Here is a 72,089-nt window from a genome sequence, read left to right as displayed (position 1 = left end):
CACTGTGACATGGCTTATTTATCAAATCTAATCAAAGCTTTATATAGGCTATGGCTTTGCGTCGCTCACCGAAAGATCTGCAAACTCGGCAAGCATGTTGTGTAGAGTCTGTATAGACATACACCTCGTTGTGTGCTTGTAGGCCTAAATCGTCTATTTTTCGCTGTTTGGTGACCAATCCCGACCCTCCGCGGGTTCTGGCTGCACGGGGTCTGTCTTGTTATCAATCTTCGGCCAAAAACTGAAGGACATGGAATATAGGCTACTGACAAGGCGCACCTTCGCACGACGCTAATAGGCTCTTATTAATCAGAGTTTCTGATTAATAAGAGGCTGTAGCGTCGTGCTCTATATCTCCTCTGATTCAGAGGAGATAGAGAAAGGTGTGTGCGTGTGGGGACTGAACTGGACCCTCCTGTCTATAGGCTACTTTCCTGTGCGTCTTTGACCTACTGTACCAACCACAGAAGCCTACCACACACACAGACACACTCCCTGGGTAGGTCTGTTATTGAGCTGGCCATATAACAGTAACGCATTGTACTTTTTCTTGGAGTAGGCTATTTGCTTTATTCAATCATACATGCATTTTGCACCAGTGCTTATTACTGCCTATTTTGCTTAGGCCTATTTAATATGCAATGAATTAATTAAACGGGTATAGGGATTAATGGCATCAATCAATGGACTGTTACTGTATATGGACAGCCTTAAGCGGAGGACACATTTCTTTATGGCTGCTTTTCAACCAGTGGTCCTTGAGGGGATCCCAGGTGGTCCCCAGCTAAAGAGTTGTGGACCACCTTATATCTGTAACTAACTGTCTGTCCGTCCATCACAGCGGCGCTTGCACCCCCCCCGGTATTTATCTATCCATCCAGAGCGCGCGCGACAGACAGAAAGGCAGGCAGCGCGACAGACGGCCAGCGCTTCTCTCTCTCTCTCTCTCTCTCTCTCTCTCTCTCTCTCTCTCTCTCTCTCTCTCTCTCTCTCTCTCTCTCTCTCTCTCTCTCACTCACAGAATGGAAACGACAGTTACCATACTACCAGACCAGTAACGACTCATCGAGAGAGGGAGAGGTTCATATATAGAGGATACAGCCAAAAGTGACCTGATCATTTAGTTGACAGCGCCATGCAGCCGTTAACTGCTGCTGCTTATTTATTTAGGAAAAGAAACAAATGACAGAAAGAGAGAGAGGGAGAGAGCGATCGATCCACTCCCAGCCAGTGTGCATAAAGTTCAAGTTCATTTAGGCCTACGTGTATATTCGTTTTTCCCGAGGGGCGATTTGGTTGCAGCAATAGGCCTACATAACTTAAGAGCGCAAATGTGTGCGTGTGCGTGTGTGTGCGTGCGTGTGTGTGTGCGTGTGTGTCCAGATTGGCTTGCGATCATAAATAGCCTACGAATAACGAAACCACCAGCAAAATATCCTATATCCTTCATCAGATAAATTAAGGGGACTGGGGTAAAGGGATATAAGAAATTGTCCATTTTAGAAGTATTTAAGCATTTTTGTTCGTTTAATGCACTTGTATATGGAGCGATTGGAGCCTATTAGGCTATCTTATAGGCCTATGGGCCGTCAGGCGCACAAATATGGATTGTTTATGTGATGATGATAATGATATAGGCCTAATGCAACAGCGCGACAATAGGTGCATTTACATGACCAATCTGATCTAAATAAAGACAGACAGACAGACAGACAGACAGACAGACAGACAGACAGACAGACAGACAGACAGACAGACAGACAGACAGACAGACAGCGTTGTGCACAACTGTGCGACTTGTCAGTAGCTATATATTCCATGTCCATCAGTTTTGGGCCGACGATATCATTTGATAACAAGACAGACCCCAGCCAAACTGCGAAAAATTGCCGATCTACAAGCTCACAAAGAGGTGTGTCTACAGACTACACAACATGCATGTTTGCGAGTTTGCAGATCTGGTGAGCTACCCAAAGGCATACTATAAAGCTTTGATTAGATTTGATTAAATAAGCCATGTCACAGTGACCCATTGTAATTTGGCAACTTTTTTGAGCCTATTTATTGTTAAATCAAGTAGGCGTATAGACTATATTTATTGCTCCTAATAATTAACAAATTAAGCCAGCAATATAGCCTACATTACAGCTACGTGATTTCATCTGTTCTGTAGGATATTATTCAATCATTAATGCGGGGAATGGCGCGTCGTTGCTGTCAGTGGCTCCAGTAGGGCGTAGGGGGCTGCCCGGGGCTCCGGTGGGCCTGGCAGGCTGGCCCAGGTGCCCACTGAACGGCGGGGTGACAGGCGGTGGTCCGATGCTGCCTGGGTGTTGGCGCCGCCTCGGTGGACGCACAAAGCCTTATTGCTCGGTCAATTCTCAAGGGATTTTTCTAATTTTAAGTACTGTATATCTGTGAAGTGTCTGTATTCATTCAGTGTATATAAATGTTTTAATTGTCCCTCCATCAAAACCATCAAGCTTGAAGTAGGCCTACAGAAATAATACTAGCCCGTTACAAGATTGCGTTGAGAGAGAGAGAGAGAGAGAGAGAGAGAGAGAGAGAGAGAGAGAGAGAGAGAAAGAGAGAAAGAGAAAGAGAGAGAAAGAGAGGGAGAGAGAGAAAGAAAGAAAGAAAGAAAGAAAGAAAGAAAGAAAGAAAGAGAGAGAGAGATGGGGGGGAGATGCACATAAACTCATTCCTTTTTTTTTTCTTCTTCCACCCCTATGAACTGCCGCTCTACGCACAGCTGAATCGTTCGCTTATAAGCAGCGGCCGCGCATTGCTTTTGCAAAAATAGAAGGGCTTTCCTAGGGTCGGAGTGGTGATGTCTATAGCAAAACGGGGACACCCTGCCTTTCCGACAGGTTTATTCGAAATGGCGTCGTTTCTAAATCGAGACGTTTAGGGTCGTAAAGGCGATGTGCATAGAAAAGAGGGAGCACCCCGCCATTTCGACCCATAGAAGTCAATGGTCGGAGTGGCAGGGCGTCGGTATGGCGGGGTGTAACCCACACATACACGCACACGCACACACACACACACACACACACACACACACACACACACACACACACACACACACACACACACACACACTCAAAGTTCATGTCTGTTATAATTCTTTGTGATATCTTTAAATGGATATAGTTATTTTCCCATCTGTTGCTTGATACCAACATGTACTCAGAGGCACATTTATTTTCCACACAGATTAAACTGAACAATTCATTCCACAGCCTAGCAGGCTATACAACTCTGAGGGTTCAACAGGAAGCATAACCACCTGAAGCTCATTGCAGGGCAGTCTGTAACTAACAGAGTGCTAGCATGAAGCCAGAGCAGTTAGCTTATTAGCCAATTAAAAAGATCTTGTTCTTATGGAACCCCTACTGTTCACTGAGCTCTATTTAGAGAAAACAACGACTGACCTGGAGTATTTTTGTTGTTCCTGTAGAAACTATCATCTTATTCAGTTGTTACCCTGTTACAAGTCCGGAAGACTTTTACAGTGAATGTATGAAAAGTATTGGCATCAAAATGTACTTAAAGTACCAAAAGTAGAAAGTTCTCATTAGCAAGAATGTCCTATTTCACAACTTTTCAAATGTATGACAATCTTTTGAAAACAGCAGATCTGGTGGTTACTGTTGTAATAATGATCAAAATATACAAAGTAACTAGTAACTAAAGTTTTATTTTTTTTAACTTAATTTTTATTTGCAGTTTGTCAAATGTACATAACTTCACCGGGTCAACATTTTTACATAATTTTGATTATCACATGTTAGTCCATATTAAACATTTGTGGTGTCATTCTGTTGGGTTACATACTGTATTCAGTCCATTTCTCCCATTTCTCAAAGAACAGTTCTTCTTGTATCCTTTGTATGTTTGTATGTAAATCTCTCCATCACACGTTTCCTCCACAATGCACAGCCACTGCTCACAAGTTGGAGGGTCACTTTTAAACCACAATCTTGTTATTGCTTTTTGCTGGCTGGCAGCAGCACCTTGACCAGATACATGTCATCTCCATGTGTGATCGGTAATAAAGGAGATATTGAAATACGAAATACCAAAGACAAGCGTGGTGCTATATCTAGGAAATTTGACGTAGTAACTTAAGTTTTCAATAAATGTAGTGGAGTAAAAGTATAATAATTGCCTCTGAGATATTGGAAATTGAAAATACTCAAGTAAAGTACAGTATAAGTAGTCTACCTCAAAATTGAACTTAAGTACAGTTCTTAAGTAAATGTACTTAGTTACTTTACATCACTGCATGTGAAATTTGGTATTTGATATTTTGTTTAGCTGATAAATAAACTTTAATGTGAACGAATGTGTTTCTGAATCCTGTCATTCCGTATATGCGCTATAGGTAGCCCTTCTTACCTGCCGTTTGCTAACCACAAGCAACGGCGAAGGATATAGAGAGTCCTTGTCAAGCATTACCTGCAAACATCCTTGGTTAACCACAAGCTGTCAAACAAACTTCCTGTGCTTACAACTGCCCAGCATGCTCTCACCTGGGGTTTTAGCCATACCACCCATGTCTTAGTGCAAGTGCCTTACATTAGAGATGTTCACTTCTTGTTGCTCTAACACAGGGGTTCTCAAACCATTTTAGGCAGAGACCCCCAAAATAAACATACATACCGGTATGAACAGGGGACCCCCACCCTGACAAGCACTTGGAATTGTAGGTATTACATTTAATGTGACTCGGTTCCACAGATAAATATTGTGAAGATAGCAGATCTACATGCTCACAACGCCTCGCAGTGCGAGGCGTTGTGAGCATGTAGATGTGCTCTTGCTTACTTATAATATTTGACAGTTTGGCCAGTTTGGTATTAAAACGGTCTTGAAAATCCTTAAGTTGTCACTTTATAAATGTGCAGATACCCTGTATACACTTGTGTTGTTTGTTTACCATTGAGTGAGACATTTTATTTACATTAAGCTAATCATCTGGGGACCCCACAAAATAATTTGGGGACCCCACGTTTGAGAACCACTGCTCTAATAGTTTATTACTTATGCTTTGATGTAATGTATGTTTCCCCCATTGCTCCTCAGTGTCTCATTGCTTTCCTTTGGCTTTGGTAATCACTTCATTCACCTGGTACACAAGATGCATCTGCTTGTACTGTACTAGAGGTTCGCGGGCCTTCGGCCCGCTCACATCTAGTTACATTTTTTTTTTTTTTTTAAATAAAAAAAAAATTAAAAAAAAAAATTAAAAAAAAAAAAAAAAAAAATGGGGGGGAACTATTGTGGCGGAACTATTGTGCCGCAGCGCACGTTTCCGGTCGGACATATTTGACCGCCGGACGCACTTCCGGTGTTGTCCGCAAATCTTTCTTGTGTGGATCAGCTGCCTCTGAGATTGAGTGGGCTGAGTGGGCTGGGCGTGGGCAGCGTGGGCTGGGTGGAGCGTAACCGTGACAACAGCTGCTTGCAGGCTGGTGCAGGCTTGTTGTATGGGCTGGTGTAGGGTTACAGATCCATTGGCTGGGCGGACGTTAAGATCCCCTGGACTGGGGGACGTTATAGCCAATTGGAGTGCTGCATTTGGTCTGTTGGTGACACTCAAATACCGCTGGCTGCAGTTCTAAAATGTAATATAAGATGGCCCTGGTGATATCACAATACACAGTACAGTAACTCTTATCCAAATAATTTCTTCTTAGATGAATGTTGTAACAATGTTTTATTAGCTTGTACACTGAATAGATATATATAGATCTGTTGTGACAACATACAACAAAATACTCTTGTCAGTGGCGCTTAAAGAAAAACTGGGACTCATGGCAATAAAATGGAATTTTAATGAAGCATTTGTGTTCAGTCAGATGCAAGTTTGTGTCTGGGGGGAGGTAGGAGGGACTCAGTGCTGTGGTATCAGATTTCCCCCTCTCACTTCATTTAGGTGTAAAGTTACCCACAAACCAAGTCTACAGTCTAAAAATAAATTGTACCCAAATCAGGCTTTTTCTGAGCTTTGAAACAAAGCAGCAGAGTCCCTTATCAAGTGCCAACAGTCACATACAGTATGTTATCTGTAGGCTACCCCAAAACTGTATTACAGTGAGTAAAACACGTCTTTGCACTGTCCTGCCTTTTCTTTTTTTCATGCTTTTGAATCCACAGTGTTTTCTTTGGACATTACATTTGGACTGTGTTCCAAAAGCAAGTATCCAGACAAGCTGTGCTACAGGCAAAGAAAGGGGGGAGCGAGAGAAAGAGGAAGAATGAGAGAGAGAGAGAGAGAGACAGAAGGAGGAGGAGGGGAAATGATGATGTGGACCTTGTGAAAAAGTGTAACAGTACATACTTGGAAGAGTTTAGATAGATTGGTGGAAAAAGAAAAAGAAGTGTGTGTGTGTGTGTGTGTGTGTGTGTGTGTGTGTGTGTGTGTGTGTGTGTGTGTGTGTGTGTGTGTGTGTGTGTGTGTGTGTGTGTGTGTGTGTGTGTGTGTGTGTGTGTGCGCGCATGCGTGGGCATGCGTGCGCATGCGTGCAAGTGTGACTGAAGAAAAAAAATGGAAAAAGATTTCATAATCTAATCCAGTTCTCTCCTTTCTTTTAGATCTTTCCAAGTTGTTACCATAATTATGTTTACTGACTATCTCACAGCTATAGGCCACCTTAAAATCATTGTTATGTTCTTTGATGAATTAGGAGACAGTTACATTTGACCGAACAAACCATACAGTAGCATCCCTATTCTGGAGCAAACATTCGACGAAAATAGCTGATGTACAAGCTCACAACACGTTGCGACACGTTGTAGATCAGGGGTGTCCAAAGTGTGGCCCGGGGGCCAAATGCGTCCAGATTGCACATTTTATACGGCCCGCAGCTTCATTCCTAAATATATTATACCGCCCGCCAGCACCATCAAACAAGAATATTTTATAGTACTGTATAATTTGTCAGGATTCCTTGATCACTGTTGTCTCATTCTGAAGGAGTCAAAGAAAGGTTGTTGTATTTTTTAACTTGCATGTCATGTGAGTTATTTGAGAACATGCGTAATAATAAGTGGGGTAATAATATTAATAATAATAATAATATCTCAAATTTATATAGCGCTTTTCTGAGTACCCAAAGACGCTTTAAAAAATAAACAACTTTATTAAAGAATAGAAAACACTAAGACTAATAAAAACAATTAAACATAAGGTAGATTAGCTGATTAGCAATATGAAAGAGGTGGGTTTTGAGACCGGTTTTGAAGGTTTGGATGGTGGGGGAGTCTCTGAGGGTTTTGGGGAGTGCATTCCAAAGGTTTGGGGCAGCAAAAGCAAAAGCTCTATCGCCCAGGTACGTTTATTGGTCGTGGGGACAACAAGGAGGTTTGCGTCACCAGACCTGAGGGAGCGGGATGGGGTATAGGGTTCCAGGAGATCACGGAGGTGGAGGAGCGAGGTGTTTTAGTGCTCCACACAGAAGGGCCCTTTCGCCAACAACACCTAGGGCATGGGCACTGATGACGCAGAGTAGAGAACACGGCCCCAGCATCCCACGGCAGGAATCGAACCTGGGACATTCTAGCTGTGAGGCAACAGCGCTACCGACTGTGCCACCATGCCCTTTGTGGTAGTATTGCTGAGCTGTGATTGGCGCAGCCATGTCAGCTGAGCTGTGTAGTTACTTGTGAATGGATTATTTCACAGGCTCAATGGCAGGGGACAGATGACAACAGGTTTTCCCAAAGTTTTCTTTATTTATGTTTAGCACCAGAAACCTACATTCCCCTACTACTTGAATGTATAATAAATACTTGTCAGCATGCAAATAAAACAACCTGTGTTTCCATTGTGGTCCATTGTACTCAATTCATCAGTAATACTGTACATATAATACAGACAATACAAACACTACAAAACATATTGGAATCATCCTTCAAGGCCCATTGAAGGATGTTGCACTCTGTCTTTTATTATCTTGTTCGCTTCTCTCCCCGAATCTTTCTAACATCATGCTAAACTGGCCAGCAACAGCTGACAAGATGTGTTAAAGAGTTGAAGGTCTCTCTGTGTCCTTCACCCTGGGTCTTGGATTTTGTGACAGCATTACCGTGGCCTGAAATCACTTTGTATTTAATTTGTGGCTTAAAATAGCACACTGAAAAAGGTGATTTAACTAAACACTTGACCAATTTCAAAAGAGCTTGGTCCAGTTAAGTTGGGATGCTGTGGAAGGGGTGTCGCACCAAATTCTGGGCCCTGTGTACAAGGATTCACTGTGGGCGAACCCATTTAGACTGGGAAAGCATTATAACGCGTTGTTTTGTGCTTTAACTATTGAAAATTAGCAGACATAGAAGCTCACAGCACGGCACCGAGTGCAGCGCTGCGAGCTTGTAGATCTGCTATTTTTGAAAAATCTTGAAAATGTGTGGAAGTCTTTGAATATTTCAAATCCTTTTTTTAAAAAAAACCTATGTTTCTATGTCAGTGGTGCTCAAACTTCTTCATGTGAAGGACCCCCAAAATTATATGTATTTGGCCACGGACACCCATCTCAAAATATTTCGTTCCAGGGACCCCCAGAAGCAAAATCTTAGTTACAAATGTTTGCTTAAAAAATACATATTATTTAAAGATTTGCACACATTTTCATGAATTTTGAGAAATAGCAGATATACAAGCTTGCAGCGCGGCACTCGGTGCCGCGCTGTGAGCTTGTATATCTGCTATTTTTCAATAGCTTAAGTATAAAATAATTAAGGCCCCTCCACCTTGGGCCCTAGTAACTCAGTCCCATTCCAGTTGGTATGCGGAAAACGTTGTGGCTGTGGTTCTAGCGGGTCTTGTTACTGATAGCAGTTAGCTCCCTCCACAGCATCGGCAGCTTTCTTCCCACCGGCTTAGAGAATGGAAAAAATTACACAGCTGTAGACTCAGACACTCTGCTGCTGGTCTAGTGCTCACCGACATGCTGGACCTGAGAAAACATGAAGACGGAGAAAAACGTAAAACGTACAGACAGATAACGACATATTAAACATATACAGTAAGACAAAGCTATAGAGAAATCAAAGCACTGTGTATACAGAGGGATAGTGCTAAAGCTGAGTTGACACATCCAATGACAAAGCCAATAATTTAAAGCGTTCAGATTGCATTGACAGCCATGTTATATACCTCCACAGTTCTTCTCTATAGTTAAACTCACCATCTCCTCCTTGGAGGTACAATTTGACGTTTGCCTCCAACAATTGTTAGGTATCAACTACCCATTAGTGAAATAGTTATTCACTAGAGGGTTTCTTAAACTGGGTGCTGTGGCACCCACTGTGGCACCCTAGGGTGTCGTGACACAAGTCCAGGGGTGCCGCAGAATAATTTGATAATATTTGGAATTAAGCTGTAAAGGTTAGCAGTTGGGTGAGGAGTTGACTAGTCACAGATAGATAAACTCCTACAACAGTATGCCAGTCAAAGCATGAGGACCAGAATGTCATTTCATATATAGTGGTTTATTCTAAATAATAATGGATTGTACAACTGATGGAAACGATGATGATTGTTGGTCAAAATAATGCATCAAACAGGAACAAATAAGGAAAACTATAGTACCAACTACAGGAAATAACTCAAACTTGAAGGAGTAGTTCACCCCCAAAATGACTTTTTTCTATCATTAATCACCCCATGGAGAGAAAAAAATATGTTTTTATCGCATTCCTAAGACAATAATTTGAGGAGATTCTTTGTAGGCCCTTTGATTCCAGATGGAGACCCAAATGCATTTGGGTCTCCATCCGGAATCAACGGGGGCACATTTATTATAATCAAATCATTGGCTTAGGAGTGCGACCAAAACAAAGAAATATTGAACTCAAGTCACCATGGGGTGAGTAATCGATAGAAAAAAAAGTCATTTTGAGGGTGAAGTACTCCTTTAAAGCCTCTGAAATACACACACAAACTGACAACTGCCTGCCTTTTGGAGGTCATCTACAATCAGTCACCAGCCTTTCCACCATGGAGGAAAGCCTGGTAGCCTATTCGTTCTAATAGAAACCGAGTCGTAGAATCCAGTTGAGAAAAAAAGAAGAAAAAAGGTCCCGGTGATTGGTTCCTGTTGGCGTCGCATTGTTTTTGTTCCCCATACTCTATAATGCAAATTTTGCTAGCCACGCTAGAATAAAAGATGAACATACCAAACGATTATTATACCAAAAGAAACTAAACAACCAATTTAAACCAATTTGGCCAATTTTACTCATCAGTACTGGTGTGTCTGCTAAGTATAACCTTGGACTGGGCAGGAGGGGATTTCTTTCTTTTTTTAAAGATATTTAGTATATGTCAAGTACAAGGTAATCAGTTTGAATGGAAACATAATATTCTCTCATTTATTGCCTATTGTTTTTGCTAAAGGTATAATATTTGTATCAGCTCATCCAGTTTCAGCGTCCTCTGGAAGGTCAGGTGGCCGATCTGCAAGCTCACAACGCGGCGCGGAGACGTGGATGGGAGCTGCTGTGAGCTTGTAGATTGGGCACTTCAGGCACGCAACACTGTGTGATGAGGAAGGGTTAGCCACCGATGGCTTGACTCCGGGAGGTGAAAACGGGAGGAATTTACACACGGTCCGTGTCACTCCGTGTGTAACAAACAATCGGTTTGTTTTGTGGGCTAACGCTATACCATGGACGTAAAGCGGCAGGGGAAATGGACCTAGAACGTCATAATCTATTCGCATTTATTGTCTGACCCGTTTCCATTCACTTTTGCGCATTTAGTTTATTCGATAAAGGCTCAAAATCCTCCTCCTCCAAGCGGATAATTTTTTTTGCGGATAATGAAAGTTTATTCGCATTTTGAAGTGTTTCCATAAAAACATTTAGCGAATAAGCCGTTTATGCGCAAAAAGTGGCTTTATGGAAACGCCACTATTGTCATAAATACTTTATGGTTCTTGTTGTTGCTAGTTTAAAGCCTTGTTTCAATCACCATGATAGGCGTTTTGTGAAAATATGGTCCAATGTATTTTATAATTGATGTTAACAATTTGTACGCCAAACTCGTTCAGTAACGAGATACGGCCACTAGAGGTCGCTCTGCCAAAAGGAGTTATCTCGTTCCTCAACGAGACAACAAAGGGTTAACTGTGCAGCGTGCTGCGCACTTCTTGTGTTCCCTGTGAAAGACCCTCGTCCATACATCACACCGTGGCTCGCAGAGAGAGAAAATGGCACGACTAGGCTGCAGTGATTTCCATTCTAGGCTGAAACATAAAAAGGGCTTTATCTATGAATGAGAGCACCAGGGAAGCAGAGATCTGATTGTTTTCACGGCGACACTTTACCGCGATGGTCGGCCCCGGTTTGGATTTTGGTTTCGCGAGCATTTGTAAACAAATGGATTTTCTTCCTCAATCGTCAGTGGACACTCACGTGCACACGCACAAAGCTTCCGAGGCTCTTCAAAATAAAGCGTGAGTGAACAGCGGCAGCAGCAACAGCTAGAAATGTTAGAAACCTTGGCTTCCCATGTGTTAAAGCAGGGTATGCTGTAGGAGGGGCTTGTGAACATAAGCTTGTGATGATTCTTCTTCGTGTGCTTTATTTTCGGCAGGCTCAACACATTTACCCAAGTATCCCTGCGTTTGCACGTGACCCATTAAAAAAATGATGGCGACACCCATACAAGGGCAAAAAAAGCTTCATTTTCGCAGCATAGAAACCAATGGATTCCCACCGTCCATATGTTTTACAGTCTATGGTCCTGTCCCTCCAATATAATTCGGTCTCTGTCCATAACTGTACAGGTAGTCCCATGTTTACAGAAGGTGACATACTGTACCCATTTCCTACAGTTAAGCACAGAGCCTTATATTTGCCCTGTATGTCCATAAAGACCACACTGCACCACACCGTACCATACCACTGGTTCTTACACATTTTATAGTATCCACAGAAACCCAAAGCAGTATTGGATAGAGGGGGCAATATACATGCAAAGAAAATATACAGACTAATAAAATACAGTCAATTTGTAGGATGTCAAAGCAGCATCATTTTGATCATTTGTTTTCTGTGTTTCAGATAAATGACAAGATGTCATTAGGTTTTAAGACAAATAATACAATTACATTTATGATACATATACTATTTAAAGAAATACATAAAAGGCTTATGAAAATAGCACCTATCCATGCTTATAAAACCTGGAATTATTGCTATAGGCCTATGTTTTCATTTATACAGACACATCGTAGCTAACCTCACCTGTGGCAGCAGCGCTCTCTGCCCCCAGGGTCGAAAAGTTTACCCCCGCTTTGAGCTGTTTAAAAGCCAGATTGCCCACAGCAAGTGTCCACACAGGATTTTATGTGGCAGGTGGAGGTTTGATTGGTAGCAGGTGGCAGACAGTTCACGCTCTGATTTGAGCCTTGAACAAATACTCTGTCCAGCAGTGCAACAGTTTGATGGCCCTTTAGAAGACCATGCTGCTGTGAATAACATAACTGTATCATTTTGGCCATATATTGTACATAAACATTGAACATGTTTCCGTTATGTTTATAATTTCACCATAGTAATTAACCACTTAACCCCTCTATTCTTGATAATGTAATACAACAATAATGTAATCGGCGATAGCAGGGCTTTTAAACTCTTAAGTCTTGTTATTCGAAAGATATTGGGAATGTCATGGTTAAAGGGCCATCAGCCCACTAACTTGAACACTTGACATTATTGTCAACCATTTTCCAAATACAGTATGTTTTAATGTTTCAGAAGAAGCCACTGGATTCCATTTGAACTTGCAGGGTCTTGAAACATTTGAGATAGGTAAACAAACACAGTGAAGGTTATCATTACATTTTACTGCATTTTAAAGCTGAATAAAAAAATTGTCTAGACCCTGGAGAAAAGATTGGAGAAAGAAATTCCACTGTGTGTGACATATTAACTGCAATCTAAACCCATTAGGTATAAATTGTCTATGTTTATGTCTAATATATGGCCAAAGTTGTGAATATAGACGGGCACCTCATAGTAAGGGAATGTTAGCCTCATGCTGGACCAATCTAGGAACTAAATCATTTCCAATATCCTTCTTCACAAATGTGTTCATAAAGGTGTCTACTATCACCTCTGAACTTTCTCAATCACAACTCCCTCTGGAAACTTTGTGGGAGCCAATCAAGGTTGGGGGTATCCCGAGGGCCTGGGATTAAAGGAGGAAACATTAAAATATTGTCAATATGAGCGTATGAGGTGTGTAATTAGGGTATTTTGGGGCTGCTGAATCCATGATTAGTTATCAGTAAAAATGACTCCTTGGCCATAAAATAGGCCACGCTTACTTTTGTATGTCCATGAGACAAATAATATTTGCAATAATAAAATGGTTGGAGTAGGGTTTGAATTCATGAAAACTATTCAAGATCAGGCAGGTAAGCGCACATCATGACAGACAGGATAACATGATACAATCTGACAAGGAACATTCAAACACAGGGTTTAAAACATAGGGACTAACAGGAACACAGGTGAACTCGAATGACATGATTGGCTAAGCTTAGACAATTAGGCCTATTTTAATGCCTAGGAGTCATTTTAACCGAAAACGAATGGTTGGAATGGATTCAGCAGCCCATTTTTAATTTTTCCCCTTTAATCCCAGGCTCAGGGTATCCCGATACCCCCAACTTTGATTGGCTCCCACAACGTTTCCAGAAGGAGTTGCTATTGAGAAAGTTCAGAGGTGATAGTAGACACCTTTATGAACACATTTGTGAAGAAAGATATTGGAAATGATTTAGTTCCCAGATTGGTCCAGCATGACTTTCCCTTACTATCAGGACTTTGTGTTGGGTTAAGAAAGGTTACTGGGACAGTAATTCTAGAGTCCTGGTCTCTCTTGGACAGTTAAGTGGCTGAGAAGGGTTTGCCCAGCATGCCTCACATTGTGTTTGTATCAACTATTGTTCTATTTTTTTATTGTATGGGGAATGTCTTAAAGTGACATTTGTGTTACTTACAGTAACACAAATGGCTGAGAGTGGTATTACTATATGCTGTGAGAAGCTATAGCTAGATCCCTGTTGTTGTTGTTGTTGTTGTTGTTCAATGATGAGCTGGTGTTTGTGTGCTGACAGCCACAATTAAAAGAGTATTCTTGTCATGAACAGCTTCCATGCTATTGATCCCATAGTTCATTACATTATAGAAGACATTTCCCTCCTCTTCGGTCTCCCCCAAAACCTCCTCCGTAAACTCCAACTGGTCCAGAACGCTGCTGCCCGTATCATCACCTGAACCCCTGCCATCAATCACATCACCCCTGTTTTGTATCAACTCCCTTGGCTTCCCATCAACCAACGCATCGACTATAAAATTCTCCTCCATACCTTCAAGGCCATCCATAACCTCACCCCTCCATACCTATCTGACCTCATCGATATACACATTCCCACCCGGTCTCTCAGGTCTGCCTCTGCCATTCAACTGACAAACCCTCAGCCCGTGTCTCCACCATGGGGTTACGAGCTTTCAGCCGCTCTGCCCCTCACCTCTGGAACTCCCTCCCCTCCGACATCAGAAACTGTGACTCACTCCCCACGTTTAAAACCCATCTCAAAACTCACCTGTCTAGGCAGGCATATGCCTGACTTCTTTGTTGCTCTGCTGCAAATTGTTCTGTTTTTATTGTGATTTTGTGATTTGTGCTTTGTATTAACTGCTGTTTTTATATTGTCGTACGGCGACCTTGAGTGCCCTGAAAGGCGCCTTATAAATAAAATGTATTATTATTATTATTATTTCAAGCATACTTGATCCCAGTTTTGGATGTTGTGCATTGGAAAACATTATATACTGTGTACTGTAGGTTAAGCCTAACCTATAGTTAGGCCTAAATCAGAAATTAGCCTACAAAAACAAATATGTTGCTACATACTGTACATGTACTGTAAGCCCCTCCCATACACTAAAATGTGTTCCCGGCCTGAATGGGTTAACAGCAAACAGACAATGTTAGGCTGTGCAATTGTACAACGCACATTCAGTTAAACGGTAACAAACGAATAGCCGGATCTAGCTTTTCTGAGACAGATTCTTGTGGAGACCATTTTTCCCCCTCTCTTTCCATCTGCTGAAATCATTCAAGTAGAAGAGAGGAGGTCTGGGAAAGTCATTTTACTTCCTGGATTGTTGACGACTGCAACCATAAAGAGAGTGAGCCCAAGCGACTTGGCTCTTCAAAATGGCTTGGTGGAAAATGGTATACAGTAAAATATTCAGCGTTAATTTAACTCTGAAGAGTGTGAAAATGTTGTATTTGTTACATTTTTTGAGTTGACACAGCATTGTACGTGTGTATAGATGTGTCAATATCTCAGAGAATCTTTCTCATAGACCGCTTCAGCAATACTGGAAGGTATTACACTTAAAAAGCTATTTCTAGGGACTTCTGCTCATCTGATGTGATTACAACCCTTTAGTTTTGAGTTCCTGACACTGTACAGTTAGTGCACTCATTTGCTCTTTTCACCTTAAACTCTTTCCTTTCCAAAAATGTCCTTTTGTCTCAACAAAAGTAAGAATGTGAAATGGACCACATTCCATTACGATCAGATGAAGAATGAAAGTTCTGTGAATTCATCCGTTTCAAAGTTTTATTTGTCAATTGATGAATGTGGGTTTTGAGGACAATTTATAAAATGAAACGTGGAGCTAAAAAAGGGGGCGTCTCAGCCATGAGCAGCATTGGTTAACTTGGGCAGAGGGAATGGTAAGACGTGGGAGAAAAGGAGGAGGAGGAAGGAGGGTTTGTTTAGAAGAGGAGTTTTGTCATTTCAGGGTTCCCCCGCCTCCCTTGGAACTGCTCCACAGCATGTGTGTGTGAGTGTATGTGTGTGACTGTATGTGCGTGTGTGCGTGTGTGTGCACACTGTGCGCTCTCGCATGCGATGCGTGCACGTGTGCATGCATGTGTTGGGGGGCCATAAACAAAGAACAAATGAAAAACTGAAATTAGTAGGCCTATAGTATAGCGTCCACATCATGTCTGATATTTAAGGTTGTCTACTGCTCTATGCAAAAGCCATGGTCGACATGACTCTGTGGCAGTGGAGGCAGTTGGAAATCACATTATTGTGGTATGTGGCTCCCCGGTTTACTGTAGGAGCGACACATTTTCCATAAGCCTATTGGAAAAAAGCGAACTGGAAAGATGACTCCCCCATGGATGTTGGGCCAGTGAACATCCATCCCAGGCTTTGAAAAAGCAAAGGAGCAGAAAGCAGGGCAATTCTAAAGGGGCGGAGTTAGAAAAGGGAAATAATGGGAGGAGCAATATAAAAACGTGGGGTGTCAGATTTCGATCAGCATTAATATTCATGACAGATTCAGCGTCTCGTGTGTTCTGCATAGGTTGGATAAGAACGACAGTGCTAGAAAGACACAGCAAATGGACCTCTATGACTCATACAAGTTGCTCCCTGGTCCTCTCAGACTCCCCAGCTCCCACCCTCGTTCATTTGAGGCGCACAAATGGTAGCAATTTATCAGCTTTATGTAGCATCCTAAAGAATCATCCACTGTGGTTGTTGTTCATCAAAGTTAAACCGTTCTACGTTTCTCCAATTTGTTTTTAGCTTCGAGCTCTCTGTGCCCTTTTCAATAAAAGCTGGTTACGGATGGAGCCCGTTGTCTCCCTCTTGTCTTTGGCATGTCGACCGGGTCTCAGAGAGCACTTTCCCAGATGTGTAATGATATATGGCTGCACTGAACTCGCCCCACACTAGCCGGAGACAGAGAGAGAGGGGGGAGTAAAAGGAGAAAGAGAGTGGGAAAAAATGAGTGAGGGAAAGCAAGAGAGAGAGAATGAGTGAGGGAAAGCAAGAGAGAGAGAGAGAGAGAGAGAGAGAGAAACAGATAAAGAGACAACAAGGGAGAGTGGAAGAGAGAGAGAGAGAGAGAGAGAGAGAGAGAGAGAGAGAGGGAGGGAGAGAGAGAGGAAGAGAGACAGAGAGAGAGAGCGAGGGAGAGAGGAAGAGAGACAGAGAGAAAGAGAGAGAGCGAGAGAGAGACTCCAGACAGCTGGACTCACTTAAATGTGTTCTTGGTGTGTGCTGTAATATGGAAAAGATTTCTGCACTCTCCTCTCTGCTCGCCGTTCTCAGCTCAGCTTAACCCTTAAATTGCTAATGTAGACTCAGTTTAACATAGAGATTAGAAGTCCAGCCTCTTACCCTCCGCTTATCCTAGCTGCTTTGATGACTCAGACGCACACACGACTCATACTTGATGCTACATGTCCATCCCTATATGCTACATCCTTACACAGCTACTGTACCTAACACCAGTAAGACTCCCTAATCGGGAGATAAGCGACCGTTGGTCGCTTATCTCCTGTCACACTGCTGACATCAGTATGACATCACACCGTACACAAATGACCCTTATATAAGACCGGCATTATCTACCGACAGATTAGTAACAAGATGTCAAAATCATTGAAGGTTTACCCTACTAACCAACTGTTTACCATAGCAACCATGTTTTTTACCTTAGCAACCAACTGTTTACCCTAGCAACCAACTTTTTACCACAGCAACCATGTTTTTTTACCCTAGCAACCAACTGTTTACCCTAGCAACCAATTGTTTACCATAGCAACCATGTTTTCTTACCCTAGCAACCAACTGTTTACCCTAGCAACCAACTGTTTACCATAGCAACCATGTTTTTTACAGGGCCTGGGATTGATGACATCAGAAATCTCCATATATGGGCATGAAAGGGATTTTGTTTCTGGAAATATGTCTGTGGGGTGCCACATTTGGAATAAAACACTTACATCACACATCTGGATATCCATACAGCCCATCTAGTTTGCCTGTGTCCATTTATGCCCATATATCTGATGACATTGGGACAATGATCTCCATATATGGGCATAAAACTTATGTTAATTAGTAAAGCCTGGGGATCTCCATATATGGGCATGAGGGGTACCCTAAAAGGGCATCATCTGGGAATAGCAAATATAGTTATCCTAGAAAGTGAAAATCTTACATCAAAGGCCATAACTACCTACCTACCACCATACTGCATTCCTCATTAAACTACCTACCAGTAAGATGCCTAAGGGAGAAAAGCAAAGGGCGAGGTTGCACCATTTCTTGGTCTTCTGGCCAGTGATGTATATCGGACCATTTAACCATATATGGAGACATCTGGTACCCAAAGATATTCACAGATATGGGCTTAATATTGATGACATAAGGGATCTCCATATATGGGCGTAAAAGGGATTTGGTTCCCCTGGCATCACAGGGATCTCCATATATGGGCATAAAATGGATTTGGTTACCCTGGCAACACGGGGATCTCCATATCTCCATATATGGGCATAAAAGGGATTTGGTTCCCCTGGCATCACAGGGATCTCCATATATGGGCATAAAAGGGATTTGGTTCCCCTGACATTACAGTGATGTCAGTGGCTGGTTCTACAGAGGGGATCTCCATTTATGGGCATAAAAGGGAATGTATGTATGATGATGTCAGATATCATAGACGTCATAGGACTTTCACATAACTAATAACTGAGTAAGCATGTAAACCCGTAAAATCTATATTTGGGCATGGCTGATTTATGACCTCATCATGATGACACGAGCAAACACAGCTGAATTGTATAAATGATCAGTGCAGAAACCAACAGAAGTATTTGACCAAGACTCTTCGATTTAAACATCAACAAAGCTGTGACGTTTGTTGATGGTCACGTGTGACGTGTGACGGACGGACGGCCGGTGGAGGTTTTCATAGTAAACTGCTCCCTGACGGTCGCAATTAAGGAGTGCTTCATGTGCAGTAGACAGAACATTTCTCCCAAATAAATGAAAACTGAAGAGAGCACAAGTAGCTACTTTGCAGTCAGATTTCTATTCATCCCAAACAAGTTGAGTTAACGTTAAATGAAATCCCTATCATTAAGTACAGTTCATGCGAAAGGTGTCAGACCGAAAATATACTGATTGGTTTCAAATCATTTTCATTTCACACAATGTCTGAGATAATTCAACTTTTACTGTACAGACTGCTTCATGAACAGGAGGGAGAATATTTCTCCATACAAGCAAAGATTCCCAGGTGATCGGCTAATTTGCCTGACAGCAAGCTGTATGACAGCAAACAGTTTAATAAGCGACAGCCAACAGCCTAAAGGATTTGTATTGAATGATTGAAGACATAAATCATGAGTAGCCTATCATTTTTACTGCTTTTTTCTCCCCAATATTGTTATGTCAATGAATTCCTCCCCACACATTTCTGTATTTCCAGTGCTCTTGTTGCTGGCTCACCTGCCAGTGAGGAGCCCCAACCAGGAGTTAAGCTCCTCCATCCTTCTCCTCCCATTCAACATTCTCCTTTAAACAGGTGCCATCACAGCCTGTACACGTACATCATCACTCCCCCTGTAAAGCATCCCTCCCCCAACATGGCCAACTGTCTTGGTATCTCGAGAAATGTCTGACCGATGGACTCCAAACTCACCGTGCATATCACAGAGGACCTGAGAGAGTGATGTGCCAAGTGGAAACTTGGTCGAATCAGCGTGTCTCCAAAATATAGCGATAAATATGAAAACTGGCCTGGACTCCATATTCAGGCATGCCTGACACGGAACTCCATATACACACATAATAGGGACACAGACAGACATACAAGTACAGAATAAATACATCTGCAAATGCCCATACTGTATATGGAATACCCAGATGTCATCATAGTACTGACATCATAAGGTGCCCCCACACCGAAAATACTACAGGAGACTTGTTCAAACTGTTCACAGACTGCAAAGAACTGCAAAGAACTGCAAAAAACTAAGCACATTGAATTTTCCAGCCGACTGTATGCCGACTGTAATTACTGTACAGTTTTGCGCATGCGCACTGTGTTGCCATATCGGCTTGTTACAAGCGACTTTGATCCTGTTTTCCTATAATGTTGCTAGTTGTGGGTTACTTTTGTTTGGGCATGTTTCTGAATTGCTTATTTGGCCTTGCTTTCAACATTCTTTTAGAAAATAGCTAATGTAATAGAGCTCAATAGGTGAAACTGGATGCTTCTTTAGGCCTTGTTTTCATAGACCTGGTCGCTTGTTTAACTCACAGAATCTGGCAACCGGGGAGCAGAAGCGGAGATGCTTCCTGTCCGGTGTTTACTTCTCCTCACACCAAAACAACACACATCACTATTACTAGCGTTGCCTTGGAGTTGATTAGTATAGGAAATTGAGAGTTGACATTGTGAATATGCTATTTAGTTAAAATGTGCAACGGGAAAATGTCCCTGGCTTATTTAGGCTTGGTTTTGCTGCAGCAGTAGCTGCAGCAACAGACGCTTTCCGCCGCTATCCGCTGCCGATTCGGCCACGAATCTGTTTGGTTAAAAGTGGCCTATAGACTGTCCTGGATGGGCATAACAGACAGATACAGTAATCTGTAAAAAGAATAATAAAAGGGACACGGATAGAGAAACGGTACAACAGGAACTCAGACAAAATTCTTATAGCATACTGTATATATAATATAGTTTTCGACTTTCGTTCCGGAGTAGTGGTGGGAAAAAATATTAAAAAACTAAACAATCAAGGAAGAAACAGCTAAGTTCCTGCCCACCACTGCGGAGGTTGTGGGTTCGAATGCACCGTGGTGGTGCATCCGGCTTTGTCGAGCGTCTACTCTACATGAACACAATTGGCCCATGTTCGAGGGTGATGTATATCGGACCAGTTACCCATATATGGAGATCCATGTGCTGTATATGGAGATATGCTGTGAGGGGAGAGTGTTTTTTGCAGGTCTTTCAGTCCGAGTGTATCTAAAAAGCAACTGGGTTAAAGGAGTAGTTCACTCCCAAAATGAAACATTTTCTATTGATTAGTCATGCCATGGAGACTTGAGTTCAATAATATTATTTTGTATTCGTCGCATTCCTAAGACCCCCCCATTGATTCTGGATGGGGACCCAAATGCATGGGCCTGGATGGGGACCCAAATGCATTTGGGTCAGAATCAATGGGGGTAAATTTAGGGTCAAGTGTCAAGTAAATTTACCCCCATTGATTCTCACCCAAATGTATTTGGGTCCCCATTCAGAATCAATGGGGGTAAATTTACTATAATCATTTTTTTTATTGAACTCAAGTCTCCATGGCATGACTACCGTAATCAATAGAAAAAAAGTCATTTTGGAGGTGAACTACTCCTTTAAGGCAACGGAAGCTTGTGATTGGCTGTGCGGAGATACACCTAAACCTAACCTTAACCCTAACCTCAGTAAAACTAACGCTGGTGAATGCTAACCTGGTGAAATGCTAACCTACCGACGCTGGTGAACGCTAACCTGCCGACGCTGGTGTATGCTAACCTGGTGAATGTTAAACTGAAAAAAATACTCTCCCATGCTGTGAGAGCCCAAACATGCTTACTCAGTTATTTGTTATGTGAAAGTCCTATGACGTCTATGACATCTGACATCATACATACAATCCCTTTTATGTCCATACATGGAGATCCCTGTCTGTAGAACCAGCCACACAGATATGGGCTGTATATGGCCATATATGGATTCTGTTAGTGTGGTAAGTGGCTGATGTGGCCTCCATATATGGGCATTCCCATATGAAGTCCTGTTAGGTATGGGCTTAATATTGATGACATCAGGGAACTCCATATATGGGCATAAAAGGGATTCTGTTAGTGTGGTTCCCCTGACATCACAGTGAAGTCAGAGCGTGATGTCAGAGCGGCAAACCCATTCTGTTAGAGTGGTTCCCCTGACATCACAGTGATGTCATAGCATGATGTCAGAGCGGCAAACCCATAGAACGTACAAAAGTGTACACGTCCAGACGGAGTCAGCATGTGCCGTTACACATACTAAAGTGCGACCAAGGTATTATTTACATAAATTATATACCTTTTCCTTTATTGTATTACACTGATGTTGCTACTGTTGAGGTTTCTTCTTATCTTAGCTTTTATATTATGTTTTTCCACTGTATTTTTGCAGAATGCAGACACACATTTCCCATTTTTCTACTTTGTAGGTCGCATTTATAATGAAAACTCGCCACTCCCGTGCGTCAGTCAGTCACGCCTCATGTCACGCTCCATATATGGCTAAGACAGAAAGTTGATACAACACGTGGATCTCCATATGTGGAGCTGACTATCATCACCTGGATCTCCATATATGAAGATCACAACACTGATCTCATCAAACCCTGGATAGCCATACATGGAGACGACTGGTATGCTGTATGTGTAGTGACGAACAAACCCTTGTTCTTGATTTTATGCTCTTCCAACCAGCAAGATATGCTATGTTGCCTCAAAGTCAGCCTTGTGGGCACAACACAGTTTTCCCTGTCCTGACCAAGCTCCTCTTAATATATCTGATATTGCCAGTGACAGGCGCTTTGGTCATTCTAAACTGGAGCTGATTAAGACCCAGCTCAGGAACAGATGTGGGCAGATGTTCTGCTGCTAGCCATTGAGAGGGACATCCCAGTTTACCTTAACGTGGACTGGTAATTTATATTTACAAACACAGGTTTGTGCGTGTGTGCGTCCATGCATGTGTGTGAGGTACTGTATAGTGTTATGTGTCACATAACAAAACAATTTTTATCTAACCAGGGTTTGGAACTGTTTCACCATAAAAGCATCACAACTTCCTGCATGCTGGTGTCCCACCAGCATGCAGCTGGTTCTCTTTTCGTTCTTTTTAATGTGTTGCCCCTGCCCCTCAGACAACCTGAGTCTGCCACTGCTGATAACATTCTTGGTGACACAAGTTCACCAGTAGAATACGTTGCGTATAAATCCGTTGTGAAATTATCTCTTCCTTCAACTGAAACGCCCTTTGCGTATTTATTCAGGCCGTCTAAAATAAAACTCCTAGCCGGACAGTCTCTTACTAAATGCAACTGAGTTTCTTTTCTCTCTCTCTCTCTCAAACCGCGGGCCAGCTCTATCCAGCAATTAGCTGCTAGCCGTGGACTCCAGTGACATTGTGTGGAGATATTTCTGTCACGTTTATTATGCGTTAGCTGACCAGACTGAGTCATGTGGACACGCAGGCAGACCTAACCATGTGTTAGTCCCAGCCAAGGGAGGCTCCCTCACTTTTCATTCTCATTTTCTTTCAGAATTTTTCTTTCTTTCATTCTTTCTTTTTTGTGTTCACGTTCGTTCTTATAGCTTCAACTCTCTTGTCTTTCAGCGGTATTGTTTTTGGATCACCTGAGATGTCCTCCGGGAAACATTTACTTTGCTCTTTGATTAGCAAAATAAAAAGGGCTTGTTCTTTGCTAACATTAGGCTTAGGCTACCATCAATACAAGACATGCAAGATACAGAGTGAGTATTAATTTAACTCAGAGACTTTGGGAAAATTGCCCCCAAGTTTTTGCACTCTCTGAGGTGAATTAAAAGCTCAGGATTTAGCGGAGTAAATTGAAGTGACTGGCTTTTGACTTCATTGTGTGCGTGTCCGTGCGTGCAGGCATGCGTGCGTGTGTGAGTGTATCTCCAGCAGAAGGCCCCTTAGCCTCTGACTCAACTTCTCCGCCATGTTCATTTGCGATTGTTGACATGTATTTATACTCTCCCGGACCTCTCCCTCCCTCCCCCAAACATCTACCCATGCCCACTCCCCGATAGCAGACCTCCTCAATAACCCCACCCCCTCACTGTCTTCAGCAGGTCTGCACGCTCCCAAAAAATAAATGTTCCACTGGAAACAGCCTGCAGCTGTGGTAGCCCAGGGGCGTAGAGTCAGAGAGAGGAGGAGGGAGGGACCAAGAGAAGGGAAAGAAAAGAGGGGGGGGTAATGAGAGAGAAAGAGACAATGAGGGAGGGATCAATATAGGAGAAGAAGAAGAAGAAAAAGAAGGGGTGAATGAAAGAGAAGGTGGGGGAGATAAGAACAAGGCGGGGGGGATGGGAGAGAGGAACTGAGGGAGAGAGAGAAATGGTGATAAATAAAGGGGGAGAGAGAGTGTGAGAGCCCTTGCAGACTTGGCTTTGTAGTTGTATAATTTGAAGCACATAAAGTAAATGAGAGCTCCTTAAAATGTGTGGCCGTTCTTTTACGGGTCCCTGCAAGGTTGCTTTCTTCCTTCCTTCCTCTCTTCCTTCCTGGGTGAGCAGAAAGCATGCCAGTGGCCTCAGCATTCTGATATGCGCTCAGGCCTGTCAGGCCGGCCTGCGAGCCGAGTACTTTGAAGCAGCTCGTCTCCTTCATGGTGCTTACAGCCTCGAGCATGTGCCAGCAGCCTCCAGCTCACCTTCAAGAAAGGAGGGCTTTTTCAAAAGACTACTGCACCATAGAATAGGCTACTTCTGCAGTGTCCTTTAGTCCCCAAATTGAGGCCATTTGATACATAAAGTTATTCCATTCAGTCTCATTGTACAGAAGAAGAGGAATCATACTGTACAGTAAATGAATGAAAATTAAGTGCATTCTGTCAATATATTAAAAGGTCTTGCCCAGGTATGTACCTGTTGATGTTCTTCATATTTTCACTACTGGTTGCAGCATTGGGGGCCTATTGATGACCTTTTTGTTGGACTAGAGAAAGTATTTCACTTTACCCAAATTACATACTAGTTTTGGCAAGTCCCCTTGCCTATGTGCTATTCACCACAATTGGGAGACAATGGACTGGAATATTTCGACTCATATCATGTCATGTCCAGGTATAGCTCTACTACAGCCAACGGTTCTACCAAAGCTCAACATTGCTTTAAATGTTTTCCTTCCTTTCCCTTTGCATGGTTTTAAATGGAAACTTTATCACCACAGTATCCAGAGCTGAGAGAGAGAGAAAAGCTCCCTGGATCGTAGGCTGTAATTTCAAAACCTCAGCTGCCCCTGTAGTTGTCTGCTGCTAGTATGCATGTCTGTCTACTGTTGTGTGTTTGTACAGTATGCATGCATGTACAGGTATGTGTGAGTGTATGTGTTTGTAGCCTTGCTACTTGTGTGTACCTATCGAAAATGCTTTGTACATGCAAATATGCACACGTCTCTGACTTTTGACAGGCACTTTTGTGCCCGCACACACTAGTCTGTACCCAGTGAGCCTGTTGCTGTGTGAGTGTGTCTGAACAATTTTACCCTCCCTCCCTCATTTTAAAACTCTGCCCTCTCGTCTTTCTTCTCTCTGCTAGTTTTCAGTGAAGTGAAATGATTATAGGAGTGTGTGCTCCTCCTCCTTAATCACCAACTCTCTCCCTATTTTTCCTCTCCTCCATCATCGCTCTACCTCTACGGACAACTGCTGGCACCCAGGTGTGTGGTCCCTATCTCCACACATATCATTATTTGACAAAATGGTGGATCAACCCCACGCGCGCACACGCACGTGCGCACACTCACACACTCCTCACACATCTGTCCTATATATATAAAAAGTGCAAATGTTTCTAAGCCTCTGCCGTCTGATATATCTGACACGATTAAATGTATTTATTGAACAATAATGTAAGACTGTACTGTATATTATGAATGCAGAGATGGAGTTGTGCTCCACCCAGCCCCTCCCTGCACAGTTCACAGGTTCAACAAGGCATGTCTCCACAGGGTGTGTCTGACGAGTGCAGTGCTTAATGGAAACAAGTACAGGGGATATCCTGCAGGAGCTAAACTTAAGTTCATGTTTATATAGGCTTTACAAATGCTACGCGAATGCTACACTATGCTAACATGTTATTACCCTGAACCAAGGTTATCACATTTATTTAAAATATTTTTTCCCTGAGTTCGTAATGCAAAAAGGTATAATGCTTGCAACCTTGGATATATGTTTGCCCTCCAGGCATGAATTCTTCCACTTGTATTCCTACAGTAAGCTACAGTAACTGTGCTGTCTGCATGGGTTAAACACGTTTTGCAAGTTGCTGTAAAATGCTAGTTATTCCAGATTAAGATTGGACCCTAGTTGGTACTGGATACTCTCAATCACAATTAATTGAAAGATAACAGATATTCTGTAAGACAGGATAGGATAGAATAGAACAACAGATTATTAATTAGTGATATTCTATATACAGGTATGTTGATCTACGTACTTCCAGGTTACGTGGTGCCTCAGCCATATGCTCCTAGTGAGTGTGAGGACCTGGGTTTGACTATGCCTTGTCTGGCATATCTATCCTCACTCTGACCTTGGTTTCCTGGGTTCTATCCGGACGACCTTTGATGCGTGTCACTCGCCATCTCTCTCCCCATTTCCTGTCAGTCTACTGTCCTATTAATAAAGGCATAATAGCCCAAAAACAAATCTTAGCAAAAGACTACTTTCTGAATGCATATAGCCTACTGCAATATCCTGCGGCACTGATTTGAGTGCTTTATGTTTGACCATATCTTTCAGTCTTGAGACAACAATCTACCATAGTCTTATTTCAGTCCTATCCAGGGGTGTCGCACCAAATTCTGGGCCCTGGGTTAGGCTGGGTACAAGAATTCACTGCGGGCCCCGCACAATTATTTTGTGCTTTAACTATTGAAAGATAGCAGATATACAAGCTCACAGCGCGGCACTTTTGAAAAACCTATGTTTCTATGTCAGTGGTGCTCAAACCTTTTCATGTGAAGGACCCCCAAAATGATATGTATTTGGCCACGGACCCCCATCTCAAAATATTTAGTTCCAGGGACCCCCCAGAAGCAAATATTTGAGTTACAAATGTTTGCTTAAAAAACACATACTGTATATTCAAAGATTTGCGCACATTTTCACAACTTTTCAAAAATAGCAGATCTATGCACTCGGTGCCACGCTGTGAGCTTGTAGATCTGCTATTTTTCAATAGCTAAAGAATAAAATAATGAAGGCCCCTCCACCTTGGGCCCTAGTAACTCAGTCCCACTTTTCCCCCCCTTGTGACGCCCCTGGTCCTATCTACTGTATTTTCACGTATTTATTTCAGTCCTATTATGTATGTTCACGCATTCTCTTCCTTACCAGCTGGCTGGCAGGTGGACAGCTACCCCTGACATGAAGCGATTGGCTCCACCCATGATCCTTAGCGCCTGCCTCTGGATCAGGGGGAAATATGAGCCACTGCAAAAGGAACCAAACAGGAGACAGCCCAGAGACAGCCAATCACTGCAGAGAACATCTGGAGGAATCAGAGTGCATGCCGAGCTGGCAGCATTGGGGAGACAACAGAGGAGTTATATTCAAAATGGCTGAAGGTGAAAAAGAAGAATTGACTTGAAAAAGTCTGAATGAGAGTCTTCTGTACCGGTTAGTGCTACTGGCTGTGCCCAGCCAGGCACATGCACACATAGACATCAAAGGGGGCTCGAGCCCCTGCACTTTTATCCGTCTGTAAAAAGTGCCCTCTCCCAAACCATGAATGCTGTTTTTGCTACGGTGAAAGAAATGCAAATGCCCTCTTTCCATGCCATACATGAAGGCGGCATCCTGAACTTGAATGCAGCATCTTATGTTGAAATCAAGAAATGTGTAGAAATCAAGCATCGAAAATAGCCGACTGCGACGCGTTGTGAGCTTGGAGGTCTGCTATTTTCGATGTTTTCACCAAAAAGCCCTTTTCGAAATTTCAGCCCCTGCCTCTCTAACATACTGAATTTCCCCCTTGGGATAATAAAGGTATCTATCTATCTATTCTCTGTACGTCCCTGTGCCCAGCTCTATGGCTTGATCTGAACTGGGACGCATCATTTGTTTGAAACCATTGTTTCTGCCATCATCATTGAAAATGTATTTACAGACAATGTATTATAATATGACACATGCTGAGTACATAAGACTGAAAACTCTGTAGGCTATCAATGTACTTGGATACTCTATGAAGGTATCACAATCAAATACATTTAATTATGTTATATTCTATTGGTTGTATTTGATGCATTTCGTTTTGCGTTAGCAAGGTAACAAATCTGAAGCTAGTTACGTTACAGATGTTCTTTTTCTGGGGTGAACATTATGCCGATCTATAAGCCCACAACATGTTGCAATACCATGTGTTTTGAGCTTGTAGATCTGCTAAATTCAGCGAGGAGATTTGTAGAGCAAAAAGGGTGGGGACCTAGTATAGAGCCCTGGGGCACTCTGGTTATCTAAGTATACAGTCTTTAAGTGGTTAACTACCTGACAGCCGTCAGTGGTAAACTTGTTGCATTCTTGGCTGGCTGGCCCAATCAAAGGTACCACTATAAAGCACTGTTTCCCAAACAGTGGCTCGGGACCCAGGGTTCATGGGTCATGGACTGATTTGTATGGGTCACGACTCGAGTAAAAGTCCCATTTTCTTTTCCTATACAATTAAAAAATATATATATATATTTATAAGGATTTCTTTATATATATATATATATATATATATATATATATATATATAATTTTTAACAGAAAAATGTCCTACTATAGACCAAAAAAGTGTTTGAATGTATTTTGTTATGCCTGTCGTGGGTTCGAATCCTGATCCTCATGACTTTTGCTGCATATCACTCCACATCTGTCTCCCTGTTTCCTTGTCTACCTATAAATAAAGGCAGAAAAGACCCCTAAAAAATATTTAAAAAAGGAAAAAAACAAAGAAAGAAAGAAATTTCATAAATATTAAGAAATTATAATTAAGAATTACTCAAAATAGCCAATCTACAAGCTTGTGATGCGTTGCGTGCTTGCGCCCTACTGGCCCCCAAACTGTAATAAACTCCCTGTTGCACTTAGAACAACAGACTCACTCCCTAGCTTCCGTCGTGGTCTGAAGACTGAATAGGTGCGGGAGCGTGTCGCTGTTACTACATCTCATCTTTTCGACACCCGACTCTAACGCTCACCCTAACCTTAACCTTCGTGGAGTGAGTCGCTAACCCTCCGGTCGAAATGATGGGCGTTCGCAAAAGCGAGATTTCCCCATAAGTGCTTGGTCCACCTACGTTCTTCTTCTTCTCCTTATTGTAAATCGCTCTGGATTAAGAGCGTCTGCTAAATGCCTAATTTGTAAATTGTTGTAGATCTGCTCTTTCGGGTCTCGACCTGAAAAGTTTGGGAAACACTGGTAGGTTATAATAAAGCAGTATCACCACTGAAATTATGTTGGCTGCTTTGAACTAGGCTCATCAGGAAAGGAGACTTCATGTCGTCCATATGCGCTATCTTCGGCGAATACTCTGCATCTCTTGGGAAGACAAGGTGCCCAACAGGGATGTTCGGGTCCATGCAAAAATACCCTCCATGTACACACTCCTTAAAGATGGGGTGCCATGATTTTTCCCTGATTATCTACTATTATGATTATACTTGGGGGAAGATTTTTTCCAAAAAAGTGTACAGAAAGAGTAAAATGATGTTTTTATATGGCCACACCCACCAGTTCATTGGTATGCGTGGTTGTCATGGTGGGTGGTGACCCAGCTGAAGTTAGCCACACCCACGTATGTTGGGTGAATGGTAATTAGGGGAGGGGTTGATTCTGTGATGTAATAAGTATCTGTGTTTTTGGACCGGCACGTTTGACCCCACAAGGTGGCAGCCTACAGCTAAAACCCAAATAGAAAGGCAATACATAATTGCTCATATCAACCACACCAGGGGGTCTAATGAAGTACTGTCAACCTCCTAGACACATGAAAACTAGAAAAAGTACAAAACTATGGCACCGCCTCTTTAAACAGAAACGTCTTCACTGGCTGGGTCATCCCTAAAGAACTCCTCTATGGAGAGCTCTCTTTGGGAAAGAGGCCACAAGGGCGGCCACAGCTACGATACAAAGATCTATGCAAGCGAGACCTAAAAGCCACATACATCGACACAACTACATGGGAAGCCTCAGCTAAAAACAGAGACACCTGGAGGCTTGAAACCCAGAAGGGACTTCAGAGGTTTGAAGAACACCTGCTGCTTCAGTGGGACGAGAAAAGGACCCACAGAAGAGCAAACCAGGCTCTGAAAGACACTCTGACCTTCTTTCATATGTGAGCTGTGTCAGAAGGACTGCCACTCCCATATTGGACTCTACAGTCACAAGAGGAGCTGCTCCAGCCAGAACCAGAAGCGCTGATCCAATTGTTCTGTGGGACTTCGGAAGCCAATGATGTTATAAGATATCTGTATTTTGTAAATTATTAAATGTTTTAAAGAAATACCCGGTGAGTTATTTCAAAAGAATTTGACAGCTCATGTCATTTTATGTGGGACTAAGTTGAATTTGAGCAGTATCACAAAATAGCTGATCATGTCATTGACTTGGTACTCCTGCTGCCTCCAGGCTCTGCAGCTCCTCAGAAAACACCAGCGTGTAACTACGCTGTCAGTGGGAGCCCTGCCATCTTTAAAACACATTTCATCCCCATGGCCCCTCCCATACAGCCCCCCCTCTGCCTCCCAACACACACACACACACACACACACACACACACACACACACACACACACGCCACCACGCATGCATGCTCTCTCTCTCTCTCTCTCTCTCTCTCTCTCTCTCTCTCTCTCTTTCCCTTCTTTTTCAACCTTGCACTTTCTTTTGACTTGGGACTGGTGGTGGGGGGGCTGAGATGAGGTTGTCTGGATATTCCTCCGATGACTAACTTTTTTCTGGCATAGGGGGAGGAGGAGAGAGAGGAGAACTGTCCATGAAGAGAAGGGGGGGGGGGGGGACAATAGTTGAGCAGCCATTTTGAGCTGGTCAGTGTCACGAACAGATACAAGCTAAAGCTAAAGAATGTCCATTGCATATGCATACTGTACATTAAGTTATTTTCTGTATGGTTTCAAGGCTATCGTGACAAACGTATCAGCACTATCAACTGTTCAGGCCTATTGACCATATTCACACGGCGGCCATCTTGCCATTAAGTTAATGAAATGCCACCCCAGTTGCCACCCGGTTTCAAATGTCAAACATGGCCGGCAGGTGAATATGGTCAGTGTGTGATCTTGGTGAGTGAAAGGTTTGTCATTTACCACTGTGGCCTAATGTAACTAAATGTAACTAGAAAGGTGCAATTCTGGGAAATTGCAAGTGTGGTTGCCTATATATTGTGATGTCACGTGAAACTTGACCAATCCAGTCTGATTGGACATTGTATTGTCCAATCAGAATAGGGACAGAAAAAATCCATTGAACTCAATGGACATTTGGGCTGTATTTTGATTGTCTTAAGTACCAGCTCTTATGCCTTAACTTAAAGGCCTGTCCATACTGTCTCCGACCACCAAACTTTTCGTCTGAGAGTTCCAACTTTCCGACGTGTAGCTTTCCGAACTCTAATTCGGGGTAATACTTTTTAGAAGATGCGAGTGACGTCATTTTGTAGTTGCACCGGACCTTTCCGACGAAAGGTTCGGTGGTCAGAGACAGTACGGACAGGGCTTTAAGTTAAGGTATAAGAACTGGTTCTTAAGACAATCAAAATAGAGCCCCATCTAAACCTACAAGCTCACAATGGATCACAATGCAGTGGGAGCTTGTAGATCGGCTATTTTCGGCAGAGATTTGGTGAAGAGGGGAAACAAGGTCAGAGTAGTATAGGGTTTAAGACAAGTGGTTAATATACTGTTTCATCTTTAGGTTCACTGCAGGTATTGTCTATTAATCATGAACTTAGTTGCTGTCTGATGTAATTACACAGGAAACTTTAACTCTGAAAGTCATAAAATTGTATCCAGTCTTGTGTATGAAGGCAAACAGCCATTCAAACAGAATGCCAAAAGCCCAGAAGGTATGACAGCGGTCATAACTGTCTGTGACTCACACAGCCACCTTTCCAAAGGGAATCTTTATCACTTGCCATGTTGTGACATGTTTTGGCATGGTATCCATTTATTGGGAGGGACAGTGGCAGTGTGATCTTATCAATTGCTTGGGTATGAGGGCCATTCTGAGTAGGCCTATTAGAGCAACAGTCGACCACACTGCATGTCTGGTCATGTGGCCAGGTAGGAGCTCAGAGAGAGAGAGAGAGAGAGAGAGAGAGAGAGAGAGAGAGAGAGAGAGAGAGGGGGGGGGGGGGGGGGGGGGGTAGAGAGAGAGGTGAAATTAGATCTTTCCCTCACACCTGTAGCTCTCCCAGTATGCATGGCTGTGTTGTGATCGCTTCTCCACTGCATTCCATAATAAGCATTTGCTGCGTAAAGGCTGAATTTCGTTTTGAATCAAACTATACACTATCAATTGGTTGACATTTTTAGCTAGATGTAGGCTATTTCTGATCTGTCAATCATAATGATCGTTGTTTTTGGGACACTGTAAAATGGCTGCAGTGTTTGGTGAATGCTTTGCACTTGTGGATGCATGAAAAATGTACTATGAAGCATAGGATATTGCTGCGTATTACTTACACAGACAAGGCAAAAGAGCCAGAGACAGAATTCATTCCATACCATTCACTGAAATCAAAGAACTGAGCTTGGACGTGGGAATACTGGAATTTTAATCCATGCGTAAAACGGGGAAAAAAATAAGAAAAAATAACTCCTTAACTTCACAGCAAATTAAATGTCAGCCCTCTCCACTTAACGAACTACCCTATAAAAAATGACGACTTTAAAGAGGCCCAGGACTTCCCGGTGCCCACCGAATGCCAGCCGGCGCGCCGCGCCTCGGCGCATTTTACGCACGTACCCGGGTAGCGCAGCAGGGTGACTTGTCCGGTGCCCACGGCGCCCCGTCCGTCGGTTCGGACGCTCCGGATGCGCCACCACGCGTAAAAAAACGGTCTGAGAAAAAATCTAGGGCCTTCATCTCCCTTTTAAACGTCGACGCTGTCCACGTCCTCAAAAAGAATGGATCTAATTAAAACGTTGCACTCGTCATCATCGCCGATGCTCTGCCAAACGGTTTATAGTGGGGAGAAGGCTGGGAGATGCTGGACCACATGACTGACTCTGGGCCGTACTGAGGGAGCGCACTCGGATTCGGTTCCTCCTCTCCCATTGGCCAGTGGGCTGACTTTTGACACGCAGACGTGGGGAACCTCCTGCCGTATAAATAGGGCTGATAGAACTTTATTATTCTAGCATCACGGCAGCAGGTTTCTTTGGAGTTACGCACGTCGTCCACAACTGTATGCCAGCATAAAGGTGGTCTAAAGACAGGGGCACAGCAGGCTACAAGGAGTCTGCATGTCTAGTTAGAGACATGCTCAGCTTTGTGGATACCCGGATTCTGTTGCTGCTTGCAGTAACTTCATACCTAGCCTCATGCCAATGTAAGTTTGAATACTCTGCTCTTTTTCTCTGGATACTTTTCGGGGGTCCCTGTTTTTGAGGATCGTGATGCTGCTGCGTTTTGCGCTTTGACGTTTTTACTGGGAATTTACTTGAAGGTGAACCTGAAGACAGCACAAACCACCCCTGATTTAAACGGTCAACGGACTGAGCTCATTCGATGGATATTTTGTTGTTCTTCAGTGTTTCTCCAAAGGATACAGTATTTGATCAGTAGGCTATCCATGAGGGACAAGCAGCAACGTTGAACCCCCAAAAAGTTGTTATGGCTTTGAAAGAAACATACCTAGCCTCGTTCCTTAACATTTAATGCATTTTGGAGGAATCGATATGGGTTAAAGCAGGGTATTCCCTATAGATTCCTTCCTAGGATGAAAAGTTTGGGGCGTTGTACACATTGTTCCATCCAGGCGTCCAGAGGATGAAGCTTTATTATAGGGAACTGCTGCGTCGCCCCCTGGCGGCCGTGGTTGCGAGCATCTCTTTTGGCAACAATTCGATTGTCTCCTCCCAATAGACAGATCCCGTTATCAAGACAAAGCATCTGAATGACACGTTGTGCTAAATACATTACAGTATTATTGAGATTAGTGTTATAATGTGGACTTTTTATAGTCCTTTTTATAGTTTATAGACAGTTCATACCCGAGTTAGTAATTGCATAATTTTATATAATTGCATGCTGTACGTCGTGTTGATGTATTAATAATTAGATTATATTTCATTTAGGTGCCTTTAATAATTAAAGGCAGCTTCACAAATTAAAACATTCTTCTTCCAAGTAGGGCAGATTCTCTTTGAATGCTCAAGTGCGCCGCCTTGTGGTCAGGTCTGGGCATGAGGCCTCAGTGATCAAGGCCCAGTCATTACCAAACCTAACCATGGCAATGACAGTTCTAAATATAGAACAGGCGAGCACTACCCAAATGAACAATTATACATAACTGTAAAAGAAAAAACTGTTCATTACTCTCTAATAAGGCATAACCTACAGTTGATAACAAAGTCTGTTTAATTTAGATTGACTCTGGCACTTTTCCAATAGTTACAGGACAGAATAGACTCATTCATGGCAGAGCATTATTCAGCTTTTTAATTATACACTAGTTGTTAACCACATCCTATTACAAATGTTGTATTTCTTATCATATAGTGTATCAGTAGACCAAATATTCCTGTCCTATGGGCATATAACCTACCTGCCTGGGCCTGCTAGCAGCTGGAGATTTTTTTCTTTTTTTTTTATGGCACAGAATGGAGCATTCCAACTGATTCAGTATGAACACTGAAAACATCTCATCTGACAAAATTCACCCTTAAAAGTTGACCTTTGACCAAACATCTGGACGATATATGACGGTCACAGTGTTACATCTTGTGGGATGTCGGCAAATATACAATAAGGACAAGATATCTGATATGACGCAAGAATTTGTACATTATCACCTGAGATGCTGTCAGTGTATTTATACACACACTATTCACGCAATGTACAGGCTCTGAATGAAGCTAGATTCCACCAAAACAACAGCACCTATAGGAACGGCTGACAAAATGACGTCACCTGCACACGTCACACGTTCGTCACAGCTGTAGCTACGTTGAATGCTCACAGTGGGTCGCTCCCAGGACGTGTGCGGCCTTTTACACATCCACGACCACGTCACCTTTTATTATCTAGTGGTTCTCAAACTTTTTTTAATTTCATGGTCCATTTGGTTCCATTTGTACACTCTGAGTTACACAGACCTGTAAGGGTCCATTTGGTTCCCCCTCAAGGAACCCTGAGGGTCCCCGGACCCCACTTTGAGAACCACTGATCTATGAATATGGCAGATATAGTGCTGTTTGATTCACTAGATGAAAGAATTACTTTTTTCTTTTCATTAATGTAGGCTCCATATGGACTGGTTATCCAGTGAGGGCCTATAGGCTATCATTCTCCAGATTGTTTAACTGTAGATATCGTATCTCCCATGAGTAGATTGCCCTGAACTAGAAGCCTACACTAAAGGACGAGACCTATAGATGTGTAGATTATGATTTTGTTTTATTTTTTAAGGTGATTATGTCCTAAAAATGACTATGTTCTAACAAGAGTATCCATTTTCTCTCTCCCCCTTCCCCTCTTTCCTTCTCTTCCTTCTCCTACAAACACCACAGACGGGGTTAGTACATAATGCATGCATTTATCAAAGAAATGGTTCTGTTTTTTACCTTTCTTTGCCGTCTCCTGCGTTCCATATATCCATAATACTCTCTGAAAAGACACTTTCCCCTAAATCTCATCTCAGCAATTTGAGCGACTTCAGTGATAGCAGAGCATTTCTGAATTCTTAAAGCAAGTTATTTCTCCCCCAGTCCTCTCCCTTCCTGTTCATGAATAGGTGAGGGTCTCATTGGCTAAAGTAAATGTCAGTGAAAGCTAAAACCTGCCCGTACGGGGGTACTCATGGGGCCTGGTACAAAGGATCCTTTCTGAGGACAGGAGAGAGGGGTAGGCTGGGATTGCCCCCTAACAGCTGGCTTTGGGTCAGTTCTGCTTCCTCCCCAGCGCCAGATATGGGTGAAAATACATCAAAAAGTATTTTGATTCAAATAGAAAATACTGGGTCAAATACTGACCAGGATATGTCTGACACCAGGAAATACTGACCAGGATATATCCTGGTCGGTGATTTGACCCAGTATTTAAGATTGTTATCAAAATACTTTTTGATGTATTTTCGTCCATTTCTGCCCGGTGCCTTGGTTTGGATTGGATTTTAGAGAAGCAAGCTGTTCTCAGAGCAGTGCCTGAAGAGGGCAGTCTTCATCCTTGTCAAAAAGGGGGAGAAAGCCATTAACTGAACTTGGAAATTGATCAGACATTCCACCATCTCACATTGCATAGGGGAGATCTGTTGTATTGCTCGAACCCGAACCCTTGGATTTTGGATCTATCCAGATCACACAGAAAATGTAGTTGTATTCGTTTAAAATGTTCTGCTCATGACTGAGATTGCTTCAAATTGCATACCTGAAATCACTGTTTTTTTAAATGGCAGTTGGCAGTGTTTATCATGATCATTGTTTACCTGTAAACAATAGCCACGTGGCTTCTAATGCGGTGGTGGCAATGTGGCATGGCCTCAGCTTTAATCATGAAAATGGCAATTATTGATTATTATGTCATTTGCACAGTTTTCATTGTCAACCAGGTTTATGTAGGAGCATGTGCTAATAGCATATATTCATTATTACCATGACATATATGCATGCTGGCTTGTGTATTGATAATAGGGCCTAAATAACTTGGCTAATGGCAAAGATATTTAAGACAAATGATCAATGGTTGATGCAGCATGCACATTAAATGACCAAAGAAAGACATGCTGAAAAGACAGAATAAATAAATCTTACATTTATTTATCTTCTTTTCTATTCAGGTAGGACCCAAGGTGAGCACAAATATGTTCTTCTTATGTGTCATTTAGCATCCAGAGTGTGGCAGTTTAGTTCAGCAAAAGGTTAAAGTTCATCATTGTGATGCACTGCAAGGCCTATAGTCTCATGAAGTTGATTGAAATGTGTTTTTGTCCTGCATGCTTTCTGATTACATGGTTTGTTTACATACACATTTAATGGACACCTTCATGTAGTGGCCTCAAGACCAACAACTTAAGCCTAATTTATACTCCGTAGTACGACAGTGTTTTGCTTCTGACACATTGTTAGCTTGAAAATCAGTTATTGTCGGAAAGTGACACTTTCATATGGTTGAGTATAAATAAAGTTTTAGGTTTTGGTTATACTTACGTGCAGTTTAGATGAGTCATAGTAGTGGCATGCTTTGCTATAGACGCATGTGGCATTGATATGTTTATGAAGTTGTAAGCTGCTTTGTGTTTTGGCCTCAATGGGTTTTGTTGTTCCCATCACAGGGGCCCACGGGGGACAAAGGACCTCGAGGTGACAGAGTAAGTTAAAAGAAAACATTATTACTTTAATAAAAAAAAGAAAAAAAAAATCAAAACCACCATGCTGCCCATATGAGTTGCTGGTGTGGCCTTCCAATGTGGTCTGTGCTGTAATTAGGGTTAGCATATTTGACGTGGCGTTGGGTGACTTAATGTGAGCTGTCAATGCCGATAGGACACGCCCCTTTGTTTACATGACCCGATAGCCCTATAGCTTGGTGTCAATGGCAGTTATTTCAAAGACAGTGGTATTTTCACCAATTATCCCAAAAGTGGGTAATTCTTTTCAACATCTTGACCTAATTCACTTCGTTGTCAAAATATTAGTACATCTTTTTGCCCACTTTTTCTGAATTCAAATATAGCATACAGCATTGTTTTAATTCACAATATTTCCAACCGTGAGTTAGTCTGATTTACAACAGATTCCTCATAATTTATAGTATGTCCGCTTTTAATCTCACATAGTTTAACATCTCACTGTCGTAGCATCTTTAGTTATTCAGAAGCTGTTTACCAATACGGTTTACTGACAACTTTGCCTATGTTTTGCAGGGCCCTCAGGGACCTAACGGAAAAGATGGAAAGCACAGACTCGATGGACCCCCTGGCCCCCCTGGACCCCCTGGACTCGGAGGAGTAAGTTCCTTGTCTTCACTTAAAAAACACCCAGTTTCTGGGTTGTTCCCAGACTTGGGTCAGATTGTAATTGTCTGATTTAGTTACATGAGTTGATATATGACAACTGCTCCTTCCCCTGTGTTATACAAATACAGCCGAGGCCTGAAAAACAGAAACATCTATATTTGAATGATCTACTGTATGTATTTGGCCCATCTGTGGGTCAGTCAAGAATGCTGGCCAGGCTGTGACTAACATGATCATAGTAGCACAGAACACGATGCCATGTTTTGGGAAATAGCAGATCTACAAGCTCACACTTGTGGATAGGCTATAAAAAGTGAAATGTGAAAAAAGTTGAAGTGGATAAAGTTTGCTGTATAGTAATAACATAATTGGGTGCTCCCATAAAGCACACTCCAAACACCTTTTATTTCAGTTCCTGTTTGCCCTACTATGTCATAACCTGATGACCTTTGACCTTTTGACCCCTTCTTGCCCCCTTATGACCTCCGTAGAACAGAATTAAGGCCATTAGGAGGGTTCACATACACTTATTTCATACTTTCCTGTCTAGAATTTCGTGTGATTTATTTGAAATTGCATTTTTTTTTTTTTCCTTTTATTTATAGCGCTTTTCTAAGCAAGTTGCAAACTCAAAGCGCTTTACAATGGTCCATTTATTCATACATTGGGAGATCTAGTTGCCCATATGTTGTACCCAACAAAATGAATGAAAACAAACAAGCACATACTGTATTTACAATTGCTAAGGTTGGAAAAGGCCATTTTATGGCAGATTATTGCAGACATTAACTAGGAAGGTGTAATTCTGGGAAATCACAAGTGTGATTGCACAGACGTGAGTCGCGAGGAATCTACTGTACTGGGAAATGAATTCCGTCTTACAATTTATATTAGATTAGATATTGTGATGTCTGAATGGACATTATATTGTCCAAGATACCTGGCCTTACAACCCAGATAACTTCAGTTAAAAGGTTAAAGTTGTACCATGTAACTTTTTTTATAAAACAAATCTTAAAATTGTCCTAACTCTTAAATCGCTGAAGTTTTAGAACACCCACTCCGTTATTTTCAGCTTCTGAAGCCTTCTCTTTTTTTTTTCTCTCTGTTTTCTATGATCCTGACCGGGGTCCGGTTTTCGCGCAAAAATTACGTCATCATACACTACCGGCCAATCACAGCGAGGGTTATACACTGCCGGCCAATCACAGCGCATCTTGAAGTGGGGTCGCTAGCTATCACAATAGGGCGGCCATATTTGTAGGCGCCTGTGTGTCTCTATCTATACTCGGGTGAAACACTCCGTTTCTCCGGAATGCCTGAACGCACAGGAACCAGGGACCCCTCTAAAGATAGATCTCTGCGAGGTGGAGGCAGACGCGGGGGTGACGCGGGGGTGTGAGGCCCGGTCCGCGGCGAAAAACGGCCGAAAGACGCGGACGCTACTGACCACTAGTTGAGCAACTTACACAGTATAGCTTTAACAAAAAACAGGTTTACTTTAGCTGGCATAAAAGTTCTCAGACCTAAAACAATACTGTGTTGCCTAATTAGCTAAATGTGGAAGTTATTTCAACTTTAAGCTATTCATATGCCTATATATAGTCATCACAGATACATGGATGAAGGGTGTTATATTGGGAGCTACTTAATTATCCACTCATGATTAGAAATGACCAATTAATAACAAGTAACAATAGTAATATGCTGTATAAGTAAAAATATGTACAGGTATTGTTTTAAACATGTGTTTACTATGCAACAGTAGTTGGATATTATAGCACAACATCTTGCCATTATATTAATTATATGAATGTATTTTACTTAATTTCTGCATATGTGCAATCACTGTCAGGCATTTACATTTTGTTTTCTGCCCTGTCAACAGAACTTTGCTGCTCAGTATGATGGTTCTAAGGCACCCGATGCTGGCCCCGGCCCCATGGTGAGGAACACACACACACACAGAGACACACACACACACACACACACACACACACACACACACACACACACACACACACACACACACACACACACAAACACAACACACAGAGAGAGAGAGAGAGAACGAGCAGTATTACTCTTCCATCAAATATACAAAAATCCTCAGAGTTAGTTTTACTCTTTGAGAGTGTAAAAGTGTAGGGTCAATCGTTACTCTCTCAGGGGTAAATTACAAATTAGCACCAAGGGCTTTGATGTATACCTAATAGCTTTCTAGAAAAGGAGTCACAGGCAGATATTGTCTAGATATGAGCTATCATTTGTCTTTATTCTGCTCTTTCTTTATGACGTAGCTCTCCCTTCGGGGGTGGTTCTGGTTGTAATGGAAAGTACCAGCTCTTATGCCTTAACTTTAAGGCCTGTCCATACTGTCTCCAACCACTGAACTTTTCATCGGAGATTCAGACTTTCCGACGTGCAGCTTTCCGAACTCTAATTCAGGGTAATGCTTTTCAGAAGATGCGAGTGATGTCATTTTGTAGTTTCACCGGACTTTTAGACTTGGTGGTCGGAGACAGTATGGACAGGCCTTAAAGTTAAGGCATAAAAGCTGGTACTTACAGTAAGACTATTACAATAGAGCCCCATGTGTTCTGGAAGGTTATAGGTTCTGGAAGGTTCTGGGTTACCCTTCGTAGTCGAAAAGAGCTTTATGATCTCACATGTACACACAATGATGTACACTGATATATCCCATCTGACACTTATGACGTTTGATTGATTGATTGATTGATTGATTGATTGATTGGTTGGTTGATTGATTGATTGATTGATTACGTTAATAATTTCTCTGCTGCATCAAAACCACATTAGTTGTATTTGGGAATAAACACCTTGAAGCTTGAACCTTGACATTATTTTCCCCCCATAGGGACTGATGGGATCTAGAGGCCCATCTGGACCTAATGGACCCCCTGTAAGTACACACATACACACACACACAAACAAATACAGAGTGTGCTTTTGTTTTGACAGAATCCATGTCCCATTCTGTTTTCTACTGTATGTCATGACTGACTGCTGTGTCTCTTCCTCCTGAACAGGGACCTCAGGGACACACAGGACATGCTGGAGAGCCCGGAGAGCCCGGACAGACTGTAAGATCATCCTCTTATGACGTTGAACGTTTAAATCTCTGGTTTACATTGGAACTGATAAGAATGATAGTTTCTCATGTAGTTTTTAGGCTGGTGAAGCACTGACGCTACTGTTAATGTGACGATGGTGAATTTACAAGGACATTTTTATTTGTAATCTGTGGAGAGAATTCAGACATGTGTTTTTTCTTCCCCAAGGGCGCCGTTGGTGCTCGTGGACCCCCAGGACCCGCTGGCAAGGCTGGTGAGGATGTAAGTGTCCATTTCTGTTGTTTAAACAGCACCTTTTATCATGTCCCACTTTGCCTCAGTTCTTCAGTTCAAACCTTTTGCAGTTTTCAGACAAACCTTTCTCTGTTACTTACCTTCTGAGACAGTTGTGCATGTTCTCACAGAGATGATATGGAGGTGGAACTGTTTGTTATACTAGTCTACAGTATATGATTCTGTTGTGAGTCCAATATCACCCTGTTAAAACTGTGTCTCTTGTCATACAGGGCAACAATGGCAGACCCGGCAAACCCGGAGATAGAGGAGCCGGCGGTGCTCAGGTGAGTGATAGTCACTGAAGGACCAAACATTGTGCTTATCAAACCACAAACAAACCTAACAAAGAAATCAGACACTTAACCCGAAGTCACAAAACTCTATAGTATTTGATTTGATTTGATTTGATTTGGGTAAAAAAAACACATCTTTTGGATAGACACACAAGCATACAGGCCGCAGACAGATTGATGGCTACTACAAACACATTGACATTATAAATGCAGGGCTTGCCCTAGTAATCATGTCAAACATCTCTTTGTGATCCTCTGCAGGGTGCTCGTGGATTCCCCGGAACCCCAGGACTTCCCGGAATGAAGGGACACAGAGTGAGTGCTGACCTCTTTGCCCCGAGCGATCTCAAGACACCTGCTACTGTACTCCTTGACATCAGTCACTGGGGAAAACATTGCATTGCAGTGCGTCAACAAAGACTAAAATGGAAGAGGAGAGTCATCTGTTATATACTGTATACAGTATATAAAACCTGGACTAAAATGAAAAGATGTGCTGTGGACCACAGATATACTGTGAAAACCTAGATACCTCATTCGCCGTTGCAGTTCAATGGAGCGACTTTTATCGCGGGGCTGGAGGGCATTTTCCGTGTGGGTCACAGAAACGGAAATTCGGTAGGCCCTTCTTAAACCAATGTGCGTTCGAATAAACAAACGACCAGAGTGCACACCAGTGGCCTCAGTTCCTGTATCCGAACGCACCCTGGGTTTTATGAAAAGACCCGCCCCCACCTGCCTCTGATTGGCCTAGATCACACTGGCCTACCGTTTCTGTGACACACGCGGAAGCTGCCCTCCCGCCTCGCGATGCATGTGCCCCCGAGCCGAAGGAGGCGTCTACCTTTCTATGTCTATGCTGTGGACTACATCACCAGGACAGACTACAGGACTATGGACTATGCACTTCCAGTACCAAACTTCCTGTGTACTTCCTGCTTCCTGTTTCCTGGTGGCAATTAAGGATCAGGAAGACGTGACTTCAAATTGCATTCTAATTTGAACCATTCCTATCATAAGCTTTGAATTTATATATTGTTGGAAGGATTTTTCATTTTACATAAACGTAATTGAATCTCACCCTCTAAATTGACTGAAAAGACAATTGTCATAATTAGTTTACCCTCTCTTAATAATTATTATAAATAATAATTGGCACTTTTCCATATTAGTGGTAGAAATATTAGGCCCTTGGACATGAATGTGTCCAGTGGAGGATGTCAGAAAGCCTTTATTATAATCAGCACTATATTATCAACTCCGAAGATTTGAGGACATCTGCTGACAGTAATGTGCCTCCCATGAGCCCAATGCTTTTTTATTGTGATAGTTGTAATGACAATTATAAAATGGAAAGCATTTTATTTTTAGACAGAAAGAACCTCAAAGTGCTTCATGATATGGGAGAGTGTTTTCTGCAGGTCGTTCAGTTCGAGTGTATCAAAGGGTGCGTTCTGAAATGCGCACCGGGTGTGGATAGGGTTATGGTTGAAGTTAGGTTTAGGCATAGTTTTACTGAGATAAGGGTTAGGGTTAGGTTTAGGCATAGTTTTACTGAGGTTAGGGTTAGGATTAGGGTTAGGTTTAGGCACTCACTACACTGAGCACACACCCGGTGCACATTTCAGAACGCACCCTTTGATACACTCGGACTGAACGACCTGCAGAAAACACTCTCCCTCATGATATGGAGATAAAAATAGACAATATAAAAACATTGGTGGACATTAAGGAAAACAAAAACAAAACCCACCTTGAGAGCATGGATTATCTAGTATAGATCTCTGTCACCTGACTTAGACCCTACTCATGGTTCAGTTTGAGCAGTATAGTATTGTTATTTTGTAATATTCCTAGTATTCCATTGTTTGTAGTATTCTATGCATCACCACAGCTGGGAGTTGTAGTCCCAAGAGCTTGTTTTCCACCATGTTTGTAGGCTTTTATTTTTTTTAGGCATGTTTTTAGTCAACTACATCATTCTCAAGCGTCTCCAATTTGTGTTCCAGGGTTACACTGGTCTGGATGGACGCAAGGGAGAGCCTGGTGCTGCTGGAATCAAGGTAAGATATCAAAAATGCTCCATCCTCATATCCAAGTCTTCCCATGAGAAATCCTAGATCAGTGCATGTTTAATAGAGAAATATTTGTGTTATACATAAGACCACTCTCTCTCACACACACACACACACACACACACACACACACACACACACACACACACACACACACACACACACACACACTTTCAGCCCCTTGCTATCTCCCTCAAAATAATGAGGATGATGACATTGATGAGGAATGAGGATGTTGACGACTTACTAAGCCATAAGAAACGTAATATATGACACTTGGGTCACCCTAACTCACGCTGTCCTGCCTCTCCTATAGGGTGAGAGTGGTGCCCATGGTGCTGCTGGAACTCCTGGACTTGCTGTAAGTATTTAGCAACAGCTATGATGTGTACATAATATCTTTGTAGCAGCTTTGTCATTTATAACCAGTAGCAGCCTATGCCAACCTATGTTAGTGACCAGGGAGATATGACTTATTGTGAGATATAAAATACTAAGGACTAAAAACAAAGAGGCTTATCCTAGCTTGGGTTCATCATCAATCATCACAATGGATGCAATTGGATCCATTTGTTGATTTGTTGATCGCCGCACCATTGTTTGTTTATACACTAGTTGACTTGACACTTGATCTTGATGTTCAATACTACATTTCATTAGACACTGGCTGATCATTCCTACCTTCATTAAAAGACACTTGATGTTTTCTCCTACACATCAGTACTCGTACACTAGTTGACCGTTCCTTCCTTTGTTTACCAGATACTTGATGTTTTCTCCTATGTTCTCTCCTCTAGGGCCCTCGTGGTCTCAACGGTGAGAGAGGTCGTGCTGGTCCTGCTGGCCCTGCTGGTGCTCGTGGCGCTGATGGCAACGTTGGACCCGCTGGACCTGCTGTGAGTACTGTCCCTCAAGTCCCACAGTTTACCTCCATCTTTAACCTAGAGATAACATAAGATGAAACTTAATTTCTCGTTCTGTAACCTTCCTGATTCCAAAAGGAAGTAGTCCTCATTGGTGGATGTTCATGAGGCTTAGTCTACGTTTTACCTCGAAGATTGCTAATTGCATCCATAGTCCCCAAACTGTAGCCCCAGGTGTTTTTTTTATCTCACCAAAAAGCTGAACAAATGGCGAATATACATACAACCAGGTCAACAAACACATACTAATCTTTCAACCTGGAGTCCCTATTTTGAGCATGTCATTATAGGCAGATCTATGTCATTATATAGCAGATCTGTAAGCTCACAAATCGCTGTGCGACACGTTGAGAGCTTGTAGATCAGCGATTTCCGCCGCACGACACCATTATAGTAATAAAAGCTGAGAATTATAACCTTTGGCCCTCATGTGAACTATGATAGCCATGATTGACCCTCTTAACAATGTTTAACCTTCTTTCTCCCAGGGTCCTCTTGGTGCTGCTGGCCCACCAGGTTTCCCTGGCGCCCCTGGCCCCAAAGTAAGTGTGATGTCACTTCCCGTGGTGTTTCCTTTCTTCTGGGAATGGTATTAACGTTAGGTTCACGTTGCCATGTACAGCATATAACATCATAAATGAATTACATAATATTCATTATTTAGAGGGATTATAGAGGAAGTAGAGGAAGTGTTATTTGTCAACATGAACTTATGCTCATTTATATATTTGTCAACATGAATTTATGCTCATTTATATACAGTAGAAATGGTCCTTTGCCAAGCCAACCACTGAGAAGAATACACACATGGTTAAAAGATAATAAATTGATATTTGAAATATTAACAGAGACAGAAGAAAAATGAATACATCAAAACACATACAAACATTTGAATTTATCGGCTATTGGCCTAAATAAATCATTCAAAATCAAGACATGTTACTTATTTAGTCTTTATTGTTCCGTTTGGCTCCTTGTATACAATAGTATCCCCAAGGGAATAGCTAACTAGCTAGATAGCTAGAATGGCACTGTCAATTGACAGAGTTAAACCATATTCAAGCTTCATGCAGACTGTGTGGTATATACAGAATCTGCGGCAATATGACACAATCACAGCCTGCACGATGGCCTGAGAGTGTAGATATCTGTAACTATGTGGACGGGGCACACAGACCGTGCTGCCATTATTGACTGGCACTAGAAAAACTACAAAACGGCATCGACATCTATAAAAGTAAAGGCCAAGTTCATTGCCAGGGTATTCATGAGGTCAACTCGTGGGGACCGTGACACACCCCAGCAAGCACGGTCAGGAACTGGACCAATCAGTGACCTCTCGATTGACGCCAGATCAAGTCAAACCATGACTAGTCAGATATGGCCTAGAATATCACCTGATTTCAACGAACATAAATCCTGCCCACGAAAACGGACGTCCTGGATTAATCAGTGAGGGTCCGATCGAGGCCAGATAAATATCATAACTAGTCAGATATGTCCCAGAATATAACTTTAATGCTCATTTCAACTAACATTAAAAAGAATAACAATAATCCTTAAATCCATATGTGTTAGGGTTGAATTACTGGTATAACAATCCACAAGTGCAAACCCCGGTTTGTCTTATAGAGTTGGTTGGGTTTTCTGAGATCTAGAGCCAAATTAGATTATAGCTCGACTCTTGCCCAGTTGGTCCAAAGTAACTTCTTAGAAAGTAATTCGCAAGCAATCACAATTATTAACCGACTGGAACGTTCATTAAGATAATTCACTTAAATAGGAAGTGAATGATGAAAGGATGACGTGGGCAAGTCGTCACTCCTGACAATATGACATCCTGGTAATGACGTTAAGATCATCCCCATATGGGCTGTGATCTGGCCTAGTTCTAAATGTCACCGGAGTCACCGTAGGACGTTATCATAACGTCATCATGACGTCCTTTTGGCTTGCAGGGACTGCTTAGACCACACAGACCCAAAGAAGCATAAACCAGGCCGCCATCTACATTGTTACAATTATATCATAGAGGGATTATATTCACATATCAGCACATACAATATAAATGCAATACAGTTATATTCAAATAGCTTGTAAGGTTTTATAGCCAGTGCTGCTTTTGTTACAGTGCCGTGTTAGCCAGCAGGTACTACTAGTGATGATGATGATGATACTGTGTGTGACTTTGAATGTTTCTGATCTTTGACAGGGAGAGCTTGGAGCTGCTGGATCTTCTGGCCCCTCTGGTGCTCAGGGATCTAGAGGAGAGCCTGGAGCCAATGGCGCCGGTGGACCTGTTGGACCCCCTGTAAGTGTAACAGTGATGTGGCTTATGAGGTGTATTGTTCTCACAGGATATACCACTCTGGTCGTTTTGGCCAGGCCCTGGTAAGGCTGTCCGATATTGAAAGAATATCGATATTGTTATCCATAATATGATATTTCAGAAGGTGCTTTTAGAGGATATTTATTTTCACACATTTTTCTAAATGAAAATTAATAACTTATATGATGACAAAACAGGTAGATGCACTCAGCTAGAATGAGATCAGAACGTTATAGCATGTTACTGTAACAGTTAAGATCAGGAAAAGACAACATTCAAGCTATTATCATAATGTATTATGATGTACTGTATTATAACCGAAATCCCAGTCAATATCTAGCTCATATCATTAAGTAGTTTAGTTATTATTACTAGCCCTTACCCGTTCAAAGATATGAGCTCCGAAATGATGTGCAGTGTGTGGGTTATGGGATGTGTGCACTGTGCACAGAGTTTATGAGGGATGGAAAGTAACTTTAACTGTGTTTGCATGATAATATGTAGGAGCATCAATGTAAGATACCCGTTTCGTTTAATGGCTACAGAGATACTGTTTCCCCCCCCCACCCCCCCCCAGCCCGCCCGCCCGCCCGCACACACACACACACACACACACACACACACACACACACACACACACACACACACACACACACACACACACACACACACACAGAGCTGGTTAAACATTTTGCCTCAAGCTAGATGCAGAATAGATGCGCCTCATGCTAGATGCAGAATAGATAGTAGATACAGCATAAAAATGCTAATATACAGCATACGATTTGTGAAAGTGACAAACGGGCTTCACAGTTATGTCAGGTGTGTTCATATGCTTATGGTGATGCGATTTCAGATCAATTGCTCCAGCCACCGAGGAGAAACGCTGTTTCAGACAGACAGACACTCACTCACTCACTCACTCACTCAGACAGACATTCGCAAAATTATAGTATAGATATCAATATATCTCCCAGATCCTGGCCCCGGGTTGATTCTAAGTTATTGTGGTTCAGTCAGGACACACTCATGAATGGATCAATTATATTCATTGAATATAAAATGACAATATATTTATTTTGGTTTGGCAATTAATTGGATCGCCTTGGAATCTGAATCCCCCCCAGTATATAAAAGTAGATCCAAAACGGCAGGTGGTAGCTGGGGTGGTGGAGCAGGTTTTAATGCAGCAGCACTGACAGCAGTAGGCAGCAGCAAACAGCAAGCAAGGAATGAGCAATTTAACTTCCCCATTTAAATAGGATGCTCTATTATGAAGTGAACATGTGATTGGTTGAGAATAGAAGCCTGGAGCTGAGATCTACCAATGGTTGGCTAGCAGCAACTGCATTGAGTTCCCTGACTGAACCTAGCCTAGCACAGCCAGACAATCCACCCATGTTAAAACAAGGTGGGGATGCATATACTGCAGTTAGTTAGCTGCATTAGTATATAGACAGAACCTGCTATGTGCATGTACCATGCATGACACTCATGTGATTTTCAATCAGTTGGAATCCATTCAGTTATTTTTCTATGGAACATATCAGGTGAAAAAATATCCAAACATTCTACATACTATCCCATGTAAGATCAGCTGATAAATATTGCTTCACCATAGTTTTGTTATCTCAGCTTGGTTGAATAGGAATTATCCCATCATTGTTTGAGAGCGTTTTCATTGTGTTTGTGTGATGTGTTTTGACACTCTCTATTTTCTCCTGCAGGGCAACCCTGGTGCCAACGGTCTGAACGGAGCCAAGGGAGCTGCTGTAAGTATAGGATACCCAGCATATATACACTTAGGTCAAAGGTCATTTAGGTCTCACCCAGATTCATGGACCACAGCAAATAAAATGCCCCCACCACACACACACACACACACACACACACACACACACACACACACACACACACACACACGCGCGCGCGCGCACTCACACACACACAGCCATTTTGCAATTCGTAATTTGTATTTGGTTCATTACATAAATATACTTATATAGTGGAATCTAGAGTGGAGTAACTCAACTCAGAATAGGTCGCATCATTTGGATTGGTGGGGGAATGGAGGCTAGGAAGTGAGTTAATTGTAATTGAAAAGTTTAGAAGTAAAGACTCTGTTTGCTCGTCTCATTTCAATATACCTATAACACCAATGAACTCATTAACATTGAACACACTGACGTGTGAGGACATTTCAAGTTAGGTTTGAGTTGCTGAGTAAAGATGACCTGTCTAAATTGACCTCTTGTGTGTGACCTATAGGGTACCCCCGGAGTTGCTGGAGCCCCCGGCTTCCCCGGAGCCAGAGGAGGACCTGGACCCCAGGGACCCCAGGGTGCCGCTGGAGCAAGAGGCCTTGCTGTGAGTACACATTAAATACACATATTCTCAGGTCCTTATTCTGCTGTCCCATCGCTTGAAGGGGCTTGGAATTAAGATTGGGAGGTAGCCTTAGATCTAGACTGTCATATATTTATTTATATTTTTCTAGGACAGTCTTGGTGACTTTCCCCAAATATGTTTGGAATGTTCCGTGTTTAAGGCATGTACATCTCCATTAATGTACAAATTCACAATAAAGTGCTTAACCCTAAGCCACGGATGTTACCCAACCTACAGGCCCTAAAGACATGTTTTAATCCTGTCTGTGCCATTGAGCTTTGTGCTGGAAGGTGTAGCACAGCAGGTAAAAGCCGGTATTACACTCGATGGAAAAAAGGAAATACAATCAATGGCATTCAGGCACACAGACGGGATTCAAACACTTCTTAATAAACTCATTGACTGGCAAAACCTCAATTTCCCGAGTTATTCCCAATATCTTTGCATGCCAGGCCTGAGTTTCCAGAGCGATTAATCAATTAGATTTGATTAAAAACAATCCAAAATGGGATCGCCAATCCGCGGGGCCTAAGTGCCCCAAAGATAGTGCTTCCCGTTTGAGCCTGGAAGCGGAACCGGATATTTGCATTTTTGGGGGCGGGACAACACGTTTCTCTGTGACCACTTTCTGCTGCGTTTACTTCCTTCTTACACTACACTGTTGCTAGTGCAGCAACACTAGCATGGATTAACATGGGGTCTTTCCGTGATCGCGAACGGACGACGACGTGCACGCAGATCGTGCACGATGGACAGGCACACGCCCACATTAAAAGGAAAATCGGGCCAGTAAATGAGTTAAACAATACGGAATAATTCGGAACACAAAGAGCTTTGGAGTAAGCACTTTATATTTTGAATTTGTACAATTAAGGAAGATTTACAAGGCTTAAAGGAGCTATAGTCAACTTTTTCTTGAAAAAAGTTGTTAAAATAAAAATAATGTTTCAAAATATTTTATAAATAAATAAGCTTCATATACTGTATGTGTTTCAATAAAAAAATTACCACAAAAAGCGTAAAATAATGATAAAATAATCATTTTGGCCATTGTCGGGCCGACACTTTGTTTACATTCTAGTCTAACACTATCAAAGAATAGACTAGAATGTAAACAAAGTGTCGGCCCGACAATGGCCAAAATGATTATTTTATCATTATTTTACGCTTTTTGTGGACATTTTTGAGCAGAAACACATTATATGAAGCTTATTTTTTTATAAAATATTTTCGAAACATAATTTTTATTTTAGCATCCGTTTTTCAAGAAAAAGTTGACTATAGCTCCTTTAAACACAGAACTCTAAACACTATTTGGGGAAAGTTACCAAGACTGATACACAAATCAGAATCAATACAATACATATATGACAGGCTTGATACAAGGCTATATTTAAAGAAACTTTTTTTTGGGCGGAGGGGAGATGGGGAGTGACATGCGGCAAAGGTCGTCCGGATCGGGAATCGAACCGTCGATGCCGTCAGGCATCAATGCCTATTTGGCAATGCCTTATGTGGTATGTGCATGGATGCCCGATCCAAGGCTATATTAGGAGGTATCACTGACTTTCCAAGAGGTACAGCATGACATGTGACCAGTGACCACCCTGCCCCTCAAGCTGGCACTATAATGCCCCAACATCACGCCCAAGTGTCAGCTGTGTTGTTGTCATCAGAAATGGGCGTCGCTTAGCATGGCGCTTGAGAAGAGCTCATGTCCCACTAAAAAAAAGATTTATTCGTTTCCTCTCTCCTTGCCTGGTTTACTCCATGCATCCTCGTGGGAGGGACTAAGTTGCAAGTAAAGGATGCAAGTGAGGGTAACAAGGATTTAGTATAAGGCCTGAGACGCACCCATAGACACATACTCGCATGCATGCATGCATGCAGTGCACACACTTACAATTGTGCAAATCCATGTGCACAGATACATGTTCTTGAGATGATCAGATCATGTTATAGTGTGGCAGTGTCTCAGGAGGTCACCTGGGAATCAAAAGTCTCCGCCTCCCCTCGAAGTGCCATTGAGCAATAACACTGAACCCCTAACTGCCCACTAAGCCTAATAGTTCACATGGGTTAAATCCAGGTATGTGTAGCTGTACAGTATGTTTTACCCAGGGTTTGATATGCTTGGGGGGTGGGAGGGGATCCATGCCTCTTCTTTTTATATCCTCCACTCTGGTCTTTAATTTTTATGGCCATTTTATCACTGCTTCTGAATTAAATACTTTATTTATGCATTTCCTTTTCATAGTTTGTCTACAGTTTGATATTTTGACTGTTTGGTATTTATTTTTAACAATTTAACAACTAAATGTAACAATTTAATGAAAAGGTTTATTTTACATTAAACCTTGCATCCCTATTGTGGGCATGTTTTCAAAGAATTTCCAATATTTTCAAAATACTTAAATAGTAAGAATCGCCAATCTACAAGCTCACGACTTATCGCATCCCGATGAGGTATCGAAGATTGGCTATTTTTGCTATTTGTTGTACAGCAAAATATATAGGGCCTAATCAGTTACGTTTTCTTTTCTTCTTTTTTTTTTAAACCCTGATTATACATTGCACTTTATCCTGCAGGGGGGATTTCAGTTGTTACAGCAACACATAAGGATACATAAATGTCCTAAATGATACAGTAGGATCTGATCATTAAGACCACTCACTATGCAGAAGATGGCAGCGCACAACGCAAACATTTCCAAAATATCATTATGGCCCTACCATAGCAGTGTGCAATGTACATGCTGAAGATTCAAGATTCAGGATTCAAGATGTCAAAGGACTACAATGGAAATACGCTTACAATGGAAATGTTTTTTTTATCCTTTTGGTATTGTCTGACTGTGTACATGGAAAAGCTTCAGCACAAAACTAACACAGAACTGCATGCACTAAACAGCCATCGTTCGGTGTCTTCATTTACTCACTCTTAATCTATTCATCCCTTATCGATTTCAGGGAGATCCTGGTGTCGCTGGTATGAAGGGAGATGCTGGTGTCAAGGGAGAGCCCGTAAGTTTGAACCTTGTTCCAAACAGCTTTATGTATTCATTTTGCTACATTACAATGTAAACCAAACGGCAGGGCTTTGTTTTCATATGAAGATCTTAAAAAACACCTCTCTATTGCCTTGCCCAGGGACACTCCGGACCTCAGGGAACCCCCGGACCTCAGGGTGAGGAGGGCAAGAGAGGTCCCACTGGCGAGGCCGGTGCCACCGGCCCCGCTGGACTCCGTGGAGCCAGAGTGAGTAGTGTCACGTTCACCCAGATCCAAACGGACAGTAAACAACTGTCTAGTTTACACCAATACTGTTGTGTGACTGTGATCATCTGCTAATGTCTGTGGGTGTGTGTCTCCCACAGGGTGCTGGCGGAAGCCGTGGCATGCCCGGACCCGAGGGAAGATCTGGCCCTATTGTGAGTAACCATAAAGAATACGTCAATTGAACAAGTGTGCCTCCAATAGATTAAACGTCCTGATCTAAAATACCTAAATGGCCATATACCATAAGCGTAGAAGACTGTGTACCGGTAGTCACTTTAGGCCAGTGATTCCCAAACTTTTCACTCGAGACCCGAAAGAGGGATGAGACGTTTGCCCGGGACCCAAACTAGTGAAAATAGCAGATCAACAAGCTCACAATGTGTCGCTTCGCGCCGTGTTGTGAGCTTGTAGATCGGCTATTTTCAATACTTAATTATAATTATTTTATATTTATGGAATTTCATAGATTTGTTTGTTTTTGGTTTATAAAAGTTGTATAAAATTATTATTATTATTGCCCCACTGTTTGAGAAACAGCACATTAGACACTGTAATCATCATATATAATATTTGTAGCTGCAACGAGGGAGAACACATCTGGTTTTCCCTGTTTTACATTCAACTGTTGACACCTGCTCTCCCTCTTTTTCTTCTCCCTCTCTCTCTCTCTCTCTCCTTTAGGGTATGCCCGGAGCCCGTGGTGCCACTGGTGCCTCTGGCGCTCGTGGAGCCCCCGGAGATGCCGGTCGTGCTGGTGAGCCTGGTCTGACTGGCCCAAGAGTGAGTTTTAGTTTTCTTTTCTTTTTTAATCAGGAGTCTGTAGTTCTCTGTCAATGTAGTGAGTCATTAACCTAATCATTAACCCTATTCTGGGGCTTGCATTTGCCACGAATAGCAGATCTACATGCTCACAACGCGTTGCAACTCAACACGTTGTGAGCTTGTAGATCAGCTATTTTCTGCAAAGATATTCCGTCTAGAGTGAAATCAGGCGTGGGCCTAGTAGGCCTTAATGGGGTCGACCGACCACCTTAAGTGAAATCATAGAAAGATCTTTAGAAAGCAGTACTGGCACAGCCATCAACGCTGTCGCTGATGATGGTTGGTCTTGCCCTTGAGCAAGACACCTAGCCCTGGATCGGAATATAAGCATATCCACTTGGATGTTCTCAGTCAATCTCAGTGGGCCAAGTTAGGATAGGTTATAGATCACCTCAAATAAAATAAAATCATCCAGGTATTTTAAGAAGATGAATCACTGATCAATATTTATCTCTTCAGGGTCAACCAGGAAGCGCTGGAAGTGGTGGACCCCAAGGCAAGGAGGGAGCTTTGGTGAGTAAATCCCAACACCCTAGTTCATTCATCTACTACATCAGGGGTGGGCAACTTTGATGATGGAGAAGTACACTTTATTTTCACACTCACTCCAGAGGGCCACAATGCATAATACAGCTAAAAAATAGCAAAAATAGCTGATCTACAAGCTCAAAACGTGGCGGTGGCGCAGTGCGACATGTTTTGAGCTTGTAGATTGTCTATTTTTGCTATTTTTTAAATGGAATCCTGAATTACTTTCTATCTATTTTTTTATTGGAATCCTGAAAAGTATTATCATTTCAAATGCATTTATATGTTCTTAGGTTAACTTTATGAACTTAAAAACAAATACATTGGACATAAAAAAAAGACTAGTACTAGTCATTAAGCCTTCTAATATAGACTGAAGTAATTAAAGTGGGTCATGTTTGCATGTTTGGAATTGTAACAGCCGAAATCAGTAATATATCAATATTTCAATATTAACCTGCGGGCCACATTAAGTGAAGGTGGGGGCCGGATGTGGCCCCCGGGCCTCCAGTTGCCCATGTATGATCTACATCATCAGCATGGATTACAGCTACAGTATACCTGCACTCCTGAATGGCATGTAATGGAACTTATCTCTCATCCCCAATCAGGGTCCTGCTGGACAAGATGGCCGCGCTGGACCTCCTGGCCCAACTGGACCCAGAGGCCAGCCCGGAAACATTGGATTCCCCGGACCCAAGGGACCTGGTGTAAGTGGATTCAGAACATATATCAGACAGTACCATGACTTGGAGATTAGCAGACCAACAGCATGTTCTTAGACTTGTTCTTGGCTAATGAGCAGAAGGATTGTCCTGGTATCCTACCAAGGCTGAAGCACACAGGCTACTTATATCTAACTCTCGAGGAAGATTCCCATAACTTTACATTAAACTTGGATGTACCAACTGCAGTCTTGCTCTTATTCTCTATCACTGTGTATAATAATGACATAATCTCCTTCTCTCTCTCTTCAGGGTGAGGCTGGCAAGCCTGGTGAGAAGGGATCCTCTGGCCCCACTGGACTGAGAGTAAGTCCCAGTCGAGCATCATTTATCACCTACGCTTAGTATATGACAAGTCATTATGTCATCCACAAAGTTGTATATCTGTCACCGATAAGTCATTGTTTGCCTGTCTGCCTTTGTATAGGGAGCCCCTGGCCCTGATGGCAACAACGGAGCAACTGGTGCTGGTGGACCTGTGGTAAGTATTAGGATTTCTAATCTTGCATTCAATAAGAAGTTCCTCTTTTGGCTGATGACCACACTGTAACCATCTGTCATTTTTCCCTGTGATAATCTTTGGTATTTTATCTCTTTTATATCTCTCTCTCTCTCTCTCTCTCTCTCTCTCTCTCTCTCTCTCTCTCTCTCTCTCTCTCTCTCTCTCTCTCTCTCTGCTATTAGGGTAATGCTGGTGAGAGAGGAGAGCAGGGATCCGCTGGAGCTCCTGGCTTCCAGGTTTGAATGCATTATCTGAAGTCAAAAATTGCTAAAATAGCTGATTATTCAGTCAGGGAACTCAGACAGGCCTCTCAGGCACCCATCCATCTTCCTTTGCCAGGCATTAATCAAGTAAAGAAAAGTAAACAGTGATATTGTATTATTATGGATTACAATAATATGCTCGTCTTGATGTTAGTCTGGTTATACAAGCAGTGTTATTGATTTTCTTTTTTATCTTTGATATCTACAGGGACTGCCCGGCCCCTCTGGACCATCTGGTGAGGCTGGCAAGCCCGGAGACAGAGTGAGTATACCACACACACTCTAAATCTGATAAATGCCTAAATTGTACAAATTGTGTGGCTGATACACTGTAGGAACAATCCTCACAGAAATGCCATTGCTGTGTACTGTAGGAACCGTAGCTATTGATACCAAATAGTTTTACATCTCTTAACTAACTGTTCTCTGTCTCTATAGGGTGTCTCAGGAGACCAGGGTCTTGCTGGACCTGCTGGTGGCAAGGTAGATCCAACCCGTCTCATCTCATAATTCCCCTTGATCCCTTGCTTGCTTTCTCCAGTTTGCACACATTATTCATAAATACACACTTTCTTTCAAACATCAGACAATAGTGTATCCGTCCTTACGTTGTTCAGACAGAAAGAAATGATGTTACTGTGCGTGTTTTGAAGACGATTTGTCCATTAGCTGTCATTTTCTAAATGTCTCTTCAGATGCATTTGCATGCACTCAGAGTTAAATGAACACTCAGGGTTATACCATCATCTACACCAGTGGTTCTCAACCTGTAGGGGTCCCCAAACTATTTTGGGGGGGTCCCCAGGTGATTACCTTAATGTGCAACATTGTTTTCTCACTCAACAGTAAACAAACCAGCATAAAGTTTAAGTGGGTGAAGGGTATCTGCACATTTCTAAAGTCACAATTTAAGGACCTTTTAATACCGGTACATCTAAAATGACAAATTAAACATTGGTCAAATTGTCAAATATTATCCACCCTGACGAGCACTTGCCTCAACTCAAGTGCTCGTCAGGGTGGAAAGGGGTGCCCAGTTCAAATATGATTATTCTGGGGGTCGCGGCCTGAAAAGGTTGAGAACCACTGATCTACACGTTGGACATGTAAAAGCTTTACATTTCTATAAGTGACCCTTCGGTATGTGTGTGTCCCTCCAGGGAGAGCGTGGTAACCCCGGCGCTGCTGGCTCTACTGGAGCTCAGGGATCCATTGGAGCTCGCGGACCTGCTGGAGCCCCTGGACCTGATGGTGGCAAGGTAAGACAATCCATCCTGGTGTTGTGACTCTGCCTGGCCATTAAAGAGTGTTGTAACGTTAAAAACCTGAAAACGAATATTGAATGCAGGAAATTGGAGAATAGTTTGAACGGGGGGAAAATGCATTCTGTAAGTTTTGGTACCTGCAGAGCACTACCAGTGAAGCTCAATTAGTGTTCTAAACCAGTGGCTGCTGGGGGGCAATTGGAAAGCGGAGGAAAAATTTATATAGATGCTACAACTAATTGCAAGGCATGGGTCTTCAACAAGGTACATTCATTAAACAAACAAACCAACAGAAATCTACTAAATATTATGAGTTAGCTTTGAAAGCCTTTTATCAAGTTGCAAAGAAAACCTTCTAAAAGTAAGAAATGTATATATTTTACACAATATATGTAGTGGGGTTCCGTGCTTCCTCTGTCTCTCTCTCTCAGCTAAGGGGGTCCTAGGCCTGAAAACCGTTGAAGACCATGTTATAAGGCATTGGCTCGAATGTTTTTTTCTTTAAGCAAAATAATCCTTGGGCTTTAATGGGAAAGATGAACCAGACATTGTTATACTACGGACTAACTCAATAAGTCAATTCTAAAATGTTAACCTATTGAGTTTGTGTGTGTTTTGTATGGTGGGGGGAAAATGAACCATACTTTGCTGTGTGTGTTTCCAGGGAGAGCCCGGTAACGGTGGACCCGCTGGCGCTGCTGGACACCAGGGTGCAGGTGGAATGCCCGGTGAGCGTGGAGCCGCTGGTACTCCTGGCGGAAAGGGAGAGAAGGTTCGTCGAGTCAAAAGTATTTATTTAGCACATTTCATACGCAGCAAACTCATTGTGCTTCCCATTAAAGCAGTGGTTCTCAAAGTGGATTCCAGGGACTCTGTGGGTTCCTTTAGGGGGGTCTAAATTGACCCATACAAGTCTGTCTCTGTCACTGTCAAGAGTTAAGGGGAGACCTTGAAATTTGGAAGTTTGAGAAACACTGCATTAAAGGATAACAGAAAGAACATACAAACAGATATAAAGTACAATATAAAACCCTCCACCCTCTCATCCACACACATTAAATACAGCATGTAATGAGGGCCTGATGATAAGTGGTCTGATAGGTTTATAGGTATCAGGTCGGCGAGTGCATGTATTCTGTATATCCAAGCAGAAGTTCATCCCACACACAGTGCTAAGCGTAGCTAGCGCTATTCTGCAACCTTGTGACCACTGATTTACAGACCCATTCTCTGGGTAGTTTGGAGCCCAATGTGCTTTCTGTTTGAACCTGCTTCATCAAACTATTAATTTTAATCCATGTCCCTCTGTCTGTCTGTCTGTCTGTCTGTCTGTCTGTCTGTCTGTCTGTCTGTCTGACTGTCTCTCTCTCTCTCTGGCACCTATAGGGAGAGGGAGGCCATAGAGGACCCGAGGGCAACCATGGAAGAGATGGAGCTCGTGTAAGTTGATTAAATTGTGCAGAGAGAAACCATTGTAATTACATCCAATAATTGGACAGTACCAATTAAGACCTTTGGTCCTGCCTCTTTTTCTAGGGTATGGCTGGACCCGGTGGACCCCCCGGACCTGCTGGTGCTAATGGTGACAAGGTAAGAAGCTGTTACTGATATCACTCACCTTCACGTTGCAAATAATAAACAGAGACGACACACATGTTTTTAGGGGATCTCACAGAAAGTGCAATGGGGCATTTTGGTGGTCTAAAAATGGCCACCACCTCTTGTACATCCTCCAAAATGGCAGAGAAACTCCTTAAATGCGGGACATACTGTATGGGACAAGGATACTGTCAAAACATGATTTCTAATTTTTGTAACAAGCCAAGCTTTGGAATAGATCAACTTCCTTATTGTAAACACCCAGTGAATATACCTCCCATACTTCATTAGCAAAATTCACAAATTATGCTTTTTTTTAGCACAATATCTGAAGCAGGAAACTTAGTACTGCCATCCACTGGCTGTTTTGTAGTACTACGACAATTGCACACAAACAGCTCATTATCCCAGTTGAGGGAATGGAAAGACAATAAAGTATTCAACATTACAATTTAAAATGATACAGATTCTGATTAATTCCTTTTTTCTTTTCTTTTTACAAATCCCTTTATTGGTTTTGCACAGACAAGATAAACAAGAATTTATAAAGAGTTTTACAAAGTGGTCTGTAATTTTCTGGCACACACATACAGTATAATTATGACAAAAAACTAACCCCGAACAATTACATTCCAAAAAAATGAAAAGGTTTGAATTAGCATTCTGATTCATATGCAATTTAAGCAATTGCAATATACAAATGAAGTATTGGTGGTCAATAAATTAGGTTGATAAGAGAACAAGGCTATGCTACAAAATGAATTAACAATTTGAGATGTCATGATGAGAAGGAAGTGCTCATGTAAGGATAGTAAGTGCCAAACAGGGTAGAGGGATGGCAGGGTGAGGATGAAAACATCTGGGAACTCAGATTAGGGTGAGGATTGAATAGTATGGTTTTATGCCTTTCTACTGTATGGACTGATGAACTGCTTTATGGAACACTCATATCATACATTAGAGTTAACCATTTATTCCAACAAATGTAAAACAGTTATACTTGGTGTTGGTGACTCAGCTCTTTTAAGATGTTCCCTGGTTTAGCCAAGCAGCATGCTAAGCTAAATAATTCCCCCATGAGTGAACAAGATCAGGGCCCAAGCAAGACATTGGCTCTGTTAATCATGGAAAAGCAAAACGTTGCATTACTTTAGAGCCATGCTAGATACTGATTTCACAGTATAACCTTTGAGCCATGTAAGACTCTGAACTAGAAAGCTGGAGGCTGGGGTGATAGAGGCAAAAGCTTTGCACTGCAGTGTCAGACTGTGTAGCAGCATTGAGAACTGGTGATCAAGAGAATGAGGAAGCCTTTATTTAAAGCAGTGGTTCCCAAACGTTTCAGGTCGAGACCCGAAAGAGAGCTTAGACTTTGCCCGGGACCCGAACTAGTTAAAATAGCAGATCTACAACACAGCACGTCGCGTTGTGCTGAATTGTGAGCTTGTAGATCGGCTATTTTCAGTACTTATTTTATATATATATATATATATATATATATATATATATATATATATATATATATATAGATGTTCTTAGATTTGTTTGTTTATAAATAAATAAAAAGTATTTTGAAATACTGTATATATTATTTTTAAATTTAGGAAAATAAATGTTGATTTTCACTCGAGTCGTGACCCATAAAAATTGGTCTGTGACCCACAAATGGGTCTCGACCCACTGTTTGGGAAACAGTGATTTAAAGGGACTTTTTTGAGCAGTGCAAAACCGTTCCTACATTTCACTTTGTGTGTATTAGTAGGGATCTGTAATAGTACGCATGGAGATCCATGCTCATAGACATAAAGCAACAGTAGTATTGATACTAGAGTTGACTCAGCACTGCTGACTAGGATAACCCTATAACCCCAAGAATAGAAACCAAGGATTTCAATTTGTAGTCAATTAGATTTACCCGTAATAAATAATCATTAGTCAAAAAACATGTGTTTGTACCAGGCCTGGAAATTCGTCATTTTAGGGGCAAGGCCACTTGGCCTTTGATATTGTCCATTTTTTGAAGGCACAAAGGCCAAATGCCAGGGCAGGAAGGCCATCAAATAAAACAAGATTTTAGTCAATTGAAAGAATTTGTTGAATTTAAGGGTTAGGGATGATAACCTAATCTGCAGTGAAATAGATAAATAATGGTATTTACAATCTGATCCATGCTCAGCCCAACACCAATCAATGTCACTGGATGGGTTTAAAGATGGAGGCTTGGGGGAGTTAAGATTTTCAGAAGAAAAAAAAGAAGAAAAAAAAAAACACTGGTGTCTACATGACAAGAAAGAGACACTACTGGTGTCTACTCTCTACATATTGTCAAGAAAGAAACAGAGAAGAAAGAGGTACAGTCAGCTGGGGCATTAAGGCCACTGTGGCCTCAGGTCATGCCATTGGTTTGAGGGGCACAAGGCCAAACTGAGGGGCAACTAACCCTAACCCATGGCCTTCATGGCCTCCCTGAAATTCGTGCCCTGGTTTGTACGTATAGTATGTAGATTGTATATGTAGTTGATGGATAAATGGATGAAATAAGCAAGTCCAAATTGAATTATCATTCAATAGTGATGTGATCAATTCCTCTTTATCATTACTTTTCCATGAATTCCATCAACAGTCCCTGGTTCTAGTGTTCACCCTCTGATGATCCTTGTTATTTTCTCCTCCAGGGAGAGATTGGTTCCGCCGGACATTTTGGCCCTGCTGGCCTTCGTGGACCCTCTGTAAGTCATCCAGAATCAACTCTTTTTCACACACACACACACACACACACACACACACACCCATTACATTGTGTTGCTATCCAAACAAACTATGGAGCTAATACAAGAATATATCATACATATGTACAGTACGCAGGCACTCTCTGACACATTGATTTTCTTCCTCAGGGCGAGCGTGGAGAGGTTGGACCTGCTGGAGCTCCTGGATTCGCCGGTAGCCCTGTAAGTCCTTACTTGGCCAATGACCAACACAATGGACCAGACACTGGATATCAACTTGGACAGTGTTTCTCAAAGTGGATTTCAGCGACTCTCTAGGTTCCTTTATGGGATCTAAATTGACCCTTACAAGTCAGTGTAAGACAGAGTTAAGGAGAGACCTTGAAATTTGAAGGTTTGAGAAACACTGACCTAGGATATACGGTAGATCCCTCCCTACCACACATAATGACCCAAGCCTCTTGCCGTCTCTCCTACAGGGTGCTGATGGTCAGGCTGGACGCAGAGGAGAGCGTGGACCTGGTGGTGGAAAGGGAGACGTTGGCCCCGCTGGCCCTGCTGGCCCCGCTGGACAGTCTGGACCCTCTGTTAGTATAATACACACTCTCTCACACACACTTGAAAGGAATAGTGTCCATTGGCTTGCTTTAAAAACCCTTTCGTATGTTGTTTTGAACAAGGTTATGTTAAAGTGCTTTTAAATATGTTTTAATCCATTCCTGTTTTACTACAGTACATACGCCTTTGTCAAGATACATAATGTATTGCAATGATATTGCATTGAATTGATGCTACAGATTTACAGTATCTGTGCGCAAGCATGACACAGACTCTAAGATCTCAAACCCCCACGAAGCAGAGCCTAATGATACATGTTATTTATTACGTATATCATAACCCTAACCCATGAACATTTTGAACCCTTCATGGGGCATAACTTAAGATCTACTGATATTAAATATGATAAAACATTTACATGCATTTACACTGGTGTCCATTTTGATAAAGTTGTGTGCCTTAAAACTGAGTTTTTCTTTTTTTCCATCTAGGGCGCCGCTGGACCTGCTGGCCCCCCTGGTGCCCGTGGTGACCTTGGCCCCGCTGTAAGAACTGATATATGCTGTATTATATTATATCAAATCAGAATTAACATAATGCTACATACAGCATACATAATCTTTGTTTGTTAGCAAATTAAAACTCCCTTCTTAGTCTCTACATTACACTACAAAAGTGACCAAATGGATCATTATGTGACCATTTTAGTTACATTTGTACACTCTCAGAGTTCAATTTGAAAGGAGGTGTTGCTGTGTGCTATGGTCAGGGAAGTCTTGATTGTGTTCAGAGATACTGATACATGTATCCTACACACACACACACACACGCACGCGCGCGCACACACACACACACACACACACACACACACACACACGCACGCGCGCGCACACACACACACACACACACACACACACACACACACACACAGATCTGGGTGACCTATAGCTGATCTTCACCTCTGATTTCAGGGTCTGACTGGTTTCCCTGGTGCTGCTGGCCGAGTTGGTGCTCCTGGATCTGCCGTAAGTAATGATTTCAGCATTGGCTGACACTTTGCTATTTTAACGATGATCAACGTGAACGCACACAGACGCACTACGCCTCGCTCTTAATTCATTACTTACCATCGTATCATTACATACATTATCTGATTCTTCAGACTGAAAAAGTTTAATTATAATTCAATGCATACATTTATACATGCTCTGTATTGTTCACTCAAATCCCTCTCCCCCTCACAGGGTATTGTTGGCGCACCCGGTCCCCTTGGTCCCCAAGGCAAGGACGGTCCTCGTGGTCTTCGCGGTGACGTCGGTCCCGCTGGACCCTCTGGAGAGCAGGGTATGGTTGGCCCAGTTGGTCTTGCTGGAGACAAGGGACCTTCCGGAGAGAGCGGCGCTCCTGTAAGTGTCAAAATGTTGCGTCCGTCAAGTGTTCTGACCTTCAGTGAGACTTTGTGGAAGTGGTGGATGTGTCTCCATACATGACTGACGGGTGTTGGTGTTGTCTATGTGTAGGGAGCTTCTGGTACCCCCGGCCCTCAGGGTCAGCTTGGACCCGGAGGATTCGTTGGTCTGCCTGGTTCTAGAGGAGACCGTGGTGTTCCTGGCGGAGCTGGTGGGCCCGTAAGTACAAACGTCCACGCGGACAGGTGCATATACCGATATGTCACTGTTCTTTTACTCTAGAGGGCCTTCCTTAAGATGTTTGCCCGCAAACCATACTAGTGAAAATAGCAGATATACAAGCTCACAGCACGTTACGAGCATTCACTACTTTTTTTCTAATTTCTATTTTATTCATAAATTATTTTTGAAAAAAGTTTGAATTTGTTTTCAACTAATGTCACTTTATGATTTTTTTGTGGAAATCTTTTGAAAATGGGTCCCTACCAACTGTTTGGGAAACAGTGGTTCATATCATTGCACTGAACCCGGTGGTGTTCTGTGCTTCCTCACAGGGAGAGGCTGGTAGAGTTGGACCTGCTGGTAACTCCGGACCCCGCGGTCCTGCTGGAAACATTGGCATGCCTGGCATGACCGGACCTCAGGGAGAGGCTGGACGTGAGGTAAGAACCCGCTGTACCCCCCAAAGACCTGCTGTCATCCTCCTAGCCACTGTTCCTGTAACTATTACACACGGGTCATCAATATGTCTGTACGCGGACAGATGTGTCCATGGCAAGACTTGGTCTCGTCTGTGGAAAACACACTATTATAATGTTCTTATTTTGATCATAAGACCCCATTACTGAATGTCAAGTCTCCAGGTTTTCTTCAGAATATGTATGACACTTATTTACTATGACTCTCAGGCACAGAGTCCAACTGGTACTAGTGCTTCTCAAATGTTTTATTTTCAAGGACCCTTGGTTCCATTTGAACAGTCTCAGAGTTACAGACATGTTATGGTCATTCAGGGGTAGCTATTTATGTTTCTGGTCATATTATTGTCCACTCATTTTTATGTCTGTGGCAAAAATGGAATTTTGACAATAATGTCCACCACAAGCCAGCATGGCGATGGCCCCTGCCATTAAAACATCTAACAACGTGTACTGTATGTTACAATCTGTTACAGTATAACATAGTCATTAGCCATAAGCTGATGTTTGTACAGTATCTAATTACTAACAACAATAAAAAAAGCATTTTAGACTTACCTGGCACGGTCATTTTGTATAATGATATTTTATTACTATAAAGTTATAATTCCTTGGTATTAATGTAACTGATAACATTGTAACTTTGAGCTAAGTGTTTAATAAATTGTCTGCCATCCACAGGGTGCCCCCGGTAACGATGGACCCCCTGGCCGCCCTGGTGTTGCTGGATTCAAGGTAATCGGAATCAACTCGTCTGAATCAACTTTATTGTCACAACCTAATTGTCATTAAACTATCAAAAGACATATAGAAACTCACACACCTCCCCCCCCCCCACTTGTGATCACAGGGAGACCGTGGTGAGCCCGGTTCCTCCGGACCTTTGGGATTGGCAGGTGCCCCCGGACCCGCAGGACCTACTGGAGCCGTTGGCAGAGCTGGAAACCGTGGAGAGGCTGTGAGTACCGATATACCAACACCTAATTTATCCATAGTTCTTTCCATTTATGAGAGTGTTATTGAGATATATTATATTTCATATTATCATGTTATACTGTACATGTTGCTGTGACATTTTACTGTGGTGTAGGGCTCTGTTAAATTAGAATATTGGTCTTAGAAATTGGCCCGCTTTTCACTGATCAATTGATTCTTCCCCAGGGCCCAAGTGGACAAGCTGGAGCTGCTGGAGCCGCTGGCCCCAGAGGTGGCCCTGTAAGTACAGCGAGATACAAGAAGTATGCAATATCTATCTAGTATCTATACATGCATTGTGTGCATGTAATACAGGTATAGTAGTAGTAGCCTACTGTATGTATAGCATGCCTCATACAGTTCTGTCATGTGTCTGACCACACTGTGTGACTGTGTGTGTGCTCTGTAGGGACCCGCTGGACCCCGTGGTGAGAAGGGAGGTGCTGGAGAGAAGGGAGAGAGAGGCATGAAGGGTCTTCGTGGACATGGTGGTCTCCAGGGAATGCCCGGACCCTCTGTGAGTGGCTGGTTGCACACACACTGAATTTTATTATGGGTACAATATCTGTACCCCAAACACATCTCAGTCAGACACCACACCACTCAAATATCACATATGTCCAAAACACATGTTCTTTTTCAAAGGATTTAAAAATAAAAAAGCACCTGTGTTCCAATAGATTTGGTCACAAGCTCTTGTAAATACTTTTCATTGGCTCAATATTTATAAAAAACACTTTCACATTCACTTTCAAAATGTTTCAAAATAGGGCTAAAAGTGGTATAATGCAATCAATCTTTGCTAATGCACTGCAATGTCTCACTCTGCTCACAGGGAGCTTCTGGTGACTCTGGAGTTGCTGGCCCTGCCGGACCCGCTGGACCTAGAGTGAGTTGGAAACCTCCTTACCCACAATACAGCAGTCACTTACTCATTTTGTCAGTTACAAGAAAATTATAATGATGATGATGATGGTCAGACAAGTTAGCCTTGATGAGACACACTCTTACTGTAACTGTTTCTTCTCCTACTTAGGGCCCTGCTGGACCCCATGGACCCGTCGGTAAGGATGGTAGAGCTGGTGCCCATGGAACTATTGGTGCTCCTGGTTCTCGTGGACCCAACGGATACGTTGGACCCGCTGTGAGTACATCTACGTTGTTCTTGTCTCTTTACACACAGGATCATAAGAACAGAACAAAGAACCTTCCGCGTCCTCATATAGAACTAATCACTGTAGATATGAAAGTTAATTGGACGACACAACTGATAAGTACAATGTACATATCTACTCTAATAAGAAAGAAGCAGTGGCCTGCGTTAGATCCACTCACTAACATGCCTCCAAGCAGCTTTGGATTCTTATTGTTATTCGTATTGTCGAGGAAACATGTACAAGAGGTACAGGACGTTCCCTGCCTGTAACTCTGCTACACACTGCATTGTAGTGTAACAACAGACACCTTACACCTGTGTGCCTAACCTCAGGGTCCCCCTGGATCTCCTGGTCTCCCCGGACCTGCTGGCCCTGCTGGTGGCGGATACGACGTCTCTGGTGGATATGATGAGTACAGAGCCGACCAGCCCGCCCTGAGAGCCAAGGACTACGAGGTGGACGCCACCATCAAGTCCCTCAACACTCAGATCGAGAACCTGCTCACCCCCGAGGGATCCAGAAAGAACCCCGCCCGCACCTGCCGTGACATCAAGCTCAGCCACCCCGAGTGGAGCAGTGGTAAGAGAAGGAGGATGCCGTTTTTGGGCACTATGGCCTCTGGTTGATTAGCAGATGGGTCTCACTCTTTTGCAGGTCTTTCAGTCAGGCGGACAGGGTTTTGAGGTTATAATTTCTATGAGGTTAAGGTTAGCGTTAGGTATAGTGTTTTTGAGGTTAGGTTTAGGCATAGTGAAGTTGAGTTAAAGGAATTATGACATGCTGTTTTTACCAATCATAAAAGTCTATGTCTGTGGCCTTTTGAGTAGCAAAGATAATATACCTATTCACCAGAGATGGCGTAGTTCAGAGAATTTCATGTTCTGTCTCATGTCAATCATCGCCTCTGCTCCAGAGGCCAATTAACTCACTTTTCTGAACCTAATTATTTAAAAAACTACAGATTACAGACAAAACACTGAATGTTGAAGGCTCAGTTGTTTTGGTGTAATTGAGGTCAGGAAACATTTTTTTTTTTTAAACTTTAAAATGTTAAAATTACATTTTGATGTTATATGACCTTTAAAGTGAAGTTAAATGTTCATGTTTAGACGGAATCAAACCGAAACAACTGCAAAAAAGGGAGTCCCAGTAGCAGATAGCCCAAATCTATTGGAATCTAGTGCATACGTAACTGATCTCCCTATCCCCTCTGTCCTCTCTGTAGGATACTACTACATCGACCCCAACCAGGGCTGCAACTCTGATGCCATCAAGGTCTTCTGCGACTTCAACACCCGCGAGACTTGCATCTTCTCACACCCCGCAAGCATTGCCCAGAAGAACTGGTACAGAACCACCCAGGCCAAGAAGCACGTCTGGTTCGGAGAGACCATCAATGGCGGCACTGAGGTGAGACCCCACACGCACGAAGCAGATAGTGTCCACCATGGCTTGATTGGCTGATCTCTTAACAGTAGATTCATTGACTTGCTAGTTACCTCCAGCTATAATCTGACATCCTAGTTAACATTTATTTAATCCCTAAATACATGACTATATATACCTACATTTCTCCTCTCCTTTTCATTGGACAAACTTACTTATAAATACATCCAACTATGATATGAGTATGATATAAATAAATGTGTCACAATTTAAAAAACAAGATTTCAATATTAATATTGAGCTTCTCCGCCCTGCAGTTTGCCTACAACGATGAGACTCTGAGCCCCCAGAGCATGGCCACCCAGCTGGCCTTCATGCGCCTGCTGTCCAACCAGGCCAGCCAGAACATCACCTACCACTGCAAGAACAGCGTGGCTTACATGGACGACGAGAGCGGCAACCTGAAGAAGGCCGTGCTGCTCCAGGGCTCCAACGACGTGGAGCTGAGAGCCGAGGGCAACAGCCGCTTCACCTTCTCCGTGCTGGAGGATGGCTGCACTGTAAGTGGAACTCTGCGTGATGGGTTTTGTTTAATGTATTCATATAGTTTAGACTCTAGACCAGTGTTTCTCAAACTTTCAAATTTCACGGTCTCCTCTTAACTCTGACAGTGTACAAATGAACCATTTGATTCCATTTGTACACTGTCAGAGTTACAGACTTGTATGGGTCAATTTAGACCCCCCTAAAGGAACCCAAAGAGTCCCTGGAATCCACTTTGAGAAACACTGCTCTAAACTATACAAATATATTTAACTTTAGAGTTATAGAGACAGTGAACATTGAATACATGAATAATGAATAATAATGAATTGAATACACATTTCTGTACAAGTGCCAGCTTGGCAAAGTTTTAACTGTAGTCCCTGGGCTTATCAAAACTTCATAAGAACACATACAAACTTTAAAACAAGGGAAACAATACATAAAACAAAGCATGCTTCTGATTATTTGAATAAATGTAGAATGGACACTTGATTGTCTTTTAACAATGATTTTAAAATGATTTTAAGGGCAATATGTGTTAAGTCTCTGATAAGTCTTGCTAGACTGTTCCATGTGTGAGCTGCTCATAGGTATTATAGGGTTAGGCCTAGTGTGTCTATCTATCATCACTTGTTTGCACTGTCAGCTTTTCTCCTACAGCACAGACGTAGGTGTGAGATTATTTGTTGAGCACTTAGTGAACAATATTCAGTTATACATACACTGTACACTGTAACGGTTTTCTTTATGTTTTGGGGGCATGTAAATGCCCTGGCTTCATGACGCTAACCCTCAGATCCTGTTAGTCCTCTTGTTATTTTTGAAAAGGTTTGGATATTTTGAATCTGTATATTATTGAGATTGGGAAAAAAAGCAGTCTCACTCTTGACTCATGGAACTATATACAACTGTATTTATGTACAGTATGTTGATTTGACATGCATTGCATTATTGTGACACAATGTCTTCCTTTCCCTCTACAGAGACACACTGGTGAGTGGAGCAAGACAGTCATCGAGTACAGAACAAATAAACCATCTCGCCTGCCCATCATGGACATTGCACCTTTGGACATTGGAGGCGCTGATCAGGAGTTTGGAATGGACATTGGCCCAGTCTGTTTCAAATAAATAGACTCATGTTAAATTAACAAAAAAGAAAAAAAGAGAGAACGAAAGAAAGAAACAAAATCTCTGCCCCATCTTTCCCGTGTTGTTTTTATACTGAATGCTGATCTCTCTCTCTGCACATCCACTTGCTTGAGCTGGGCAACTATCGGAAAGGACTGAAAGGACTGAATGGAACGTTTGTGCAATGCAAATTAATACAGCCACCCAAAGGGACCCGGGATAACAGCTTGTGGGACGACATGTCATCCTTTTGTAAAAAATTAAAAGAAGTGTAATAAAAACGCTGAAAGTATGCATCACTTTGTGGTCTTTGTATATCTTCCAAAGAGGAGGTTTAAAACCACAATTTCCACGAAAAAAAGGTTTAAACTACCTCATGCCTGTACTAAGAAAATACTATCGACATAACATGGGTCCACAACCACGATGTTATGAATGCCAAGGCTTCAAGATATTGCCCTGTATCAGAAGGTTATTTTTTTAGCCTAATTTACACTTTGTTGCATGACAGTGGTGTCATCTTGAAATATGTTCATTTTTTGGCGAGCAGCACATTCATACGACGACGTCTAAATTAGGCTTTACTTGAAGCAGAAATCTATGGTGCTAATATGCAGCTGTGGAGGAAACCACTTGTATTGATTTGTATTGACTTTTGAAGAGTCGCGCACAGGTCCCCCCCGATGATCCCCCATTTCAAGCAGGTGGACACGTTCCCCATGTCTGGTTTTTTGTTTCGTTTTGTTTTTTGTTTTGTTCAAAGTTTTTGTCTTGAAGGTTTTCTCTCTGTTCAGGCTTTTTGCTCTTCAAGCCCCACATCCAGTGTTCATACTGACAGCACATATTTCCTCCAATTCTGAATGGATTCTCTTTTCTTTTTCGCTTCCTTCCTTCCTTCCTTTCTTTCTCTCTCTCTCTCTCTCTCTCTCGCTCTCTCTCTCTCTCTCTCTCTCTCTCTCTCTCTCTCTCTCTCTCTCTCTCTCTCTCTCTCTCTCTCTCCTACTCTCTCTCCCTCCCTCTCAAAAAACAACAACAACAACACCTGGACACCACAAAGTTTATTGTACCTATTTTGTATATGTGAGATGTTTAAATAAATTGTGAAAAGTTCTGAAATAAAGCATGTCCAATGTTCCAAACCCCACCATTTAGTGACTTTAAGTGCTTTCCTGTTTGGATTACAGCATTAATTCAGGTTAGAGTTGATCATTTGTCACAATCTTTTGGTTATTGTCTATAGTTTGGCCAATGGTTTTACATACAGTATCTATTGTTGGAAGCACATCCATATTTCAATTTATCTTCCCTTGTTTTTCTTTCTCTTGAGCAGTACATCAAATACAATGTACAGTACAACTCTGTTTACACTGTCCATGCCAATGTCTGATTACTAACTTCCAATGTCTCTTGTAAATAAGCGTCCTCTTGTTTTGTTTTCCTTGCATAATACAGCTTTTGCATCCAAATAAATTGGTGTGATTTGGATCAAGGCTTGAAGTGCAGTGATGCATGCACCTACACTCTGGGAGATCACACAAACAAGGTATTTGTATAATTATTGAGAATGTTATTTTTTTTTTTTTTTTTTTAACAGGGCCATGGAAACAGGGCAGAAGGGATATAATAGAACATTTTTAACTGACAGAATTTAGTACCTAGAACATAAATACAAATATCACATTGTATACAATTATATTTCAACCGTTTTACTACTGACATTACTGGAACTCCATAGTAAGTGATTGGAGTTAGGTGAACTGACCATGATACATACTCCATGATACTATACTGACATACTCATCATGATACAGTATTAACCATGATACTGTACTAACCATGATACTGACCATGATACTGACACACTGTAGCTTCATAGGTTTGGGATTTGAAGTGCACCCCCTAACCAGTTATTACACTGACCCAGGGCGCAGTCCGAATAAAGAGAAGAGAAGGAGACAAGAGAAGAAACCTCAATTACACTGTCATGCAATCACAACAGGAGGGAGTAGACAACTAAACACACACACACCCACAAAACAACAAGTGAACCTTGGATCCTCTGCAGTGAAAAGCATGTTTTTAAAAGTCCCTAGGGTGAGGGAAGCTTCAAAGGGAGTTTGTTCCCACAACTTTGGTGCCAGCACAGCAAAGGCATTGTCACCCGTCCTTACTGTGCTAGACCTTGGAGTCTTCATGTACAGCTGACAGTCAGATCTGAGTGACCTGGTGCTGGAAGATTGGTTCCACAATATAGGGAGGTGCAAGACCTTAACAGGTTTTGAACAAACAAGAGAATCTTAAATGTCCCTCTACGCTTCACTGGGAGCCAGTGGAGAGAGAGACGAGAACCGGTAAGATGTGCTCTCTTAGCTTGGTACCTGTCACAAGCCTGGCAGCAGCCTTTTGGATCAGCTGCAGATGTTTGAGTGTCCCATCGGCGAGTCCAGCATAGAGGACGATGCAGTAGTCCAGCCGTGAGACATGGGGGCCAGGTTCCCCATGTCGCTGGTGATCCGGCAGACTATGTTGGTGGCCCCACAGAGGACAATCTCTACTGCTGACTACTGCTTGTTTAAGACGAGATGGAACAGCGCAAATAGCCAGGGAACTGTTAATAATGGCTAGGATGCTAGTAAGGTCCATAGGGGATGAGGCTGGCCGCAAAGGGAGATGGCTAAGTCCTGGGTGGAATGTGTCTGATCGAGGTGACTTTGTCTTTCGGCTTTTTCCAGTTTGTTGCATGTTAGTTGCATGTTTGTTGTTGCATGTTTGTTGTTGCATGTTAATGCGCTGTTGGTGCTGAGCTGAGGTGAACGCAGAGGATAACTTTGATGCAGTTTGGGCATTAATGAGCCGAGAGAGGCTTGGGTATTACTTAGTAGGGGGAGAGCGGAGAGAATGATTTGAACTGTGGAGCTTCATGATCACAGTCAGAGTGTGCAAACATGATCTCAACATCACTGATAGGAAGATGGAAAGAAATGTCCAGATCTAGAGTGTGGCCTGCTTTATGGGTGCAGCCAGAGACATGTTGTACCAGGCCGAATGATTAAATCAAGTCCAATAACTCCACTTCAAAGGCCTGTGTGGGATTGTCTACATCAGTGGTTCTCAACCTTTTGAGCGGTGGTAAACCACTCCATAGAGTGGCTGTGCGTGTGTCTGTAGCCACTTTTTCCTCAGCGTTTTGCCATAGCAATAGCAATGTGTTTTTCCTCAGCGTTTTGCCATAGCAATGTGTGTGTGTGT

General features: G+C 42.3%; 1 protein-coding gene across 1 annotated transcript; it reads left to right on the top strand.

Annotated features, from left to right (window-relative positions):
• The first annotated feature begins 37,821 nt into the window (after positions 1-37,821).
• Positions 37,822-69,849, top strand: col1a2 (collagen, type I, alpha 2). The gene is made up of 47 exons (XM_080734379.1): positions 37,822-37,881; positions 39,779-39,835; positions 40,769-40,813; positions 40,941-40,994; positions 41,193-41,246; positions 41,492-41,545; positions 41,816-41,869; positions 43,564-43,617; positions 43,946-43,990; positions 44,427-44,525; positions 45,041-45,094; positions 46,765-46,863; positions 48,609-48,653; positions 49,150-49,248; positions 52,240-52,293; positions 52,420-52,527; positions 52,647-52,700; positions 53,230-53,328; positions 53,830-53,883; positions 54,510-54,608; positions 54,876-54,929; positions 55,051-55,104; positions 55,308-55,361; positions 55,597-55,650; positions 55,827-55,871; positions 56,549-56,647; positions 57,318-57,425; positions 58,040-58,093; positions 58,190-58,243; positions 60,928-60,981; positions 61,150-61,203; positions 61,461-61,568; positions 62,031-62,084; positions 62,511-62,564; positions 62,784-62,945; positions 63,060-63,167; positions 63,503-63,610; positions 64,328-64,381; positions 64,497-64,604; positions 64,808-64,861; positions 65,031-65,138; positions 65,457-65,510; positions 65,658-65,765; positions 66,111-66,357; positions 67,004-67,188; positions 67,482-67,724; positions 68,694-69,849. Exons 2-47 carry the CDS (start codon positions 39,833-39,835, stop codon positions 68,838-68,840), a joined length of 3,813 nt encoding a protein of 1,270 aa, XP_080590505.1. The 5' UTR covers positions 37,822-37,881; positions 39,779-39,832; the 3' UTR covers positions 68,841-69,849.
• Positions 69,850-72,089: the final 2,240 nt, after the last annotated feature.

Source organism: Nannobrachium achirus (genome assembly GCF_963921795.1).
Source record: "Nannobrachium achirus genome assembly, chromosome: 10".
NCBI classification, from domain to species: domain Eukaryota; kingdom Metazoa; phylum Chordata; class Actinopteri; order Myctophiformes; family Myctophidae; genus Nannobrachium; species Nannobrachium achirus.
This window is presented reverse-complemented; position numbering and strand designations above follow the sequence as displayed.

What these genes read in the sequence shown, in the direction of transcription:
- col1a2 (XM_080734379.1), top strand. An exon ending in CTGGCCCCAGAGGTGGCCCT is followed by an intron (nt 64,862 to 65,030) that starts GTAAGTACAGCG and finishes TGTGCTCTGTAG; the next exon opens with GGACCCGCTGGACCCCGTGG. An exon ending in CCACCCCGAGTGGAGCAGTG is followed by an intron (nt 66,358 to 67,003) that starts GTAAGAGAAGGA and finishes TCCTCTCTGTAG; the next exon opens with GATACTACTACATCGACCCC.